We start from the raw sequence: 72,089 nt of genomic DNA, 5'->3' as shown, positions 1-72,089 counted from the left end.
ATTGGGACACTCAGAAAGAATAAACTAGAAATTCCCTTGGAATTCCTGCCTAAGAAAATCTGGGAGAAAGTCAAAGAATCCGGAGGTCAAGGTTGGAGTTTCGTCAAAAGAAGATACAGTTTGGACTGGTTCCTGGACAAAAAGTAGGAACGACAAGCAGCCTCTTGGCCAACCTGGTGGATTTGAAAATGCTGCTGGAGCTGCTTCTCCTATGTTTCCCAGTCTTCAGCATCGTCGTTGAAAGTGGGAAACAGCGGGGACGGTGGAACCGTGCGGTTGTGCAAGAGTTCCATAAATAAACCTTCCTGCGTATCCTGTGATTTCCTGCAAAACTGTTGAAAACATTGTAGTAAGTTATGCACACTTTGAACCAGCTGCTTAAGTACAAGTTCCACCATGAGGAAGACATGTGCAGACCCCTGCCCATTACACTCGGTCACTACATTCATAGTGCCCCTGCCCATTAGACTCAGGCACTACAAATGTAGAGTGTGGACATTAAGTTGGGAATTTGGGTCTTACTGGGGGTATGCAAGGGATAAATCTCTGCAGTCACAGTATCCTCTGTGCCCTCGGGGACTCAGATGGATACAGGGTCTGCCATGTAAGCAGGAGATCCCGGGTTCGAGTCCTGGTCAGGACATACATTTTCAACTGTCCTCGTTGATGTATATCAACGCCTGTCAGCAGCTTAAGGTCTTGATTTAATTATCTTTCATTCTAGAGAGCTGCATGCTCCCTGATGGTATCTGTTCTTTTGGACATGTCTGTAAAAACAGATACCATCTTCATATAAATACCTACCATGTCACAAATGTTGCCCATATTGAACCTGTGTTAGATAGGTAAAAAACTTCAATATATTTTTATAAAAGATTCTAAAATGTCATCAGGGGGCCTGAGAATATATATATATATATATATATATATATATATATATATATATATATATATATATATATATATATTATTATTCACGTTTGGGCCCTACTGGACCACGCGAAGTACAATCACGGGGCATTCAGTTATTTTCTTTTAGACTTTCTCTCTGCTCAAATTGTTTTCATTCTCTCGGAATGAGCTCTTTTCCTTTCATCAGACCATGTGGTTCCAGTTTTCTTTGGTTTTTCAGCTTGACCAACTACCCAGTCATGAATTTTTTGCCTAAATAATTTTCTGTCTTGAATTTCATCTTGTTTTATATCTGCCTCTTTCATGTCCTCTTTTATAGCAGCAATCCATTTTATTGTCTCAAATTTAGCTTTACTTCGATTTTCGTAGAATTCCACTACTTGTTTAGTTAGTCTGGTAGCATCCATTCTTTTAATATGCCCATAAAATTTTAATCTGCGTTTTTTCATATCCGAACATATGCTGGTGTATTGTTGAATTTCACTATTTGCTCTTAGCCTGTATGTTCCTTCTTCAGTATATTTTGGACCTAGAATTTTTCTGATTACTTTTCTTTCTCTTTTTTGGATTTCTTGAATGTCCTTTTTTCTGTTTAAAATTAGCGTTTCAGCCCCATAAAGGCACTCTGGTTTTATGACCGTGTTGTAATGTCTCAATTTAGAGTACCTCGAGAGACATTTTTTGTTGTAGATGTCTTTTGTAAGTCTAAAAGCTGTCTCCATCTTTTGACAACGAATTTCATTTCCAATTTTTTCTAGACCAGTCTCTGAGATTGTTTCACCTAAATATTTGAATTGCGAAACTCTTTTGATTTTTCCATACTTAGTTTCCAAAAGTTTGGGTGCCAGTTTGTTGCTAGTCATATACTGTGTTTATTCAAATGAGATTTGGAGACCTACTCTTTCTGCTGTTTCTTTAAGAATTTCTATTTGTTTCTGAGCAATTTGGATGTCCTGCGTTAGAATAACCAAGTCGTCTGCAAAGGCCAAACAGTCTATTCGAATATTTGTTCGTCCTAATTTCACTGGTTGGTCAATTTTGAACTCCAATTTTCGTTCGCGCCACTCTTGTATTACTTTTTCTAGAACGCAGTTAAATAGCAACGGAGAGAGTCCATCACCTTGCCTCACGCCTGTTTTTATTTCAAAGGATTCTGAAATTTCTCCTCTGAACTTTACTTTTGATTTTGTACCAGTTAGCGTGTCTCTGATAATTGCCGTGGTTTTAGGATCCAGGCCTTGTTCTTTCACAATTTGGAAAAGAGATTCACGATCCACTGAGTCATAAGCCTTTCTAAAATCTACAAAGGTACAAACTAGTTTTTTATTGTAAATTTTCTGATGTCTGAGAATTAGTTTGAGGACTAAAATCTGTTCTGGGCAAGATCTATTTGGCCTGAAACCTGCTTGATATTCGCCAATTTTCCATTCAAGTTGTTGTTGTGCTCGGTTCAGAAGACATTGAGAGAGGATTTTGTATGTGACTGGAAGAAGAGAAATTCCTCTGTAATTATTAACATCAGTTTTGTTTCCCTTCTTATGAAGTGGGTGAATCAAGGCCGTTTTCCATTCATCAGGAATTTTTTCAGTTTGCCAAATGTTTTGCATGATTGAAGTAATTTCTTTAACGGTTTTTGGACCAGCTGCCTTTAAAAGTTCTGCAACAATTCCATCTTCACCAGATGCTTTGTTGTTTTTCAACCTATGAATTTCTTTAATGATTTCCTCTTCATTTGGTGCAAGTGAAACTGGATTGCATTGTTGGGGAATTTTTGGTGGAAATCTTTCTGTGGGCTCGGGGCAATTTAGAAGATTCTTAAAATATTTAGAAAGTTCTTTGCAATTTTCTTGGTTGTTAAGAGCCAACTGTCCATTTTCCTTCTTGAAGCAAAGATTCTGGGGTTGGTACCCCTTTATTTTGGTTTTAAAAGTTTTATAAAAATTTCTGGTATTGTATTTCTGAAAATCTTCTTCAATTTCTAAGAGTTGACTATTCTCATATTGTCTTTTTGTTTGTCTAATTAGTTTTGAAGTGTCTTTTCTAGTTGTCAGGAATGTATCATATGTGTCTTCTGTCTTGTTGCTATTCCATGCTTTAAATGTCTCTTGTCTGGCTTTGATTGCATGATCACAGTTTTCATTCCACCAAGCATGTTTCTTGTGTTTTCGTAAAGGAATTTGATCTTGAGCTGTTTTGATAATCTTGTGTTTGAGTTGTTCCCAATTTTGTGCACTTGTTTTGTCAAATTCGTCTGCTAATAATGATGGTTGGATTTTACTGGTGTCAAATTTGGGGATTAATGGTGTCCTTTTGTTGAAATTTTGGGGTTTTAGCTTTAGTTTCACACGGGTTAAGTAATGGTCTGAGTCAATATTGGCGCCTTTACGAACTTGAACATTTAAAATTTCTTTGTGACATGGATACGAGATTGCAATATGGTCAATTTGGAATTCACCTACGTCCTTGTTAGGTGATCGCCATGTCTTTTGTTTTGAAGGTCTTTTCTTAAAATGACTTGACATAATTTTGAGATTGAAATTTCTGCAAAATTCTACCAGCCTCTTTCCATTTTGATTGGTCCATTTATGTGCAGGGAATTCACCGACCGTTTTTCTAAATTTTCTCTCTTTCCCTAACTGTGCATTAAAATCACCCATTAAAATCTTTACATAATTTTGAGGAATTTTCGAGACTGTATTCTCTAACACTTCCCATGACTTATTTACTTTTTCTGGATTTGTTTTATTCTCCTGGTTGATAGGCATGTGTGCGTTAATTAAACAGTACATTTTATTTGCACATTTCATGGAAATTGTCATTAGTCTGTTGTTTACTGGATTTACTTCGATTATGGAGCCAAGAATGTCTTGCGAAATTGCGAATGCAACACCCAGATGCGGAGTGTTTTTAAGAATTCTTTTGTCTGTTTTACTTTTAAACAATCGGTAGTTTCCAAAATCCATGGTATTCTCATCAGGCAACCTTGTTTCTTGCAGGGCTAAAATTTTGATATTTTGTTCTTTTAGTGTGTCTCCTAATTTATAGAGTTTTCCTGGTGTCAAGAGAGAGTTAATATTGATAGTTCCAAAAAATGTTTCGACCTTGGGCATGAGTCGGTCAAAAGACTTCGATTTCCTCTGGTTTGGGATATAGCGTTTCAGCCTAGTCTCCCCAGAATCCGATAGACTAGTTGCGCCACTGATGGCGGAGGATTTGTTACCACCTGGGGTAATTTTGTAATTACTAAAACGCTCCATAATAGTACTTAGAATCAAAGGGTTGAGCTCAGAAAAGCTCAGTGGTTAAGACTGGAGTGGTTAGTTCCAGAATTTGTGTTACGGCCGCACCTCTGGTGAACAGACGCCGACCACAGTGCTGCTTGTTATATATATATAATAGAAGGAATCATTCCACATGGGAAAAATTATATATAAAAACAAAGATGAGGTGACTTACTGAACGAAAGTGCTGGCAGGTCGATAGACACTCAAACATACACACAAAATTCAAGCTTTCGCAACAAACTGTTGCCTCATCAGGAAAGAGAGAAGGAGAGGGAAAGACGAAAGGATGTGGGTTTTAAGGGAGAGGGTAAGGAGTCATTCCAATCACGGGAGTGGTAAGACTTACCTTAGGGGGAAAAAACGACGGGTATACACTCGCACACACACACACACACACATATCCATCCACACATATACAGACACAAGCAGACATTTTTAAAGACCTTACCCTCTCCCTTAAAACCCACATCCTTTCGTCTTTCCCTCTCCTTCTCTCTTTCCTGATGAGGCAACAGTTTGTTGCGAAAGCTTGAATTTTGTGTGTATGTTTGTGTTGGTTTGTGTGTCTATCGACCTGCCAGCGCTTTCGTTCGGTAAGTCACCTCATCTTTGTTTTATATATATATATATATATATATATATATATATATATATATATATATATATATATATATATATATATATATATAAAACAAACACAAACATACACACAAAATTCAAGCTTTCGCAACTAACTGTTGCCTCATCAGGAAAGAGGGAAGGAGAGGGAAAGACGAAAGGATGTGGGTTTTAAGGGAGAGGGTAAGGAGTCATTCCAATCCCGGGAGTGGAAAGACTTACCTTAGGGGGGAAAAAAGGACAGGTATACATTCGCACACACACTCATATCCATCCGCACATACACAGACACAAGCAGACATTTGTAAAGGCAAAGAGTTTGTCCTTTTTTCCCCTTAAGGTAAGTCTTTCCGCTCCCGGGATTGGAATGACTCCTTACCCTCTCCCTTAAAATCCACATCCTTTCGTCTTTCCCTCTCCTTCCCTCTTTCCTGATGAGGCAACAGTTTGTTGCGAAAGCTTGAATTTTGTGTGTATGTTTGTGTTTGTTTGTGTGTCTATCGAGGTGCCAGCGCTTTCGTTTGGTAAGTCACATCATCTTTGTTTGTAGGTGTATATGTATATTTAAAAACAAAGATGATGTGACTTACCATACGAAAGCGCTGGCAGGTCGAAACAGACACATACATACACACAAAATTCAAGCTTTCGCAACAAACTGTTGCCTCATCAGGATAGAGGGAAGGAGAGGGAAAGACAAAAGGAAGTCGGTTTTAAGAGAGAGGGTAAGGAGTCATTCCAATCCCGGGAGCGGAAAGACTTACCTTAGGGGGAAAAAAGGACGGGTATACACTCGCACACACACACATATCCATCCACACATATACAGACACAAGCAGACATATTTAAAGACAAAGAGTTTGGGCAGAGATGTCAGTCGAGGCGGAAGTGCAGAGGCAAAGATGATATTGAATGACAGGTGAGGTATGAGTGGCGGCAACTTGAAATTAGCGGAGATTGAGGCCTGGTGGGTAACGGGAAGAGAGGATATATTGAAGAGCAAGTTCCCATCTCCGGAGTTCGGATAGGTTGGTGTTAGTGGGAAGTATCCAGATAACCCAGACGGTGTAACACTGTGCCAGGATGTGCTGGCTGTGCACCAAGGCATGTTTAGCCACAGGGTGGTCCTCATTACCAACAAACACTGTCTGCCTGTGTCCATTCACGCGAATGGACAGTTTGTTGCTGGTCATTCCCACATAGAATGCATCACAGTGTAGGCAGGTCAGTTGGTAAATCACGTGGGTGCTTTCACATGTGGCTCTGCCTTTGATCGTGTACACCTTCCGGGTTACAGGACTGGAGTAGGTGGTGGTGGGAGGATGCATGGGACAGGTTTTACACAGGGAGCGGTTACAAGGATAGGAGCCAGAGGGTAGGGAAGGTGGTTTGGGGATTTCATAGGGATGAACTAACAGGTTACGAAGGTTAGGTGGATGGCGGAAAGACACTCTTGGTGGAGTGGGGAGAATTTCATGAAGGATGGATCTCATTTCACCGCAGGATTTGAGGAAGTCGTATCCCTGCTGGAGAGCTACATTCAGAGTCTGGTCCAGTCCCGTAAAGTATCCTGTCACAAGTGGGGCACTTTTGTGGTTCTTCTGTGGGGGATTCTGGGTTTGAGGGGATGAGGAAGTGGCTCTGGTTATTTGCTTCTGTACCAGGTCGGCAGGGTAGTTGCGGGATGCGAAAGCTGTTGTCAGGTTGTTGGTGTAATGATTCTGGGATTCCGGACTGCAGCAGATGCGTTTTCCACGAAGACCTAGGCTGTAGGGAAGGGACCGTTTGATGTGGAATGGGTGGCAGCTGTCATAATGGAGGTACTGTTGCTTGTTGGTGGGTTTGATGTGAACGGACGTGTGAAGCTAGCCATTGGACAGGTGGAAGTCAACGTCAAGGAAAGTGGCGTGGGATTTGGAGTAGGACCAGGTGAATCTAATGGAACCAAAGGAGTTGAGGTTGGAGAGGAAATTCTGGAGTTCTTCTTCACTGTGAGCCAGATCATGAAGATGTCATCAATAAATCTGTACCAAACTTTGGGTTGGCAGGCCTGGGTAACCAAGAAGGCTTCCTCTAAGTGACCCATGAATAGGTTGGCGTATGAGGGGGCCATACTGGTACCCATGGCTGTTCCCTTTAATTGTTGGTATGTCTTGCCTTCAAAAGTGAAGACGTTGTGGGTCAGGATGAAGCTGGCTAAGGTGATGAGGAAAGAGGTTTTAGGTAGGGTGGCAGGTGATCGGCGTGAAAGGAAATGCTCCATCGCTGCGAGGCCCTGGATGTGCGGAATATTTGTGTATAAGGAAGTGGCATCAATGGTTACAAGGATGGTTTCCGGGGGTAACACATTGGGTAAGGATTCCAGGCGTTCGAGAAAGTGGTTGGTGTCTTTGATGAAGGATGGGAGACTGCATGTAATGGGTTGAAGGTGTTGATCTACGTAGGGAGAGATACGTTCTGTGGGGGCTTGGTAACCAGCTACAATGGGGCGGCTGGGATGATTGGGTTTGTGGATTTTAGGAAGAAGGTAGAAGGTAGGGGTGCGGGGTGTCGGTGGGGTCTGGAGGTTGATGGAGTCAGGTGAAAGGTTTTGCAGGGGGCCTAAGGTTCTGAGGATTCCTTGAAGCTCCGCCTGGACATCGGGAATGGGGTTACCTTGGCAAACTTTGTATGTGGTGTTGTCTGAAAGCTGACGCAGTCCCTCAGCTACATACTCCCAATGATCAAGTACGACGGTCGTGGAACCCTTGTCCGCCAGAAGAATGACAATGGATCGGTCAGCCTTCAGATCACGGATAGCCTGGGCTTCAGCAGTGGTGATGTTGGGAGTAGGATTAAGGTTTTTTAAGGAGGATTGAGATGCAAGGCTGGAAGTCAGAAATTCCTGGAAGGTTTGGAGAGGGTGATTTTGAGGAAGAGGAGGTGGGTCCCGCTGCAATGGAGGACGGAACTGTTCCAGGCAGGGTTCAATTTGGATGGTGTCTTGGGGAGTTGGATCATTAGGAGTAGGATTAGGATCATTTTTCTTCGTGGCAAAGTGATATTTCCAGCAGAGAGTACGAGTGTAGAACAGTAAATCTTTGACGAGGGCTGTTTGGTTGAATCTGGGAGTGGGGCTGAAGGTGAGGCCTTTGGATAGGACAGAGGTTTCAGATTGGGAGAGAGGTTTGGAGGAAAGGTTAATTACTGAATTAGGGTGTTGTGGTTCCAGATTGTGTTTATTGGAATTTTGAGGTTTTGGAGGGAGTGGAGCTGGAAGTGGGAGATTGAGTAGATGGGAGAGACTGGGTTTGTGTGCAATGAGAGGAGGTTGAGGTTTGCTGGAAAGGTTGTGAAGGGTGAGTGAGTTGCCTTTCCGGAGGTGGGAAACCAGGAATTTCTTCCAGGAATTTCTGACTTCCAGCCTTGCCTCTCAATCCTTCTTAAAAAACCTTAATCCTACTCCCAACATCACCACTGCTGAAGCCCAAGCTATCCGTGATCTGATGGCTGACCAATCCATCGTCATTCTTCCGGCGGACAAGGGTTCCACAAACGTGGTACTTCATCGTCAGAAGTATGTGGCTGAGGGACTGTGTCAGCTTTCAGACAACACCACATACAAAGTTTGCCAAGGTAATCCCATTCCTGATGTCCAGGCGGAGCTTCAAGGAATCCTCAGAACCTTAGGCCCCCTACAAAACCTTACACCTGACTCCATCAACCTCCAGACCCCACTGACACCCCACACCCCTACCTTCTACCTTCTTCCTAAAATTCACAAACCCAATCATCCTGGCCGCCCCATTGTAGATGGTTACCAAGCTCCCACAGAACGTATCTCTCCCTACGTAGATCAACACCTTCAACCCATTACATGCAGTCTACCATCCTTCATCAAAAACACCAACCACTTTCTCGAACGCCTGGAATCCTTACCCAATCTCTTACCCCTGGAAACCATCCTTGTAGCCATTGATGCCACTTCCTTATACACAAATATTCCGCACATCCAGGGCCTCGCTGCGATGGAGCACTTCCTTTCACGCCGATCACCTGCCACCCTACCTAAAACCTCTTTCCTCATTACCTTAGCCAGCTTCATCTTGACCCACAACTTCTTCACTTTTGAAGGCCAGACATACCAACAATTAAAGGGAACAGCCATGGGTACCAGGATGGCCCCCCTCGTATGCCAACCTATTCATGGGTCACTTAGAGGAAGCCTTCTTGGTTACCCAGGCCTGCCAACCCAAAGTTTGGTACAGGTTTATGGATGACATCTTCATGATCTGGACTCACAATGAAGATGAACTCCAGAATTTCCTCTCCAACCTCAACTCCTTTGGTTCCACCAGATTCACCTGGTCCTACTCCAAATCCCACGCCACTTTCCTTGACGTTGACTTCCATCTGTCCAATGGCCAGCTTCACACGTCTGTCCACATCAAACCCACCAACAAGCAACAGTACCTCCATTATGACAGCTGCCACCCATTCCACATCAAACGGTCCCTTCCCTATAGCCTAGGTCTTCATGGCAAACAAATCTGCTCCAGTCCAGAATCCCAGAATCATTACACCAACAACCTGAAAACAGCATTCGCATCCCGCAACTACCCTCCCGACCTGGTACAGAAGCAAATAACCAGAGCCACTTCCTCATCCCTCAAACCCAGAATCTCCCACAGAAGAACCACAAAGGTGTCCCACTTGTGACAGGACACTTTCTGGGATGGGATCAGACTCTGAATGTGGCTCTCCGGCAGGGATACGACTTCCTCAAATCCTGCGGTGAAATGAGATCCATCCTTCACGAAATCCTCCCAACTCCACCAAGAGTGTCTTTCCACCATCCACCTAACCTTCGTAACCTGTTAGTTCATCCCTATGAAATCCCCAAACCACCCTCCCTACCCTCTGGCTCCTACCCTTGTAACTGCCCCCGGTGTAAAACCTGTCCCATGCACCCTCTCACCACCACCTACTCCAGTCCTGTAACCCGGAAGGTGTACACGATCAAAGACAGAGCCACATGTGATAGCACCCACATGATTTACCAACTGACCTGCCTACACTGTGAAGCTTTCTATGTGGGAATGACCAGCAACAAACTGTCCATTCGCATGAATGGACACAGGCAGACAGTGTATGTTGGTAATGAAGATCACCCTGTGGCTAAACATACCTTGGTGCACAGCCAGCACATCTTGGCACAGTGTTACACCGCCTGGGTTATGTGGATACTTCCCACTGACACATACCTGTCAGAACTCTGGAGATGGGAACTTGCCCTTCAGTATATCCTCTCTTCTCGTTATCCACCAGGCCTCAACCTCCGCTAATTTCCAGTTGCCACCACTCATACCTCACCTGTCTTTCAACAACATCTTTGCCTCTTTACTTCCACCTCGACTGACGTCTCTGCCCAAACTCTTTGCCTTTACAAATGTCTGCTTGTGTCTGTGTATGTGCGGATGGATATGTGTGTGTGTGCGAGAGTATACCTGTGCTTTTTTCCCCCTAAGGTAAGTCTTTCCGCTCCCGGGATGGGAATGACTCCTTACCCTCTCCCTTAGAACCCACATCCTTTCGACTTTCCCTCTCCTTCCCTCTTTCCTGATGAAGCACCCGTGGGTTGTGAAAGCTTGAAATTTGTGTGTGTGTTTGTGTGTTTTTTGTCTCTATCAACATACCAATGCTTTCGTTTGGTAAGTTACAGCATCTTTGTTTATCGGTTGATTTTACTGAGACATTCATCAATGGAGTAGAAGGAGTTGGCCACCAATAAATCCTTTAGGCTTCTCTTAAAGTGAATTTCATTGGTTGTTAACCTTTTTATGGCTGCTGGCAAGTTATTGAAGATGTGTGTTTCTGAATAATGCACACCTTTTTGTACAAGAATAAGTGACTTCGAATCCTTGTGAAGATTATTCTTATTTCTAATATTGATTCCATGAATTGAGCTGTTGGTTGAAAAAGTGATATATTTTTAATGACAAATTTCATCAAGGAATAAATATATTGGGAAGCAGTAGTTAATATCCCTAGTTCCCTAAACAGGCTTCTGCAGGATGTTCCTGAGTTCACACCACATGTAACTCTTACTGCACATTTTTGTGCCTTTAAAACTTTAGCTTGGCTTGATGAATTACCCCAAAAAATAATCCCATATGACATTATGGAATGAAAGTAAGCATAGTATGCCAGCTGTTTCATTTTTATATCCCCTATGTCTGACAAAATTCACATTGCAAACAGAGATTTGTTAAGATAGTTCAGCAGTTCTGTGGTGTGCTCCTCCCAGTTGAATTTATTATTAAGCTGTAATCCCAAGAATTTAACACTGTCCACTTCTTCGATTTTCTTGTCATCGTATGTTAGACATATACTCGTGGGACACCCCTTACAAGTTCTGAACTGTATGTAGTGTGTTTTTTCAAAGTTTAGTGACAAAGAATTGGCTAGGAACCAGTGATTAATGTCCACAAATATTTTATTAGCTGATCTTTCTAAGACTACACCTGATTTGCTGTTTATTGCAATGTTTGTACCATCAGCAAACAAAACGAACTTGGCATCTGGTAATGTTACTGATGAAAGGTCATTGACATACACAAGAAAAAGTAAGGGCCCCAAAATGGAACCTTGTGGGACCCCACATGTAATTAGTTCCCAGTTGGATGATGCCTGATAGACTGATGCATGCCTCTTTCCTAATAACACCCTTTGTTTCCTGCCAGAGATATAAGATTTGAACCATTTTGCAGCATTCCCTGTTACACTATAATATTCTAATTTACTTAAAAGGATATTGTGATTTACACAGTCAAATGCCTTTGACAAATCACAAAATATACCAGTTGCCTGCAATTTTTTGTCCAATGAATTAAGTACATTTTCACTGTAAGTGTAGATAGCCTTCTCAATATCAGAACCTTTTAGAAATCCAAACTGTGACTTTGACAGTATGTTATTTGACATATGATGGTCATAAAGCCAACTGTATATTACTTTTTCTGAAATTTTTGAGAATGCTGGCAACAGTGAAATTGGATTGAAATTTGATGCTATTTATCTCCCTTCTTAAACAGTGGCTTAACTTCAGCATATTTCAACCATTCAGGAAATATTCCACTGATAAATGATTGGTTACACAGATAGCTTAATATGCTACTTAGCTCAGAATCACATTCTTTAATTAACTTTGTTGATATTTCATCATACCCACTAGATATTTTTGATTTTAAAGATTTTATGATTGACATTATTTCTGTTGGGGTAGTGAGGGTCAAATTCATATTATGGAAGTTACTTGAAATGTCTGGTCAGAGGTATTCCACAGCAGTATCTACCGAATCTGATAACCCCATCTTGTCAGTAACAGTTATAAAATGTTTGTTAAAAAGTTCTGCAACACTATACACATATGTCACTAATGTATCATTTACTCTTAATGCTATTTGTTCCTCTTCATGTCTGGTTCTACCGGTCTCCTTCACTATATCCCATATTGACTTTATTTTGTTATCTGATATGTCAATCTTTTCCTTGTAATATATATTTGCTTTGACATCCGTATTACAGTCTTTAGTGTTTTGCAGTATTTCTTGTAATGTGCTATAGCATCAACATCGGAGCTGTTTCGGATTGACAGATACAGTTTTCTTTTTGTTTTACAAGATACCCCTATTCCTTGAGTAATCCATGGCTTCTTTGTAGACTTTGTTCTAAACTTGGTAAGTTTTGGGGGAAAACAGTGTTTGAATAGTGTAAGCACTTTATTATCAAAAGTGTTACATTTTTCATTCATGCCATGAGCACTGTAAACATCAGTCCAGTGAATGAATCTGAGGAGTGTCCTAAAATAATCATTTTTTGGCTTATTGATTACCCTCTTGAGCTCAGATTTAACAGATTTGATATCCTGTTCAGTATTAACATTTAACAGAAGGAACTGCATGTCATGGTCTGAGATGTGATTGACTATTGGTTTTGTAATATAATTTTGTTCATTGGACTTTTCTGTAAAGATATTATCAATGGCTGTTTGTGAGCAATTGGCTACCCTAGTGGGGAATTTTACAGTGGGAATTAAGTTGAATGATAGTGTTACTAACTCAAATAAGTTCTTATTGGGAGAGTCTTTAAGGAAATCTACATTGAAATCACCAGCAACCACTATTTCTTTGTTTTTGGTTGTTAAATGGGCTAGTACAGCTTCAAGGTGTTTTACAAACAGATTAAAGTTACCTTCAGGTGCTCGATATACACTTTATATTATGATGGATATTTTGTGAAATTCTACTTCTGTTGCACATGCTTCCATATGCCGTTCTAGGAAAAATTTATGAATGTCTATGTTCTTAAGTTTATGACAGTTCCTGATGAATGTGGCAACTCCTCCTTTCTCCATTTCTGATCTACAAAAGTGAGATGCTAACCTAAACCCTGTAACACTTAAAAATTCTATATCAGTGGTCACATGATGTTCAGAGAGGCATATTATGTCAGCTGGATTTCAAGACTAATTCATCTATGCAGATAGTAAATTCATTAATTTTATTTCTCAGTCCTCAAATATTTATGCAGTCATCTATCCAATTAAGGCCTTCTTCCTGTACATAGTAGTTGCCCTTTGTAATAAAACTTAATTTTATAATATAATTTGTCATCTCTGTGGTTAACAAGGTAATTACTCAATAACAGAATGTCACCCAGGTACCTATTTTACTTCAGCCTGTCTCGTGGATTCACATTGAAGAACTTTTTTAAAAGATAATGTCAGCAAGCAGAGAGTCCCTAACTAATATTTATTATTTTTATTTCTTTATTTTATTTTTAAGATAATCTGCATAACAGGCATTGTAAGGTGGCATTATTTTACAACTTACAAACCATGTTTACATTCAATACGACATAAGTAAGCCCCTTCAATTATAGAAAAGACAGGTTTGTGCTTGTTCATTAAAGATATGTATGTGACTGACATCATCTAGTACACTTAATTTATTGTATAATGTCTGCATGTTGGGTGACTGGGGAACAAACAGAGCTGTGAAACTTGTGGAAGAATGGAAGGACACAGGAAGCTCACACATTCCTTTGGACAATAGGATAGCACAGCTGCTTCCGGCAGTAATCCTAGGGCCCATTCATGACCTGGACCTCCTGCAAAACAGGAACACGTGGCCGGCATGCACATGCGATAAAACGGCCTGGTCAGCCAAAAACACATAGCAGCAGGTATTTGCATACTTTCCTACAAACATAGAAAGAACTTCCAGAAACTTCAATCTGGATTTTAAACTGCAATTGGTCAGATTTCAGCAATGAGTGCCTCCCAGAAATATGGTTTTCTTCCCAAATTTATTGGTGAGAAAAGACTGAGTAGTGAAAAGAGGAGAGAAGTAAAACAGGGGAGTTGTTGCAGGGTTGTGCAGCAGGAGAGTCATCTTGGAGGTTCACAGCAATCGACGGACACCTTCGGCTGTAATTTTGGTGAAATACAATTTTGCTATTATCTCGCTGAGATGAGAAGTTCTGTGGTTACAGCTTCTGATCATTACGGTGATCTTGCTTGTGCTCCGGCATGTAGGAAAGTGAATTTACATTGGTGAACCACGTGTTCCACTCCATTCTGCACTAAGGTTTCACACTGCTCATTGAGATAGTAGTTGCTTCTTGCTATTTAGTACAATGGGGGATGTCAGTTACTCTGTGCCTAATCACAGATCGCGAGACTGATTTTGTCTGATCGCACACAGAAGGTGCAGCCGCAATGGATGAGAAACATAGCAAGAACTTGTAAAATATACGAAGAGTTCCACACAGCATTTCTCAATAAGTACTGGTCTAGAGAAACACAAGACCAAATTAAGCAAGAGATGATGATGAGCAGGAATTTCGCAAATTCAGGCTTCAGCAGTCCGGTGAAGTTTTTTGATAACATGACCAAAAAGAACCAATACTTAGATGAACCATGCAGTTTGGCAGAAATTATTCGGTTATGTTACTTGAAGTTACCAATAACATATCAGTAAATGCTATCCAGTAGGTGCGATGGCGAGATCTAGCTTTTCGCAGATAGAACTCAATCCTGCGTGCCGCAAATATGCTGCATTTATTGCATTTGGACAGTGCTTCCAATTCTGAAGGTTGCCATTTGGATTGAATATTTCATCTGCAGCATTCATCAGAGGTTTTAGTAGTGTACTAAGTTCTAACCTGAAAGAAAGAATCATGTGTTATGTCAGCAATGTACTAATAGCTGAGAGCATGTGGGAAAGACATAATGCACTACTGGGAGAAATTCTGGGCAGAGTAAAACAGTATGGTGTGACTGCAAATATTAGCAAATTATGTTTTGGGAGCAGTCTGGTGCACTTTCTTGTTCACGTCATAACTAGTGAAAGGATCTCTCACAATCAAGAAAGCATGACAGCTATTGTAGAATTTGCAACTAGAAAACAACTAAGGGGATTCTTAGGGGTACCCAATTTTTACAAAAAAATCATTTATGTCACTTCTTTGGCTACACCCCACCTCTGTCATTTGACAAGCAAAAAGATGCCCAGGGTATAGGATGAGTTCACAGACCATGTGTTTCATGTTCCCAGGTCAGCACTTGTTGCTGCTCCTATATTGTCGCATCCGGATTTGTCTCAGGACTTTGCATGGCAACGGATGGTGCAAAGGCAGGATTAGGAGTGATGATTTTCCAGCAATATGAGAAGGATGGAAAGAGAGAACATAAAACTGTCATGTTCGGGAGCAGAGTCCTGATAAAGAGCAAAAGAAATTATTCTGCAACAGAACTCGAGGCATTAGCCATAGTTTGGGGCTTTCAAAAATTTAGGTATTTCCTTTTTGGTAGGAAAACGAAAGTTTATACCAATCATAAAGTGCTTGAATTCCTGCTGACCGCCAAACTCACTTATGGAAGACTGTCACACTGGATTACTGCACTACAAGAGTATGAATTCGCAACCATGCATGTGCCAGGATCCACTAACATCATTGGCAATGCACTGTCACATTCACCCATAGGCATAAGAGAGTAGGAAACAGAAGAACTAGAACACAAACATTTTTTGTAGTTCTACCTCTGAAAGATGGTGTTTGAAAACTTCATCATTGCCACAATGCAAAATATAAGGACAGAGCAGGACAAAGATCCCAAGTTACTAGAGATAAAGAGAAAATGGAGGGATTGTGCCCAGGCAAATATACGTCAACATTACCTCCTTAGAAAGGGAATTCTCTTTTACAGAACAAACATGGACAAGTTATCGTGGGTGGTGTGTGTGCTAGAAGAAGTTATTAATAAACTCATTTGGTACATACACTTAATCTGTGCACACTTTGGTGCTCGTAAATGTCTTTTGAAGCTGTGGTGGATATGTTATTTCAAAAACATGGAAAGGAGGATAAGAAAAGTATTGCCCATCTGCAAAAGGTGCCAAAAGGGAAAGACGACAACTGTAGCATTGCAAGCCCCATTGTCTCATATAGTAACAAGAAATTGCATCATATCGTGGCCACAGATTTAATGGGTCCTTTGCCGACAATGCCAATGGGATATAAGTACATTCTAGAGGTGTTAGCACTCACATCTAAGTTTGTGACACTGACATTACTTCAGAGGGCCATGGGACTCACTGTAAGCAAAGCATTCTGCAAAGACTTTCTAACTCAGGTCAGACTGGTCAGTGTGGTTCTCTCAGATAATGGACCCCAATATAAATCAGAGAACATTAAGGAGACATAAGATCAAACCTGTCTTCATCTCTAGATTTAGGCGAGTACGATGAAGGACCTAGGGAACCTTTGCCAACTGTGCTGTGGCAAAATGCATGTGACATGGGATGTCTTCCTGAAAGAGTTTGAGGATGTCATCAATAAACTCCCTCATAGCACCTCTTTGATAGTGCCAATCTCCGTACTGAAGAATACACCGGCTCCAGATAGAATAAGGGAACTAGTCAATTTCCCACCAAGGAAATGACAATAGCATAGAGCCCTTGTAGCATAGGCACCACATAACATTCGTGTGGCAGGAGAAAAGTCCAAGACGCATGCAGATACCATAGCAAATGAGGAAGAAATTGTTATTGGCCAATGAGTGTTGGTAAAAACCCACCAGTTGTCCAATAAACAAAAGAGGCTTTGCTACAAATTCTTTGCTGCCTATGACAGACCTGTACAGATTAGGCAGTTAGCACATGTGAGTGCAGTGGAACTGGAGTCCTTTAAAACAGGGAAGTCACTTGGCTTACATCATGTAAGCCATATCGAAAACTTCTTGGAGTAAAAACAAGGGACAGTAAACCAGTAAATGGAGAATGGGATGTCCATTGTATAAATTATTTATAAGTTTAGAGGTTAAGTAGATGTAGTAGTCTGGTATAAAATTATCAGAATTAAGTTGCGGTATAAAGAACAGTAGTTAAATTGATAACCAGCAAGTACAAAACCATTTAGTGATTCCATATTATCTGTGCCTGGAAAAGACAGAACAATCCCATTGAGTTTATTTAAGAAAAGCTCTCTCTCTCTTTAAATGTGTTCATAGTGATATGGGTGCATGATAAAAGGATTACCTGTACAAATTGGATGACAGTTTTTGGAATGACAAACTGTAAAGAAATATTTAATTTGTGTGAATACAGGAAGTCAGCAGTGAGTGATTTGATAGGCATTATTTACAGAGACAAATGTGTATGTCTCCTGTGTTATTTAGAAGTGTTGATGTCAATATAATTTGGTAGCCTGCTCGGTGTAAAGTACATAAGAGCACACCATGAAAATATAGAGTGAAACTCTTAATTGTGTTTATTGAGACGGGAGATTAATAATGGTGGCCTGATCTGTGCAATGGAATATGAACGCACTAAAATCTGGAAAGTTTGTGGGAACATGATGACAGAATGTTAAGTATAGTTACTTGATCATGTCAGATCAAATACAGATAGTTAACACAACAACTATAGGCACAAGAAGTTCAGAAAATTGTTGCTTAAGAGAATGTACTAGAAATAAGATCTCATTGTGGCAGCCATGATAGTGAGCAGTGATTGCAATATAATGCAAAAGATTCATCTGTCTGCAGGTACCAAACAAAGACACAGTTAAGGGCAATCGCAACAAGAAAGAGCTGGATCATCAACTGGAAAAATATGACTAATCGTGATCTATGCACTGTGGCACATTCTGTTCTTATGTTCACAGGGAAACCCACACATCTTTCACAACTAGAGAACCATGGCATGGAAGAATGCTTCTGAGATCATAGAAACAAAAAAGGGGTTTATGTAGAATAAGAGTAGAGTACACACGCTGGCCAGCGCATTTTGTTTTCTTTGTTTTTGTTGTTTGTTTAATTTCAACAAGTAGCATAGACAGGTTTTTACCATATTTCATGGGCCTTGGTATTGGAGTACACTCTATGTCCTAATGAAAATATTCCTCCCACATAACACAAGTCCAGAGGAAAGGAGAGCTACATAAAGTACATGTACTTATAAAATTAAAACTAAAGCTATAATGTAAATAAGAACATCTGCCTTAAAAGTCACTGTCATACATCCTCAATAGACAATCAATGTAATGTACAATGTTTATGTTTATGTTAAAATCCATACACAGGTATCAATGATTTAGTCTGTGTAGATTAGTGGGTGCAGGTATTCAGAAGACCAGCACTAGTATGACGAGCTGTTCTAGGTAACACTGGACAAAAGGAGCCAGCTGCTGTGGTGACCAAACTGCTGGTGTGGACACAGATGATAAAATTGCTCCTGATGAGCACATCATGAACAAAAGGTGACGGGACAGCGGACACAAACTGTCGAATTCCCAGGTATCAATTGGGCCCACACAGCTTGCTAATGGTCTACAGAGTGGTGGCATGTTCAACAAGGCTTCGACAGATAACTTGGCAGATAAACTGATAGGATCACAGTCATCGCAGGCAGGCCTTACACAGATAAGGTTTGTGTACTGCAAAAGAAACCATTATGTAGCACCATCAAAACTTAGAGAGTGACTTTTACACCATGAACCCAATAGTTTTGTGCCTTCTGACACCATCCAACAGGAACTGAGGCAACTACAAAAGCTTGTGTTTCGAAGCAGAACCTAAACCAATCCTAAAAGTCAAATTAACTTACAATGACCTATATCCTTACCTAATTACAATAGTCTACAAGAGACAGAAGATCACGAAGCAAGAAGATTACGAACACTAAAATTAATGGCTGAAGCTGAAATACATGAAGAGTGAAATAGGGACAGCTACACATACTCTTAGTCAACGTAGAAGTATAGGTTTCCTAATATCCACTGCCTTCACCACATAAAACCTGTGTACCTTCCTATCAAACAATTATCTGTCTCGCCAAAGAACACAAAATGAGACTGCCCATCAATGCAACACTTTACCTTGCTGTGCACCTTGTGAACAAGCACGCCATACACCAACGTCACTGCACCTTGGCAATCAGTGTCAATCGACAAGAAAGCTGAGCACCCATGGATCTTATTGCAAATTCACTAGAGTTAATTCACACAAGAGACATGCATCAGTTGATATCATATACCACCACACGCAGATTACAGTGTCCTCTGTAAATACACTATCATCAACATTGTCAGTGAAGTGTCTGTTAGTGAATAGTGTTAGGATCATACAAACAGTGGTGCCACACCTGATAGACTGTTATAACACCCACAGACAAAATTCATCGATGCTTTTCTGAAACATTTTTTGTAAACAGTACCAATTTAAAATGTATCATACTATTCTAGTTTCTATATGTTTCTTGTAAGTGAACACACTGAATATTTGTACATTGCCCTTTGTTACGCTAACATTGAAAGGTCGATCCAAAAATGAACATTTATAATATTCTTTTAAATGCAGATCGTCAAAGTAAACAATATGATTACAACGATGCCTCTATTGAATTTACAGGAAGTACACTAAAAATAAGCACTGGACTTACACAGACCATTTATAAATTATGTGAAGGGAAAACACTTCCAGATACAATTACACCAGAAAATTGTTATACATAACGAATATTAATTTTTTGAAATGATAAACTGACAGAGTCCTATTTGTTGAAATGATAAAGACGAGACTGTTCTCTTCTAATACAAGAAATTTTAAGTTTGGATGACCACATGTATCAAATATGTTTTTTTAATATGTTGTTTTACTATAGATTCAGTTAAGGAAGGATGAGAGATGGCGTGAAAGGAGTTTAAATTAAATAGAGGGACCACCGTTCGTCATAATTAACTAGATAAATTATATTGTTTCTTTACATTTTTCTTTGGCTGACATGCATTATTTTGCACTTGAACATTGTAATAGTCATGCTAAAGACCAAAAATAATTCAGACTATAGGGCACCGATGAACAAAGAAGTAAATAATTACCATGTCAATAAAAATAAATTAAAATTTGTAACATCCCAAGAGTGAATGTCTGGTGAATAGATAAAGGCATATTGGTGTTTATCTGACCCTCTGCTCTTGATAGATTTGATAAATTGATAAGGGCATAATAATAAAAATAAAAAATAAATGTTACTGCATGAGACAACACTATAAGAATCATCTCATACTAGTAAAAAATTGCTGGGAATGGGAAGGTAATGTAAGGTGGCATTATTTTACAACTTACAAACCATGTTTACATACAATACGACATAAGTAAGACCATTCAGTGATAGAAAAGACAGGTTTGTTCTTGTTCATTAAAAACATGTATGCGACAGACATCGTCTAGTACACTTCATTTATTGTATAATGTCTGCATGTTGGGTGACTGGGGAACAGGCAGAGCTGTGAAACTCATGGTAGAATGGAAGGACACAGGAATCTCACACATTCCTTTGGACAATAGGACGGCACAGCCGCTTCCGGTGCTAATCCTGGGATGCATTTGTGAGCTGGACCACCTTCAAAATGGGAACACGTGGCTAGCATGCAGGCATGAGAAAATGGTCTGGTCAGCCAAAAACACATGGCAGCAGGTATTCATGTACTTTCACACGGACATAGAAATAACTTCCAGAAACTTCGATCTGGATTCTAAACTGTGATTGGTCAGCATTCAGAAATGAGCGCCTTCTGGAAAGATGATTTGCCAACCAAATTTAAGGGGGAGAAAAGACTTTGAGCAACAAAAAGAATAGAGAAGTACGAAAGGTGAGTTGTTATGGGCTTGTGGAGCAGGAGAGTTGTCTTAGAGGTCCACGGCAGTCAACTGACATCTTCTGCTGTAATTTTGGTGAAGTACAATTTTGCTATTATCTCGTTGAGGTGAGAAGCTCTGCAGTTATAGCTTCTGATCATTATGGTGATCTTGCTTATGCACCAGTGTGTAGGAAAGTGAATGGTGAAAAGAGGTAGAGGTGAAAGCAGTTAAAATTCTAGGAATTCATGTAGACACTAAGTTAACATGGGAAACACACATCAACCATACCTGCTCAAAATTGTCTCGAGTAATGTATTTAATATGGAAACTGAGAAGCCTGGTGACAAAAGAACATTTAAGAGTTATTTATTTTGGACTCTTTCAGTCACATATAGGGTACGGACTGCTGATATGGGGAAACTCTCTTCACATCACTGAAGTTCTAAAAATTCAGAGGAAAGTGATATGGACAATGAGCAATTCTGGTAGATCAGAGCACTGCCGGCCACTGTTCACTCAGCTGAAAATATTAACAGTTATTAATCTTTATATATACACCTCAGCATTGTATGCAAAAACAATATACCAGATTTTGAAATGAGGGAAAACATACACCACCATAATACCAGAGGCAAAACAAAATTAGACATACCTACGCACAGGCTGACAAGAACAGGGAATTCCCATCTAATCAATAGTCTAAAAATATTTAATAAACTTCCATTTTCTTCTCAGTTGGCTCACATAAGTAGCTTCTGGAGCCAGCTACTAAACTGGTTACTAATCAATCCTTTTTACAATATAACAGAATTTTTGAATATAAGATCAATTGACATTAATTTTTAAGGATTTCATTATGTGATGTCACTGAATGTATTTATCTTATGTTATGGAGTATGTTATCATCTATGGGCACTATTTGCAATGCTCATTTAGCTTTAAGGTACTATTCAAGGAAAATATTATATGATATCCATGTAAATTGCCTATTCCACCTCAGGCGGTCAGTGGTGAATAAAGAATCTGAATCTGAATCTGAACGCATTCCACTCTGTTCTGTACTGAGATTTCACACTGTTCATTGAGATAGTAGTTCCTTCTTGCTATTTAGTACAAGGAGTATGTCAGTTTCTCCATGTCTACTCACAGATCATGAGTACATTAGGGCAAAGCCAGACAGTTTAATGGCCAGTATTAATACAGGGAGAACCAGAGATTTGTAATCATAATTAAGTTTTTTTAAATTGTTTTTATGATGAATAAATGTGTTAAAATCATCACATTTATCCTTTAGTAGATAGTATTTTCCTGTACCAATTAATCTTGTCCCTTGTGTACATTTTATAACTTTTTTGTTAAAAGGGGCACTGGATTTTGTCAGCTTTTCCTGACATTCTATCATATCCACAGGATAAGATTAGGAAACGGATAGGTTATCACATGACAATTTACATAATTAATAAGAATAACGTACTCCTACTGGGGGATGTATAAGTGTCAGGACAACTTCAGTAGCATTAAAATATCCCTTGCGCAAATTATAAGTTGTATGTACTCATGGCAAGTCTCTGCCATCAATAGCCAGTAGAAGAAGTAGAGGCAAGTTAGAACTTTATTTGCAGAACAGTTTTGGAAAGTTTGCTTCTGTTCTCAATGCTATATGATTTGCTATATGATTTGCCAGTGAGAACCCACACAACACACAATAGAGCCACCACTAAAAGATCTCACAGCCTGCTTCATGTTGGAGTTAAAACTGCTTTGCAAATAAAATTTGGGAACAAAGTACCTGTTTGGTGTATTCTTTTCCTCTACAGGATGAATATCATCACTGCAGATCCAGACAAGGAACACAGACATAGAGTTACATCAACAGAAATATTATTTTATTGATTGAAAAGTAATTACACTGTAATGATAACGTCAGCAGTTTAATAAATTCGGTAATAAAATTCTGTGATATAGTGTTGCTTTATTAGAAGTAATAAACATATATTGTACCCTTATTTGTATGGTGTGCATCTTATTTTTTACTTTCATTTGTTTAAAAATTCGTTTTATGGGAACTGAGTTCCACCTGTTTATGCAAACCACAAAATCTTCTTATGTTTTTTGCCTAAACGTATTTTGACACATTAGCTGACTGTGTATCATACAGTAGTTAGACCTCTGGTGATGTATGGCTCAGAGACCTGGACTATGACACAAAATGATGACAAGTTGTTGCTGAGATGGGAAAGGAAGATACATAGGAAAGTCTATGGGCCAGTGAGTGATAGGTTTTTTATTTTTTGGAGAATTAGAAATAATAAGGAGACCAGTGAGGTGTACAACAAACCACGTATCGTGACAGAAATAAAGAGTATGTTGGTTGGGACATGTAGAAAGAATGGTGGAGAACAGTACAGTCATGAAAGTTTTCAAAGGAAAACCCGGTGGACATCGTATAAGGGGCAGACCAAGGACCAGGTGGCTAGACAACATGGAGGAGGACTTGAGAAGGATGGAAGTTAAAAAAAAGGAGAGCCAAGGCAGCCTGCAGAGAAGAGTGGGTGGAGATCGTCTGGGATGCCAAGGCCCTACTAGACTTGTAGCGCCAAGGAGTAAGTAAGTAAGTACCATCATCAGTGGGGACATATTTTACTGAAATTTGAAAATACAACATCAAACAAAGGAAACTCCAGGTAGGATATTGACAATGTAGGAAAAACAGATTGCTACTTACTGTAAGGTAGACACGTCAAGTTGCAGACAGACCTAATCAAAAGACACTCACATATAGCTTTTGGCCTTCATCAGTAAAAGACAACACACACACACACACACACACACACACACACACACACACACACACACACACACACACACAATTCAAAGATGCACGCAAGCAAGCACACCTCATGCATGCAGGACTGCCAACTCTAGTATGCATTCTTGCCTGAAATGCTGGAGTTGGCAGTTGTGTGTGCATCAGGATTACTTGCCTCTGTGTGTGTGTGTTTTTGTGTGTTTGTGTGTTTTCTACTGATGAAACTAAGATCAAAAGTGAAAAAGTAACATGTGAGTGTCTCTTAATTGTGCCTGTCTACAACTTGATGTGTCTCCTTTATGGTAAGTAACAATCAAGCCTAATCTATACCTTAATTTCTACTTGATCCAACTTCATAGGCCCTTCTTAAATGGTCGCATACACTGTCACTGCAACCTCTTGTCAACGAGATAGTTGTGAGTTAACTGAAATCACTTACCCTCTTCACTGTAATTTGTTGGACACAAATGTTTTATGATAGTATTTTGTGAGTATTTGCTATTTCTATGGTTATCCTCATACACAAGTGCCTCTATGCAGATGGAGGCACAAAAATGCTAAACATATTTTTTCAGTAACAGCACTCACAAGTTTGACCACTTAATTCAGAAAGCAAATGTTTATACTTGTACTGCGTGTATGGCCAGTCAATGCTCTACTTCTGCTTCCCTGCTTGGTCTGCTGTGTCGTTTAAATTTCTTCAGTATGTGTTATCTCCAGGGCACTCTCACTTCCTCTCTCTCTTTATAAAGATGATGTGACTTACCAAATGAAAGTGCTGGCAGGTCGACAGACACACAAACAAACACAAACATACACACAAAATTCAAGCTTTCGCAACAAACTGTTGTCTCATCAGGAAAGAGGGAAGGAGAGGGAAAGACGAAAGGATGTGGGTTTTAAGGGAGAGGGTAAGGAGTCATTCCAATCCCGGGAGCGGAAAGACTTACCTTAGTGGGAAAAAAAGGCGGGTATACACTTGCACACACACACATATCCATCCACACATATCCATCCACATATATATGTGTGGATGGATATGTGTGTGTGTGCGAGTGTATACCCGTCCTTTTTTCCCCCTAAGGTAAGTCTTTCCGCTCCCGGGATTGGAATGACTCCTTACCCTCTCCCTTAAAACCCACATCCTTTCGTCTTTACCTCTCCTTCCCTCTTTCCTGATGAGGCAACAGTTTGTTGCGAAAGCTTGAATTTTGTGTGTATGTTTGTGTTTGTTTGTGTGTCTGTCGACCTGCCAGCACTTTCATTTGGTAAGTCACATCATCTTTGTTTTTAGATATATATTTCCTACGTGGAATGTTTCCCTCTATTATAACTATATGATGTGACTTACCAAACGAAAGCGCTGTCATGTCGATAGACACACAAACAAACACAAACATACACACAAAATTCAAGCTTTCGCAACAAACTGCTGCCTCATCAGGAAAGAGGGAAGGAGAGGGAAAGACGAAAGGATGTGGGTTTTAAGGGAGAGGGTAAGGAGTCATTCCAATCCCGGGAGTGGAAAGACTTACCTTAGGGGGAAAAAAGGACAGGTATACACTCGCACACACACTCATATCCATCCGCACATACACAGACACAAGCAGACATTTGTAAAGGCAAAGAGTTTGTCCTTTTTGCCCCCTAGGGTAAGTCTTTCCGCTCCCGGGATTGGAATGACTCCTTACCCTCTCCCTTAAAACCCACATCCTTTCGTCTTTCCCTCTCCTTCCCTCTTTCCTGATGAGACAACAGTTTGTTGCGAAAGCTTGAATTTTGTGTGTATATTTGTGTTTGTTTGTGTGTCTATCGACCTGCCAGCGCTTTCATTTGGTAAGTCACATCATCTTTGTTTTTAGATATATTTTTCGCACGTGGAGTGTTTCCCTCTATATATATATATATATATATATATATATATATACTACTGGTTATTAAAATTGATACACCATGAAGATGATGTGCTACAGACGCGAAACTTAACTGACAGAAGAAGATGCTGTGATATGCAAATGATCAGCTTTTCAGAGCATTCACACAAGGTTGGCGCCGGCTACAATGTGCTGACATGAGGAAAGTTTCCAACCGATTTCTCATACACAAACAGCAGTTGACCGGTGTTTTCTGGTGAAACATTGTTGTGATGCCTTGTGTAATGAGGAGAAATGCGTACCATCACATTTCTGACTTTGATAAAGGTCGGATTGTACCCTATCACAACTGCGGTTCATCGTATCACGACATTGCTGCTCACGTTGGTCAAGATCCAATGACTGTTAGCAGAATATGGAATCAGTGGCATCAAGAGGGTAATACGGAATGCCGTGCTGGATCCCAATGGCCTCATATCACTAGTAGTTGATATGACAGGCATCTTATGCGCATGGCTGTAATGGATCGTGCAGCCATGTCTCGATCCCTGAGTCAACAGATGGAGACGTTTGCAAGACAACAACCATCTGCATAAACAGTTCGACGACGTTTGCGGTAGCATAGACTATCAGCTTGGAGACCATGGCTGCAGTTACCCTTGAGGCTGCATCACAGACAGGAGCACCTGCGATGGTGTACTCAACGACGAACGTGGATGCACGAATGGTAAAACGTCATTTTTTCAGATGAAATCAGGTTCTGTTTACAGCATCATGATGGTCGTATCTGTATTTGGCGACATCGCGGTGAACGCACATTGGAAGCGTGTATTTATCATCACCATACTGGTGTATCACCAGGCGTGATGGTATGGGGTGCCATTGGTTTCATGTCTCGGTCACCTCTTGTTCACGTTAACTGCACTTTGAACAGTGGACGCTACATTTCAGATATGTTATGAGCCATGGCTCTACCCTTCATTCGATCTCTGCAAAACCCTACATTTCAGCAGGATAATGCACGACCCTTTATGGGCCTTTCTGGATACAGAAAATGTTCAACTGCTGCCCTGGCCAGCACATTCTCCAGATTTCTCACCAATTGAAAATGTCTGGTCAATGGTGGCCAAGCAACTGGCTCGTCTCAATATGCCAGTCACTACTCTTGAAGAACTGTGGTATCGTGTTGAAGCTGCATGGGCAGCTGTACCTGTACATGCCATCCAAGCTCCGTTTGACTCAATTCCCATGCATGGCAAGGCCATTATTATGGCCAGAGGTGGTTGTTCTGGGTACTGATTTCTCAGGATCTATGCACGCAAATTGCATGAAAATGTAATCACATGTCAGTTCTAGTATAATATATTTGTCCAATGAATACCTACTTATCATCTTCATTTCTTCTTGGTGTAGCAATTTTAATGGCCAGTAGTGTGTATATACACTCCAGGAAATTGAAATAAGAACACCGTGAATTCATTGTCCCAGGAAGGGGAAACTTTATTGACACATTCCTGGGGTCAGATACATCACATGATCACATTGACAGAACCACAGGCACATAGACACAGGCAACAGAGCATGCACAATGTCGGTACTAGTACAGTGTATATCCACCTTTCGCACCAATGCAGGCTGCTATTCTCCCATGGAGACGATCGTAGAGATGCTGGATGTAGTCCTGTGGAACGGCTTGCCATGCCATTTCCACCTGGCGCCTCAGTTGGACCAGCGTTCGTGCTGGACGTGCAGACCGCGTGAGACGACGCTTCATCCAGTCCCAAACATGCTCAATGGGGGACAGATCCGGAGATCTTGCTGGCCAGGGTAGTTGACTTACACCTTCTAGAGCACGTTGGGTGGCACGGGATACATGCAGACGTGCATTGTCCTGTTGGAACAGCAAGTTCCCTTGCCGGTCTAGGAATGGTAGAACGATGGGTTCGATGACGGTTTGGATGTACCGTGCACTATTCAGTGTCCCCTCGACGATCACCAGTGGTGTACGGCCAGTGTAGGAGATCGCTCCCCACATCATGATGCCAAGTGTTGGCCCTGTGTGCCTCGGTCGTATGCAGTCCTGATTGTGGTGCTCACCTGCATGGCGCCAAACACGCATACGACCCTCATTGGCACCAAGGCAGAAGCGACTCTCATCGCTGAAGACGACACGTCTCCATTCCTTCCTCCATTCACGCCTGTCGCGACACCACTGGAGGCAGGCTGCACGATGTTGGGGCGTGAGCTGAAGACGGCCTAACGGTGTGCGGGACCGTAGCCCAGCTTCATGGAGACGGTTGCGAATGGTCCTCGCCGATACCCCAGGAGCAACAGTGTCCCTAATTTGCTGGGAAGTGGCGGTGCGGTCCCCTACGGCACTGCGTAGGATCCTACGGTCTTGGCGTGCATCCGTGCGTCGCTGCGGTCCGGTCCCAGGTCGACGGGCACGTGCACCTTCCGCCGACCACTGGCGACAACATCGATGTACTGTGGAGACCTCACGCCCCACGTGTTGAGCAATTTGGCGGTACGTCCACCCGGCCTCCCGCATGCCCACTATACGCCCTCGCTCAAAGTCCGTCAACTGCACATATGGTTCACGGCCACGCTGTCACGGCATGCTACCAGTGTTAAAGACTGCGATGGAGCTCCGTATGCCACGGCAAACTGGCTGACACTGACGGCGGCGGTGCACAAATGCTGCGCAGCTAGCGCCATTCGACGGCCAACACCGCGGTTCCTGGTGTGTCCGCTGTGCCGTGCGTGTGATCATTGCTTGTACAGCCCTCTCGCAGTGTCCGGAGCAAGTATGGTGGGTCTGACACACCGGTGTCAATGTGTTCTTTTTTCCATTTCCAGGAGTGTATATATAGTTATTATCTGCTTGTGTCTGTATATGTGTGGATGGATATGTGTGTGTGTGCGAGTATATCTTTTTATCCCCTAAGGTAAGTCTTTCAGCTCCCGGGATTGGAGTGACTCCTTACCCTCTCCCTTAAAACCCACATCCTTTCGTCTTTCCCTCTCCTTCCCTCTTTCCTGATGAGGCAACAGTTTGTTGCGAAAGCTTGAATTTCGTGTGTATGTTTGTGTTTGTTTGTGTGTCTATCGACCTGCCACCGCTTTCGTTCGGTAAGTCACCTCATCTTTGTATATATATATATATATATATATATATATATATATAGAGAGAGAGAGAGAGAGAGAGAGAGAGAGAGAGATAGACGGGAGGGGTGGGGGGGGGAGGGGGGGCAGATGAGAAGTCTACACTGTTGAGGGTACCAGGGACATGTCACATTGACTTATTCTCTGATGACTAGCTGGTGCTAAAGGGCTTCTTGGGACATCATGGCTTCATTGGTGGAGATGCCTTCAATCTCAGTGGCTTGCATACACAAAGTATATTATGGGTTGTGACTTGGTTGATGAACACCTTGATTCTTTTATAGTTTTGTGTTCCCTCGGTGGCAGGTATTGGAAACTGGTATGGAGTTAGCTGACTTTTGCTTGAAATGAACAGTGACCCAGCTCTTTAAAAAATTGTAATTTGTAAATATTCAAAGTCACTGGTGTAACCGCTCACACAAAGTGTCAGGCCAATTTTATGATATTTCTCAGTTTAAGATGAGTGTGATGATGATGATGATGATGATGATAACAAACATTAAAAAAAGTAAAACAGTATCTAAGCACAATGCACACTCAAGCCTTCACCAGTTCTCATATTAACTCTAAACTTAAATTCCACTGTCCTCTGAGTCTGTGACAGCCTTATTAAAACTGCTCATATAATGGGACCCTGCAATGGAACAGTCTCAGAGTTCAACTGCATCTGCAATGTATAAAATTCACTGGTCACATTATACTTTTGGGATTCTCTCTATACTTTGTTTTGATGCATTAAAATAAATTCAGAAGCTTTTTAATTACCTGCATGTCTGTGAACAGGTGTGGGCTTAGACCAAGGTAGAGCACTGAATGATAGAATGGGACTCATGAAATTATAAAGTAATAAATTTACTGTGAAATGAAAACAAAACAATAAGGAGAATAAGGGCAGTCTTTTTCAGACTGCTTATTTTTGCTCATCAGTCAGATGAGAATGTGCTGTTGAGTAACATTCAGAGCTGTGTTATTTCATTCCATGTTTTGCAACATTTTTACATCCTTCCTGGTAAGTTATCCACAAGGTAGTCAACATGTTACTGCTGCAGTCTGTCCTATTCTTAAGTAGTAGCTGACCATCTGGTGGGTGAGGAAGGTTCCTGCAGTGGTGTAATGGACATTTCAACTTGTTCTAAGTGTGTTTAATTGGATTCTTGTGAACAGATATTGTAGGTCACTCCATTCAGGTGAGTCCTGGTGGGTGGAGGAAGGTGTTCATGAAGTGGACATCTTATACTTTTGAACTATATAGTAAATCATATTCTGAGTTACAAAATTTCTGTTCAGTAGAGTTGCTATTGTCTGCACACTATCAAACTTTTGTACACAGTGCTTATTGCTCTCTCTGCTGCCAGTCTTTTGCTCATTATCTATTATCTCACAAAGGAATGAAATACTGGAAATTGGGTATCGAATCTTGGCAGGAGCTATATATGTATATAAATATTGGTATGGAGCCTGCTATCTTCATTATTCAAATATTATGTTGACAATTATTGTATATAGTTAAACAAAACTGGTTACCAAATCATAGCAGGAGCTATACGTGTATGTAAATATTGGCATGGAGACTGCCATCTCGATTATTCAAATATTGTAAAACTCAGACCGCATATCCAGGAAGCAGGTTTTCATTGGATTACCCCACTTATGTTGATGTGGTAGTAGTGGCAAGTTGCTACAAGCTGGGAAGCTCACAAATGCCAGACAGATTGAACTTCAGAGAAGTGGATTATTAATCAGTGGGGCTACATGCAACATAACAGGGCCAACCTTCCATCTACCTTCCATGATTATGGGAATCACACAATGTTAACATCTCACAATCCCAGTTATACTGGGCAGATGTATATTTTGAATTATTGCCAGCACCGAATATAACATTTCTAAATCAAACTTTACAACCTGACCTAGTCCATTCCCTAGATCAATTCATTACTGCACAGGAAAGACACACTTCAGCTGAGCAGGTAATGAAGCATCTAGAGCAGTTCAGAGAAAGACAACAACACATGACAGTGATTTTGAGTGCCACAATAGCAAGTGCCTCTAACTCTGCTGTGCTTTTATTATTCTGTTGTAGAGACCCTACCATCAGCATAGACCACCAATATTCCATATGATTGAACCCCTAAAGCACAAGAGAGAGTGAGGATTTAATCTTGTAGTGTGATTGTGGAAAAACACATAAATTTAGGGTTGAGAGGAAAGGAAGCAATGGGACAATCCATGAAGGGTAAAATCGCCAGAATTGCAAAACAAGTGTGTTAAATAGACTCATAAGTAAGGTAGCAATACGCAGCATAGGAGTATTAAGATGGATATGGCATATGACCCATGTTGGCCAGCTACCAGTTGTCTTGGTTAAAATTTTTCTTTATGTTATATGATCATCAAGCATAATATGAAACTGGTTTTGAGGTCAATCTGAAGGATCCAGTCTTTTTCTTAGAGTAGGGTGATGTAGTGTACCAACCATACATCTGCATATTAATTTGAGCCTGAACACTGTATTGCATCAGGGTTGACAGCAGGTGAGCACAGGATTTTGACACTGTATAAATTAAAGAAGGGCCATGCAATATTACTAGGCAGGTTAACTTGCTGAAACAGTGAACTCACAAGAGGACAGTCTGACATGTAGATCACTGATTTTCATCAAGTTTTGTATGGACATTCTATACTGAAAATAAAGAGATGCATGTTTCAGCTTTTCGCTAGAAATTCCCTAGTTTTTGAAAAAATTGAGGTCAAAATCTGATGAAGGAAGGGAAATAGCACACATCATTGAGTAGAAACAAATGTTTTTCTAATAATATGATATGGGCTCCTGAGTTAATAATGTTTGAGTTATTAATGTTTTTTGTGTTTTTATGTTGTAGCTTGAGTATTCACCATTCAACATGTCTAGCAAAGCAATGTCGGCAGTTGAGTGCAGTCTGGGTTTAGAAATCAAGTAGTGCAGACACACACTAGTTTTTGCCTGTGATGTGTGTAGCCTGCCTTGTTTACTTTGGGGTCTTAGATTCTTCTTGACTGTGTGCAGGAACTTGGCCAATCACTTTAGAAAAGCAACACTTTCATAATGAATATGGAAGACCAAAAGTGCTGGAGAAAGAATTCTTCCTCCACAATGATGCAAAGATATCTTCATCAAAAATACTGGGAATAATCTTTCAAAACTTGTAGTGTCATATATGTCAAGATCGCTGACAATAGTGAAATAAGCCCAACATGGCCTCCAGTTTTGTCACACTGATGGCAACATCAGCACAGTCACAGTGGCACATGTGGGTTTGGGTTCTTGTACTATATCCATGTTTCAGCTGCCTTTTGAGCTAATGACAGATGATATCTAGTAGCCTTCTCTACCTACAGCATGGTTCATGGTCACACTGCACACTGGGCACAGTTCACTATGCAACCTGTTTTAAACAGAATGCATCAGTTCATAACTGATCTCTGTCATCACGTGCTGCCCTATTTAACCATCAGCAGATGTTTCTCTGTCGTAATATATGAAAGTCAACTCATGCCAGCCCTGTGTTTGGGAAGATAGGTCACCCCTATTCAGAGTGACTGCAACCACGAATCACTCAATGGTCAACTGTTGATGTGCTGAGAGAGACTCCACCAATGGTATTACCTGTGACCTATGATACGGCCCACATTTTGTCCTCCACTGGTCGATGACCAGTGGAGCCACAATCAAAACTCTATCTGTGGAGTCCAAAGAAACAAAGGTGCCTGCTTCCTGGTCAACTGTGCAAGCAGTGGTCATCCAAGAAGCACAAGCAGTGCTATATGACCTCCAGTCAGGATGCCTCACTTTCCATTGGTGATTCTGTGACTGATCACACTGGTAACTCCTCAGAAATTTCTCAATCTGAAGAGGATAACAATGTTAACAATGTTGCTTTGGCCAATGGTGCAGCACTGACATGTGCAAACCAACAACCTTGTAAAACTCCAGCCTCCCATAGCGGCTTGGCTGTTCTGCTAACACCATTGGTGATGTTTGCAGTGAATCATAAGAACACATCCTAGGTGCCAAAGATGTCAGCATGGAGTGACAATGTCAAGGGTTTGCCAGACCCCATGCAGGGGCTTGTGTTATCCACAACAGAGCAATAAATGTACAACAGCAGTGGTGAATACCAGTGGTACCAGTGCTTGGCACTGCCAGCTGCCACCATTCTAATGTCTGTCAGTGGAATGCCCCCCCCCCCCCCCCCCCACTCAGTGGGCCACAGCTTCAGACATACCACATGACTACAATTGTTGTCAACAACATATTAATAGCTGCATGAAACTTCAACCTCTGCAAGAAATAATTTGGGCTTCAGACTTGGATGTAACACTGCTTCACGAGGTGCAGTTGGCCATCCTGCTGGTTATGGTAGATTATACCTCTAATACCACTCCTGGTGACGGCCTTGGATTTGGAATAGCCATGTACTGTATCTTCATGTGGGCATATCAGTTGAGGAAGTCGTATACCAGCCTTCTACAAGTGGTATGGTGCTTACCATGGAGGCCCCCACATTGTAAATGTGTACACCCCATCTGGTTCTGGCTCTAGAAGGGACAGGGCTCAATTTTACACTGAGGAGATCACTCCCCTCTTTCTCGGTCACTGCGAATATTGCCTGCTTGGTGGTGACTCCAACTGCAGTTCAAATTGGTAGGGTCAACAACCACACTTGAACCCCTGCCAGGAACTGTGGTTCACCATCCACAGCTTTTCCCTCTATGACACTTGGAGGATTTGATAAGGTGATGCACAGAACTCTGCATATCAGATCACTGTCTGAGTCGCCTGGATAGGATTTATGTCTCCCAGGGGCTTGTCAGTGCCCTCCAAAATTGCAGAGCTCTGGCCCTTGGCATTCTCAGATCAATGTGTCTATGTCAGCACTTCCCTCCTCTCATGGCAGGTGGTGGCACAGTCACCATGGATATTAAACACCACATCTGCTGGTGGTGTGTGGAGGAGGTTTGGACAGTGTGTAAAAGCCAGCATCCACCATATCCGATAATGATGGCGTGTGGCTGGAGTGCACCAAGCCTGTGATATGGTGAGCCTTGATGCAGTTTGGCAGGGAGATGTCTGCCTGGAAATACCATACAGCAGATGAGTACTTCATTGTGCGCTATGACCTTGATATGCAGCTGGCTTTCCACCCTTCAGATGGCCTGAAACAGGATCAAGGCTCTCACAATGATGCTGCCCAGTCACAGATTGCTGGAAGTGGTTGTAAGGACCCACCACCAACATACAGTATGACAGGAGGAAGCCTCAATGCACATTGTGACTGACAGGAAGCATCAGCGGCAGCAACTGGTCTCGGAGTTTGTCACTCACTGAGGGCATCAGGCCACCTTTTAGGCAAATATCATAGCTGGATTTGTGGAACTATTTTGCCACATTTAACAGTACAAAGCAACATGAAGTCCATGATTTGGAACTGATTTTGTCCCACATAGTTCACACCATCTCAGGAAGTGAGGCAAAAACCCTGATGGAGAACATCACATGTGATGACGTCAAGGATGCAATCACAAAAGATGCTCCAAACAATCCTTGTGGAATTTCACTGTGTTTTCCAAGATTTAGTGGCACCAAGGCTGACTGCAATGTTCTGTTGACAATGGCTGCCACAGTCACACAGGCATTTGTCAAAGGCATTAACATCCCTTTACACAAGCTAATGCATGGGACTACAGTTGCCCATAACTGCACCCTAGCCTTACACACTGACTACAAGATATTTACACATATATTATTGACATGTTCCCAGTGAACTCTTCTGATTAAAATACACACCAAACAAACAATGTCGGGTGGACCCATCAGTGCCCAGATGGCCAATGGTGAATGTCAAGATGTGATCAATGTAGTGGCTATGTGCAATCCCTGTGCAGCACTGATGGCCTTTGATTTTGACACTGCTCTTCAATGTCACGGAGCAGATAGATTTTCTGGCCCTCTTCACTGGTACCCTATGCCGCCTCTAAGGCAGTTGTCGAGGTTAATAGACGAATCGCCAAACTGGTACCGGTCCACTGTTCCTAATGTCAGGGATGTCCCTTACTGATGCTCTTCTATACTTTCACCCTTAGAGCTGCTTAATGGGAGTCTCATGACACACTTGTCAGGATTCACCCTACACAATTTCTGCTCTTATGCCTAAACAGGTGACCTATTGTGATTGATACAGTCATGGGAAGAGACACACACATACTTGACCTGATCTCCACTTTTGTGGAGATGGTGGGCTGTGCTTTGAGAGTGGCCAAATGTACACTGATGCCAATTGGCTATGGACTCTCAAAATAAGAATTGGTGCCTCTATTCTCCATTGTCTTTATGCACTGTAACATGTGGAATATTAAACATTCATGTAGTTTCCAAGATGGTGCTTTGCCCAGGTCATTTTGATATCACTGGCATGGGCTGCAACCTACAGGCCTTTTTGGACTATTTTTTGATTGCTGGTAACATCATTAAGGTCAAATACGATACACTGACCTCCCATCAGAAGAACAGGAGACTTGGGCTTACCAAAGTCCAGTGTTGTGCAGCAGCCTCATATCTGAAAACCATGAATATAGAGTGGCCAGGAACGGGAACTCACCTATGTGACAACTCTTTGATATTTATATCCCATCCTCTATCTCCCCACCAGTGTCACTAGGACACATTATACTTCTATTTGCGCATCTGTCTGTCTTCTTCATGGCCCTTAGCTAAGTATGTACTGGCCCACTAACGCACCCTGCACCCCCCCCCCCCCCCCCTCCCCCTCTGCTTGAAAGATTTGTACATTCAATTACTGCAGGGCCTATCTTTTAAGAATGTTGACATCATGTATCTGTTAATGAGGTGGAGTGCACTAAGGTGCAGGCTTCATCAGCTGTACCTACTGACAGCAGTTCAAATCACATGGTATCACATTGCCTGCAGAAAATTCACTACTATCCAGTTTTTACATTTGATTGATTTGACAATTACTCCTTTATGCTCCACCTGTCACTCACTGGATGATGAAACCCACTGCCCGATCTGTGCCAGTGTTCATGTAGTCTGGACACTGTGGCAGCAAATGGTTGCCTGTTTTCTCTGTGCTACTCTATCCATGATTGATCTATATGCTTCCATTTGTCTGGTGGTCATGCCTTTCCCTCCAGTCAAGTCTCATGCAATAGTCTGGGTCAGAGGGTGGATGGTCACCTACCTTTATGGAAACTGTCAAATTATGATCTGATCTTTGGATCCTCCTACAGCATGTATATGTGGTGCTTGAATGATGCCCACACTACCACATTTATTTCACTAATGTTTTTTTGGGGTCTTGTGTGATCTCCCACTCATCTGGACCATGCCTGGCATGATGGCCTGACTGCTGTCAAGGGGCACTTCTAAAACCCCTTCCTGTTACTTTAAGCACTGGCAGGTGCAGCACCTGCTACCACATTGTCTTTGTTTCCAATTCCCTCTCCCCTACCTACCACTGCTATGACACACAATGCTATTTCATGATTACAACTGAGTATCTTGTTCCTTGATGGTTCCTTCTTGTCAACATTTGGTGGGTTGGTGGTATTTGGGACACTGTGGCAAGGCCTTGTGTGGTCAACCCTGGCCTACTCTGCGCCCTGCCCTCTCATCAAGCCAGAGGGACCCCAAACATGCTCATCTTCCATTGTCCTTTCCTACTGTCTGCTTACAAGGAACAGTCAGTTTTAACCATTTGCATTTTATGACATTGTCTGCTGATTTACTATAATTTTTGGAAATAAAACTGTCATGTTCCCTTAAAAAATGCCTTATACATATTTCATTTTGTTTTCAAATATTGATATTAAATATACTTCTGGCTGCAGACAAGATTCAGCAATTGTATAGACTGAGACACAGTGTGCCATCAAGAATGTGCAGAGACTGTTTTTGATATTATTTAGAGTTGGTGTATTTCCAAAACATTATTGTTTTAAGCAGATTCATCATATAAAGTGATAATATTACAACATATGCAAGTTTGGTTTGAGGGTGTAATCTTACCCTCCCGCATTTCATTTAGTGACTGCCACTCTTCAAAATGAAATCTTTTCACAAGCTTTGAGAGTAAGATTTACAAATAACTTTTTTACTTTTTTTTCGTAATTTGCTCCAGTTTGTCATGTGTAGGGGTTGATATTTTTGGTATCTTCTTCTGTTGAAGGAGGTGATGTTAGAGGAGGGTGCCCCTTTACAATATCCCCCTAACGAAATTTGGAAACAATGTGTTTACAATATTTTGTGACAGACTATAAGGTTTGCCAATCACTGTACAATATGATACCAAAAGATAGAATACAAATGTACGGAAGTTTCTGATTCATAACATATTACAGAAAACATGAGAAACTTTTCTACTATAAAGTCATAAGCTATCCATATATCAGGACATGGCATTCAGATCTGTGGAACATTCTGTCACAAGACAGTTGTCACAAAGTCAGAACTACAACATTGCAACACTAAGCTATGGAAATAAATACGGAGGCAAGATAAATACTAGGTTTACAAATAGTAAGTTTACATCCATAAAATCACACCTTCAGAATCTTAAAAAGAGAAGAGAGAAAAAATTCAGAGCCTAAGTGCACAACGAGTGAGCCAGCCTAACTGTACAACAAGTGAGCCAACTTGAAAAACTCACAATGACAGGTACAGACCAGAAGGATATACGCAACCATGAGTACGAATATAGCACAAAATCAATCAGCTACATAAATCGGAGTATTTAAGGATATGTTCACTCATGAAAGGTCAAAATAAGGAAAAAATATTAGAGCTAAGTTTACGATGTGGGGACCGACCTATGTATCTAAACCACACCGAGTACAAACCAACAAAAAATGTTTCAACACATAAAGTGAATAAAGCTCATAATCATATCAATAAGTTCAATCATATGCAAAGAGTAATTTTAAGAATCATCTAGCCTCAATCAATTGTTGTACGCTCTCCAAAAGTACACACACACACACACACACACACACACACACACACACACACACACACACACACACAGTCCAATGACCAGGTGTACCCGAAACAAAGTTAAGCATGAGTCTGCCCACAACTCAAGTTCCACGCAGATACAATATTGCAATACTCAGGATAAATACAGGTAAACAGAGTCATAATTAGCTTTGAATTATGGCACAATCCAGTAACTTGAGAACCAAAATCAGTTTATGAAAGCAGAGATGTATACATCTTGTTACGCCAGCCGCGGTGGCCGTGCGGTTCTAGGCGCTTTAGTCTGGAACCGCGGGACTGCTACAGTCGCAGGTTCGAATCCTGCCTCGGGCATGGATGTATGTGATGTCCTTAGGTTAGTTAGGTTTAAGTAGTTCTAAGTTCTAGGGGACTTATGACCTAAGATGTTGAGTCCCATAGCGCTCAGAGCCATTTGAACCAGCCATCTTGTTACATTGTCTATACTAATTAATGCCTTCCACACCATTTGCTAATTGTCCATACAAACTAACCTACATACATAAAGACCTAGAAGATTCATTTGAAATTGATAAAAAAATACATACTGAGTTCAAGTTACATAATGTATTGGGAAGTTAATCCCCCTACTTGAAAAAACATACATTTGTGTGAAGTAACACTGTCTTTGGCAGTCTTCACTAACAATTTGAAAATCTCAGTCACAACACTAATGTAGTTGAAAGATGCTTTAGTACATCACCCAGCACCTATGATCTCTTGTAAGTTGACTGGTCCAGCAGGGTGCAACCATTCACCAGGGTGCAACCATACACTTCTTCCACGCCAAATTTACACTTACCTATTTTCACAGTCATACCTAATGATTCTGATTTTGAAAACATATCTCTTAACAGATCCAAATGTTGTTCCCAAGTCTTTTCAGTGACCAGAATGTCACCAACATACACAATCAATTTGGAACTCACTTCACTTCCCAAGACAGAATCCAGAGCTCTTATGAATTCAGCTACAGATACATTTACCCAAATGGTACCACACTTTATTGAAAACACTTACCTCCATAAAAAATGGTCTAGAATTAATTTCAAGTGGGATCTGGGGAAATCCAGAGGTCAAGTCCAAGCTACTCACATATTTTACATAATCAAACCTGTGTAAAAGCTTCTCCATGATCTCAGGATGGTTATTCTCTCTGATTAAGATGTCTAGCATCCAAAACTTACATTACTAAGGATCACTAAGCATACATGTTCAAAGGTTTTGTCTTCTATAATAAACGTTAAAAGTACCTGAGATTTTACCAGTTTTCTTTGCTTACCTGTAGCTCCTTTTACATTTACACCTACAATCAGCATTTCCACAAAATTATTGCTATACTGGATCTTGTCTCCTAAGTTGTTTAGATATACCACAAATCAGGCTACCAATATCAGTTAAAAAGTTCCCTTCCCACTGATCTGTCTTAATCTTAATGTAAATATACCCAAAATCTGAATCATCTTCTCTGTTATTAGACACTTCAAGTAAAAGATCACTTTCAATTTCATCAAATGCTACATCCACAGTGGCTTTACAGGATTTTATCATCTTTACTGGTATCACAGCATTACTTTGGTTACTCATATTGTCAGGTAAAGATTGAAGACAATGAATGAATTCCATAGTACAACTAACATTACTTACTACAGAAGGAACACAAAATATATTACTGTCAAAATTACACTTCCTACTTAGATCTTCTTTCACTTCATTCCACCAGTTTGGATACAAGTTTTGACTAACCACAGCTAACTTATTCCAGAACATACATTTATCTATGTTATCATCAGTCTGGTCCCAAATAAACTTCAAAATGTTTCCATCTTTATTCTCTAGGCTTACAGATAACTCACCTTTACTGTTTGGATCACTGCTCTGCATGACACTAATGAAAAACTGCTTTGACTGGACTGGTATTCCATGACTCTCACTTACATCAACACATACATCACTTACATTACCTGTGCTGTCAACATCATAAACAACTATGAAACTTCATTATTCTTAAACGCCACAAATATCTGATACTCATCATCATCACCATATTCTTCTAAAATTACTTCAATAACAACATCATTAACAACACAAGTCTCATCTCCATCAAATTTCCTTACCGCACCTACATTCATTTGCAATAGCTACCATCTCAGACTTACCAACCTCAGTTATTTCACAGCTCTCTTCCACACCTACATCAAATAACCCACATGGTTCAGATCCAATACAGTCATCACCTGATTTACATACATCAATAGAACTGTTTCCTGGCCAAGAGAAGAAATCATCAGTACATACTACATCAAATCACCGTCCCTTCTTCTTGTGCAACAGACAAATCTTCACTATCAGTCAGTTGATCCAGAATAGCACCACCAATTGTAATTTTACCCTCTGTCATTACATTTGTTGATTGTCACTCTTCAAAATGAATATTTTAATGAGCTTTGAGAGGAGTAAGATTTACAAATAACTTTTTCATTTATCTTCCTTTTTGTAGTTGGCTGCAGTTTATCACATCTTGGGGATGATTCTTGAGGCTGAAATTTTTGACTTTATAGATTTTCATGGTTACAAATGACATGATATTACTGAAGAACTGCCTGTTTATATCTTGATTTTTATTTCTTCACATTTTTCTGTACCACATCATCTTTACAATCTCCACCCTCAAATTGAAAATTACATTGTTATTGCCAAAATTAAAAACACATCTGATCACATCAAAGACGTACCCACAACTAACTCATTCTGCAGTACCAGCAATATTCCAAAAAGTTTTTCTTGACAAATGAATATCCACCAAGTTACATTATTACTTTGTAAATGAGTCCAGAAATAAATTAGATAATTAGTGTCAGACTGCAATTAACAAAAGGAATTTTAAATGTGCTGAATATTTCATAATTTCAAATGTTTCTAGCAGAAGAGTAATTTTAACTGTACATACAGAGTCAGTACACATTTATTGTAACAAAGAAAATAAGTTAATTTCTTTTTATATATTTTAGCCTGAAATAAAATACATCATGTATAAAATTATATGTAAATCCTTTAGGAAAACAGCTGAGATAATATTAACATATACAGGATTTGAAAATATTTTTGTTATTGATAACTTCTGTTGAAGAAGGTAATGTTAGACTAGGGTGCCCCTTTACAAGTTGGAGCTGATTATTTTGTAGTATGTTACATACATCAAAACAGAGATAATGCTATTTATTACCATGTTTCAGTTCAGGGTGAAAAAAGACATTTCAGTATTTGTATCCTAGTAGCTATCTGGGATTATATGTATTCTGATATTGTATCAGTAATATACATAAGGTAGAGAAAATTATGGAAACAAAAACGAAACACATCACCGCACCCAGTACGGTGAAGGAAAACAGCTGGCATTCAAAACAGCTTCCAGTCATCTTGGAATGGATAAATATAGGCCCTGTATGATTTTCAAGTGAATCTTATGATATTCTTTCTGTGGAATAGTGACAAGTTCAGGTAATGAGGATGGACATGGATTGCAATCACATGCCTTTCTCTCCAAAGCAAACAACAAAGGGTTAATAACATTAAGATCTGGTGAACTGTGGTGGCCATGGTAGGTATGGGAATTCATCCTCTTGCTCACAAAACTAGCCCTGGATTATGAAAGATATGTGAATGAGATGATTGTGGTGGCCAGGGGAGGTATGAGGATTCATCCTCTTGCTCACAAAATGAGCCCTGGATTACGAAAGATGTGTGAACAAGGGCCCTGTCTTCTTGGAACACAGCATCACCATTGGCAAACAAACAGTGTACCATGGAATGGACCTCATCAGTCAAAAGATCACACAATCCTTGGCAGTAATGTGATCTCACAGAGAACCCATGGGATCCATACCATGACGTAGCTGCCCAAACCATCACTAAACCCGCATAATGTTTCACTCTGCAAGAAGCTGACAACAGTATGCAACAAGACTCATCCTAGCAATCAATTTCCTTCCATTGTCCCACTGTCTAGGTTTTATGGCTTCAGTATCAAATTTTCCATTTACAGGAAACGGCATCACTAACATGTGGTCTTGGAATTACAGCCTGCTCTGCAACTCCCTGCTTATGGAGCTACCTTTGTTGTTATTTCGCAGCTGGCAGGATTTGTAACTGCAACATTCAGTTCTGCAGCTCTGACTTTTGCAGCTGTCATCCTCTTCAGTGATTTTCTGGAATGAGCACTCAACACACATTGTGACTTTGAATGAGATTTTTCTGCTTCCTCGGTATGTGTTGCAAATGCTGGATTTGGTGCCTCTTGAAGCACCAACCACTTTGATTTCCTCTGTTATGACATGAACAATTTGCCCATATTTGGAATCACTCAGGTATGATATAATACTCTCATAGCTATCCAGAACAGCGTTCTGCCCATGACTGAAGGTTGCAGCATATTGGGTACATTGCACAGGACATTGCATCCATATTTTTGCACCCTATAAGTTGACATATTCACAGGTAAGAACATTTAACATTTGTGAAATTATCAAGTGGTGTCCAATTATTGTCTTTGAGCAGGGAGACAGGGCTGTCAGCAGGAAGTGCAGACATGCCTTGCCTGTGAGGCATTGTGGAAGCCTGACTCATCCCATGAGTCGGCCACCAATAATCCCCACTCACACAACGAGGCTGAGCCGGTCCTGATGGTTCACTACCACCATACCCTGTGAATATTGCATAGCCCACAGGTGGGTGTTGTGCAGGTTCATGATACTGTCCCCTCACAGAGGTAGCCTCATATGTGAATAGAATCTATGACAGAAATCTTGGCACTGTGGTGACCTGTGCAATGAACCAGTTATAAAATGTCTCTGCAGAGGCAAGTCTGTAGGTAATAAAACCTGCACACATGGAATGCAATACAGACAGTGGCAGCTGACATGGATAATGTTCTGCTTGGTCGCCTAGGTTACCCTATGCTTGCAGGCCAGCTGCCTGGTGCTGATACTCAGCTCACTGTCAAAGACTTTCAAGTGGGCATACTTCCCTTGGAACATATTTGCAACTATACATCCATATGAACTTTCTTGCTCCTTACCTATTCAGGGATCATTACCTGCTGTTTTTCCCCATTCAGTAAAATCACCCTGTACATACATAGTGACACAAAAAAATGTTTACAAACTGACATGGCACATCTGGCATACAACAAAAATCAGTAATCACATAGGAATCAGGGGTCACAATTACCATCTGGAGCTACTAAATGACACTGCAGTTATTTAGTCACATGCTACAAATGGATGCCCACTACAGGAGATGCTTAAAGTTTTGTCCAGACACTGCACTCAACAGCTCATGATCTCAAAGGTACTTGGTGTATCCCAAAGATATCCTGCTGGTGCAACAATCCTGTTGACTAAATCCTCCAGCAATGGAACAAGTGTTTCATACACACTGCCCTTCAGGTACCCCCACAGGAAAAAATTGATTAGGGTGAATCGGGTGATCATAGTGGCCATGTGACTGGCCCACCTCAATCAATCCATCAACTGAGAAATGTTGCCTATAGGTGTGCCCTCACTTGTCTGCTGAAATTCACAGGGGCTTCGTCATGCTGAAATTGAATGCACTGAATCTTCCTATTTTTTTTTTTTTTTTTTTTTTTTTTTGCCATCGGTTTAGTCAAAAGTTAAGTTCAAATAATCTTTTAATAGGAATGACACAAATGATCTTTGAGAACCACCTGAAGCTTAAACAGGATCTTTCTGGTTCATACCGACAATATATGGTGAATATGTGCAAGGAAAAATGCTTGGCAGCATTCACTAAGTAGCTGCTGCTCTCCAAGCTCGAAGGAAAGATGGTTTTTCCAAATATAGGACCCAATTTCTGGTTCATGTTGACAATATACACCATATACATACAAGGAACAGTGTGACATGTTCACTCTATGACACTCACAAAGTACTTAGCACTGCCATTGAAGAAGAAGTAAGGTGTCTCTACACTTACCTTCTTGTGGTTCAGGGAGTGTGGATCTGCTGTTGTCTATTGCATTTTAAAGTGTATGCAATGACTGGTAGTCATCAGCAAATGGTTAGGGACTCTTTTTTTCCCTTATACCGGCTGCACACTGTGTAGTGGCAGCAGAGGGTCTCTGCGGGTACCGGCCAGAAATTTGCTGGCATTTTCAGCATTTGCATCTGGCCACATGCATCAAGGTCATGACATAATTCCCAGAATTATGACATAAACACATTTGACCACATGGATCAAGGCCACCAGCCAAACCCCAGATCCCCTAGTGATCCCAGGCACCTGCATCCCTGCAGACATACTTGTCAATGTGATAATGCTGTCTGCCAATTGCATGCAAGTTCAGGTGAGCAATTTTAACTTGATTCTAAGAGTATTGTGATTTTCTGTGTGTACTTCAAGGAAATAAAGGAAAGGTTCAAAAGTTGAATTAAAATTGAAGGTGAAATGATATCAATGATAAGATTCACTGATGACATTGCTATTCTTCATGAGCAGCCTAATGAGTACAGAATATGGAAGGAGAGTAAATCAAAGAAATACAAAATTAGTAAGAAGTAGAAGAAATGAGAACTGTGAGAAACTTATCATCAGGATTGAGGGCTATGAAGTAGATGAAGTTGAGAAATTTTGCTATCTAGACAGCAAATTAACCTATGACAGAGGGAGCAGGGAGGGTATTAAAAGCAGACTAGCACTGGCAAAAAGAGCATTCCCGGTCAAGAAACATCTACTAGTATCTAATAATTTGAGTAGAAATTTCTAAGAATGAATGTTTGGAATAGTGAGACATCGAATGTAGGTAAACTGGAACAGAAGAGAATAAAAGCATTTGAGATGTGGTGCTACAGACAAATGTTGAAAATTAAGTGAACTGAGAAGGTAAGGAATGAGGAGGTTCTGTGCAGAATTGGAAAGGCAAGGAATGTATGGGAAACACTGACAAGAAGAAGGGGCAGGATGACAGTACATCTGTTCAGACAGCAGGGAATAATTTCTATGATAACTGAAGGAGCCGTACAGTATAAAAACTGTAGAGGAAGACAGAGATTGGGGCACATCCAGCAAATAATTGAGGATTTAAATTGACAGGTTGGCACAGATGAGGAATTCATGATAGGTTGCATCAAACCAGTCAGAATGGTGATGATTCAATGCCTGGCTATTTGTTATAACAATGTTTCTTTTTTTCCCCCAAAAGTATCCAAATGATCTGATGACATCACACGTGTTACACACATGTGCCACATATGCATATCTAAGCTACGAATTTCAGTTTTGTTTCTGCATATTACCTGCACTATGTTGAAACTAATAAGTGATTAAAAGAAATTGCTTAGAATGAGACTCTTATCACCTACAATCTTTAAGTATATTATCACATTTTGGAAAGTGTTTACGTATATTTCACCCATGTGAAACTTCAATAACCGTATGATTTTAGACTGAATTCCTGCTCATTATTTAATCTGTTTTGAAACACAATACTGGGAAGTTTCAGCAGCAGCATATCAACCGAAAAACTTGACTACTTTGATTTACAAAAGTGTCATGGCATTATATTATGGCATAAAATGTCTTGGAAGGTTTTCATTAAGTACACGCTTTGACTTGAAGTTAAGATAAAATTGCTGATATACCTCTGATTATGAAGCGCAACTACTATGTACATGATGCAAATGCAAATTTATGTTGCCAGCCCTAGCTAATAATTGAGCAGTGCAGAGAAACAATATTATGGTTCGAACTTTAGCCCCATGTGGAAATGAATATCTGAGAAAATTACTGTGACATCTTTTCATTAATGTTCGTATATACAAGATGGGCCTACAGATATAACTCATTCACCATAAGGTTAACGTATGTCAGGAGCATACAGATATGCCACAATCTAAAAGTCAGTGATGGTGTGCTTTAGGCCTTTATGGTTCTTAGCATATGATTTTGTGCGATGACTAAGACTATTGTAGCAGTTTACCTGTCCACCATAACTAAGTTGTTGTGGTCATTGTTAAATATTAATTAATAGTCAATTAACTTGATAGCAGCTTACGCATAATAGTTTTATGACTACGAAGTTCATGGGGGCCCTTGCATCATAGAATCCAGAGTGTCAGGGATTAATACAAATGTTTTACTTCAGGCACAAGGGAGGTTTCCATGTAGCAGGTTGAAAGTGGGCAGTGTTAATGAATAACGGAGTGAAATAATTTTCTGTAGCATAAAAACTAAAAAAAACTGAGAAGGCCTATATTGGATAATAGTCTCTCTCTCTCTCTCTCTCTCTCTCTCTCTCTCTCTCTCTCTCTCTCTCTCTCTCTCTCTCTGTGAGTGGGTGGGTGGGCAGGTTGGGGGGGAGGGGGGGGGGGGAGAGATCTCTGTGTGTGTGAGGGGTCAGAGTGGGACGGGGGAAGAAGGAGAGGCAGAGAAAGATTTCGACAAATTTGAAGCAAATGACATTTTGAAATATGTTGCAAATACAGGATATTTATTTTTGGAGGCATAAGTACTAATGTAAGACTAAAGGCACCCAAAGAACTAAAATTTTCTTAATATGTGAGGATTCCATGACCTGTTGCATTAGTAACAATCAGGTAGACAGTCCTTCTGCCTTGGTAGTTAATCACCAGTGTCCAGAAAAATCTGTATGAACTGCAATTATCAAATACGTATTTTTTTATGAGATCACAGAGGGCATTAGAGTTTGATAGTGGAGCAAACCCTGCTCTCAATCTTGATATCTAGGATTTGGTGAAAATGATCTGTAATGTATCCCAAGGGCTAAGTCTGGTTGGAAGGTGGCAGTTTGGTTGTAAGTGCAAGGGGCTCCATTACACAGCTTTTAACCATAAAGATGTATGGTTAAAATTAAAAACTGAAATGCCTGCAGCACCTGGCAGTGAAATGTAGACTTCTGAATGATAAAATTGACAATTACAGGGTACAGTTAAGGATGAAAACCCTTGTCATGATACATTTACATTGTGGGATTTTGGTTGGGTTGAAGACCAAGGAAATATACTCATTTCTGTAATACTCGGTACATTTCATACAGACGTCCACATTACAACAAATCATACAGCAAACTCCCACAAGCAAGATGGCTTGGGCCATTAGGTTACAGAGTCAAGGAACTTATGATGGCAGAGATATGTTGCACAGTGGAAGGGGGGCGTGTCTGACAATGAGGGAGGTGGCAGCACTGTGATGGGGATGTCAATCTCTGGAGATTGTTGCAGCAGGAACCTCGCTGCGAGGACAACGTGGAACTCCTGTAGATGGTGAGGGTGGATGAGGCATCAGCCCGCACATGAGATGGACCAGTGTGTCGAGGGACAGTGTTCCCTGCATGACAAGCTGACAGCATTCAAACCATAACCCTTCCTAGGAGAGTTACCGTCAACCCCGTGTGCGAGCGGGCGGGAGCTGATTGACTGATGAACCAGGTACCCAGTCAGGTAGGGCAAGCTGTCTTGCAGCAGGGTGTAGAAGTGGTTGTCATTTATGAGGATGGTGACATACTCCACATGTTTTGGGCGTGATGTCAGTTTGCAGAACTACTAGAGGAGGTAGGGGGGGAGGAGGTTGAGAGAGAGGGCGAGAACCCGAGGAACAGTGTTGATGGTGATGCAGACATATGTTTGGGTGAGGGCTGTGGCATTTAACAGACCTCTTCCTAAAATTTCCACAGTCTAGAAGTTGTCCTACTCCTTTGTCCACATGGTGACTTCAGGAACTACAGGAGATTCAAATTTATAGTCCGAGGTCATTAACAAGTACGAACAGTCTGGTACTTAACTCATATCGATGGCTGCGTTGTTGTCTTCGTGAAGTCTAGAGGTGATTCCACTGCAAAGTTCCTGCGGTTTTCTTTGTGTTTGGATGAGACTAACTGGTTTGTAGGGTGACGTGGTATTTTCATTTTTAGAGAGCAAGTGTTACATTAATTTTGCACTTCACTATTTAATTCATTTATTCACATTTAACACTTCTACACTAATATGAAATAAGACATTGTTTTCCACCACATCTGTATCACCACCTCCTCCAACCCATGCTCCAGATCCAAAGACCGCCAACCACCTCTTCCAAAGATCCACCTCCTTCCCGCATGACCCAAGATAACAGTCTCTTAGTTGTTAAACTCGCAGTCAAAGGCTATATTTACATAAAACATTACATGTAAAGAAATTACTGACATACACGATTTTACGTTCTGTTATAATAACCCCCCCCCCCCCCCCCCCCCCCCACACACACACACACACACACAAGTCCATGCATGGGATTGTGTGTCACTATGGAATAAAATATATCTAATACACATATCATAATAAAATTTCCAGTTCCGAAAGTTAGTAATAAAATTGATTTCCCAAGTGATCTTAGTTATATATATACTTTCGATGACATACAATTTGAAGGTTACATTGGCTGTATTGAGTAATAAGTGTAATGAACTTATAGCTAACAACAAATATGGCACCTTATATTTAATTGATCATGGTAGCTGCAGAGCCATGTTAAGATTGGTACATAATTATACAGTATATGTATAAACTCAAGTTTACTTCAATACTGACTTAATGTATCTTAGTTAAACTCACTCTTCTGATACCAGGAAACATTGTCACCAGTTTCTTTAGAATATATTAAGTGAACTGTGGAATGAAGGCATCTCTCACAATCTTTTAGTATAAGTGTTTCAATAAAATACCTTATGGCATGGCTTGTGCCCAAAACAACCATTAAATCTAAAGAAATCATTATTCTAAAATAAACAGGTTCTTTTAACCACATACATGAAATAGACATAGTTCAGAATGATGCAATACTTATACAAAATGTTAAATGGTTGTGTCTTAGGGAAAATTCATGTATACGTGATGAATGTAATCACTTGGTGAATCCAGTGCAAATTCAATTATACTTGATCAACACTGCATTTTCAGAATCAGATTGGTTTACATATTTATGATTTAGTGTTTCCTTTATAATAAGGTAGCTGAGACATTCCTTATATGATCGTGTTTCTATCATTGCTGTATCCTCACATTGTGCATCTATGTCAGCTTTATGGGTCAAATTATGACAAACTCTACACTTATATTGTGTAAGATTGTTAGTATTTATACCTTAACTTTACATTATTATTAAACAGTGTTTCATTTTGATTTACTCTCCTGTGCTCAAATAGCATACTGCCATGAATAGAAATTATTTCAAATTGTGTAACAGAGCATGGGATAAATTCCTAACAGCTCTTCATTCACTTTAACATTAAGTTATCTAAACTATAACAAAATATTCTCCCACAATATAAACCTTAAAATTAATATCACATAACCTTCAATCCATCACAAGTGTTTCAAACACAATACATCAACAAATGTCTCCATAGTTCTCTAAACCTCAATACATTCTTAATTCGCATAATTAAATTTAATGACTACCCGCTATATTTTTAACACACTACAACATACCTGGTCTTTCAAAGCACACTCTCATAATCTGACAAGTACCTCCAGTTTGCTTTATCCATTAAATAACGTCCCATCTGAAATAGGTTACAAATGTCAAGGTTTTGTCTTCTTACGCACAATCATTGTTCATATCTTATTATTTTAAAATTGTGCACATCATTAACTTTGGTTTCTGTTAAGAGACATTACTATGAAACTGTAGAATGGTTCATAGTCCGACACACTGATCTCATACCAAATTTAATTAATGAATGGGTATATTAGAGAACAAAGAGAAATTATTACAAACATAATTCACATTAACACAAAATCTACTTCATACTTTTAGCTGACATAGTACCACACTTTGACAGGAAGTTTTCCTTGAATGACAAAACTACAAAGTGATATAGTTGGGACAGTCAACTAGTTCTTTACGAGCAGCATTTTACTTATTAATGACTATTTTATGGGTCATGTTTGTAGAGTTTTAGCTCTGTAACATTGTGCAGTCCAAATAACTTCTTGGATTTTTGGTAGATTAGCCTATAGGCATTAGGGTGCAGGTTTTCCTTGATTTCAAAGGGGCCTATATAGATGTCAAAAAATTTCTTTATTTCTGAATGCATCAATTTAGATTTTTCCTGTGTTTTTACCAAAACCAGATCTCCTGTCCTGAACTGTACTCCTTTTCTTCTTGCATCATGTCTCCATTTTCTTACCTCTCCTTGTCTTTTCATAGTGTTCCTAACAGCTGTTCCCTTTCCTGGGGTGTCATAGTTTGACAAGATGGGAAATCAACATTCTCAGAAATCAGATTTGCAGGTCGTCTATTAAACATTACTTCATAAGATGAAAAACCAGTGGATGAATGCTGTAGGCTGTTCATTATATCCTCGAAGTCAGTAACATTTTCAATCCAATTAACATGATTTTACTACAATATGTTCTGCAAAGCCTTCCAATTTCTCTCATGTACCTTCTGCTGGGTTACTTGATGGGTGACAAACCGAAATCAAAATATGTTTTATTCCTGTATCTTCAATAAAAATTTTCCATAATTTAGATGTAAACTGTGACCCATTATCAGGCATGATGGCCTGGGGTATACCAACATTTGTGAAATAATAATTCATCAGCTTAATGATAATTTGTTTACTGGTTGCTCTCTTTAATGGATACACTTTTATAAATTTAGAGAAAACATCAACTATAACGAAGATGTAACTGTACCCTCCTCTTGATTTTGGTAGTGATCCATATAAAGCGATAGCTGTCGATTCAAGGTTTTTATTTGGCAAAATGTTTTGCATCAATCCTTTAGATGTTTTGTTACTCACTTTTACTCTCTGACAACGATCACAGGTTTCAAGTTTTTTCTTCACTCTCCTACTGATATTATAGAAGTATACATTTTCCTGTATCTTCTGTATACATTTTGTTGCTCTGCAGTGTCTGAAGCTTTCATGTATGTAACTGATTAAGGTGTCAATACATTGCCCAGGCCAGCATAGTTTCCAATTATCTAAGTCAGATATAGGTCTCCTAAACAAAATCCCTTTTTGTACTTTATAATACTGATCTACCTTTTCTCCTCCCTTTTTCCCTATATAACTTTTAACCAACTTCCAATTTTCATCATGACTTTGGTTTCTACAAATATCATAACAGATTTTTAGTATTTCAGCTTCATCTTTTACACATTTTAAGTACATAAGTTTGAACTCTTTCTCCTCTTTTCCATAAGTATTTTCAACATCTGCACCTACTGGTAGTCTGGAAAGGGCATCTGCAAGGACATTATGTTTACCCTGAATAAATTTGATCTCATAGTCAAACTGTTGAAGGAATAAAACCCACCTTGTTATATGGTCATGATAGATTCTGCACTCCTGAATGTAAGATAGAGCTTTATGGTGAGAGAAGACAATTACCTTGTGCCCTAACAGATAACTTTTAAACTTATTGAATGCCCAGTGGATGGCAAGTAGTTCCTTCTCTGAGACTGTATATGATTTTTCATACTTTTGTAAAACACAGCTAGCAAAAGCAATAGAATGGTGTTCTAATTTTCATTCTACTTGTATGTTTTGTAACAAGTGTGCCCATAACCTGTCTTACTACTATCTGACATTATACAGAATGGTAACGACATAAAAGGTCTATACAACATCTGACTTTAGGACAGTTGTTGCTTTATTTCCACAAATGCATCCTGACATTCTTGTGTCCAATCCCAAACAGTAGTCTTTTTTAGTAAGTTACATAAGCAGTTTGCATTTAAAGCTTGGGTACTAAGAAATTTTCTATAGAATCCAGTGAGACCAAAAAAAGACTTTAGTTGTTTTTTGTTCTTGAGAGTAGAGAAGTTTACAATGGCCTCAAGTTTATCCTTATCAGGTAATATTCCCTTTTCTGAAATATTATGCCCCAAAAATTGCAGTTCATTAACTCCAAAACAACATTTTTCCAATTTTACAGTCATTTCCCCTTCCCTCAATTTTGAACAGACTTGTCTCAGAAGGTTTAGATGATCTTCCCAGGTTTTTCCAGTTACAAGAATGTCATCTACTTATACTATTAATTTTGAAGACAATTCGTCACCTAATACAAAATCCAATGCTCTGATAAATTCAGCCACAGATACATTCAATCCAAAAGGGACAACACAATATTGGTAACTTTTGCCACCATACAAAAAGGCAGTATACTTCCTAGAATTAAGTTAAAATAGTATTTGGTGAAAACCAGATGTCAAGTCTAGGCTGCTCATAAATTTTAGAATATCAAATTTGTGCAGAAGTTCATCCATATTGTCAGGATGGTCATTTTCTCTAATCAAAAACTTATTAAGGTGCCTAGAATCAAGTACAAGTCTAGCCCCACCATTTCTCTTAGTCACAACTACTAATGGGTTGTTGTATACACTTCTACTTCTTTCTATAATCCCCCAAGTTTCCATTTTTTGGATTTCCCTTTCTGCATCTTTTTTCCTGGAGAATGGAGTGCCATATGGTTTTAGGAAGAAAGGATGATGATCTCTGAGTTGAAGTCTGCACTGATAGTCTTTTACCTTCCCTGGTCTCTCACTAAATGTATCCTGAAAGTCCCATAACACTTCTCTTAACTGATTTTTCTGACTTTCGCTTAGATTTACAGCTTCCTTCAATTTGACTTCAACTAATTCTTCGAAATTTTGTTCATTTATAAGATCAAAGGATGTGTTACCACTTACGGCTTGATTATCTACCTTGCTTACAACAGCTTTGATATGGTTACAAGAATTACTACAGCTAAGGATGAACATTTCTGTTTTCAGAATACTATTTTTCTCAGGTTCAGTAATTATAACACTCTTATCTTCCCAAGAGAAGTTTACATCCACTTTTAAGACCCAATCCATGCCAAAAATGATATTTTCTTCTAACCTTGGGACCACAAGGCAACCCTGCTCAAATTCCACATTTTCAATTTCAAATGTTAACAATACTTGACTCTTAACTACCTTACTTTGTTTACCAGTGGCACCTCTGATTTTTACCCCTACAACCGGCATTTCCCCAAAGTTCTTACCATCCCTAATTTTATCTCTAAATTTTTCTGATATTGCACATATGGGGCTTCCTGTATCAATAAGACAATTTCCTTCCTACTGATTTACTCTTATTTTAATGTATGGACAGCCTAATTCCTTTTCATCTGCCTTCCCCTCGGGAACTTCATATAATAAATCTTTTTCAATTTCATTATAATTTCCATCTACTTCCTCCCTTTCAGTCTTCATCAAGTTTACCTGAGTTTCAGATTTTAAGTTACTAGTATCAAGCTTACACTTTGGCTGCACACAAAATAACTCACTACTGTTTATGTACCTTTCACTCAGACTCTTTCTGTTACTCTCCCACCAGCTTGGACCTAAAATTCTACTAATTATACCTAGATGATACCAAAACACTTTGCTACTACAACTCTCATTATACTGGTTTCACAGAATTTCTAAAAATTGCCTTCCTTTACTTTCAATAATATCACGCAGATCTCATTCTTTCACAATATTTTCACTTTTGTTATCATCACTTTGATTAACCATGAACTGTTCAGGACAGACATGTAACAATTGATTTTCAGCTGTCACTTCACTATTCTTATCATATTCCTTTGCTTCATCACCACAACTATCATCGAGTTTCGGTACTTCATTATTTATTTCAATAAAAACATTGTACTCACCTTCTGGTTTGCTTACCATACTTTTCACGTCAATAATACTAACATCATCACTACTATGGTATACTTTACTACCAGTTTCATCTATTTCTCTCTGTTTCTCACTTTCTATAGTTGATTCTTTTTCCTGTTGCTTAGGTTTATCATCAGCTGACTCACTATTACCTTCTTGTGTGAACAACCCCCCCCCCCCCCCCCCCCCGCCCCTCCAATTCTGAACTAAAACATTTATTACTCTCTTCATTATTAGCTTTCTCTCCCCTTTTTGCCCAGCTGTAGAAATCACTTAACATCTCCTCATCCAGAATTGAATCAGAACTTTGATCTCTCCTATGTTTATTTTGTGGTGGTCTACTGTGCCACATAGCATCCCAAAATTTTTTATCAGAACATATAATTCAGTTGATATTCCTGGTTTTTGACCTGTTTGTTAATGGTACAGTTATTTACACTATCTGGTTTTGTGTGAAAGTTAGTGGTCCTGTTATGTTTAAATCTGTTCGCCCCAAAGCTGTGGACCCTCATTGAGGCGGTCCGAAGTTTTCCGGATGGCTATCTCTATTGTCACTCCTCCAATTTGTATTCATTCTGTTGTTACCTTCCCATCTGTTGTTCCTAGTTACATATTGTTTTCCCAGTTTCTCCCTCTCCCATTACCATTGTACTCTCTTGTTCTATCATATTGGTGTTCATTCCGAAAATCTCTATCGTCCCTTCTAGGGTTCTCCCCACAGTAATCAGAATTCCACCTCCCACTGTAATGGTTTCCATTACTAAACTGTTGCTCATTTCTCTCCATTGCCTGTCTAATTTGTCTATATATTTTAGAAACTGGTCTAAACAGTTCTCAGGTCCATGCACTAATTCCCACTGTATTCTTTTAGGTAACCTTCTTTTAAGGGCATCAATTTGCGTCATTTCTAGATGCACCAATTTCCTAAGTTGATCCCTGCAAAAGTCTTTCATTGAGTGGTTTCTGCCCCTGAAACTAGGCCCATTTAAAAATTCACTTTTTATCCTACCCTGTTCAGACTCAGACCAAATCTTATTTAAGAAACTCTTCTTAAAATCATCAAACGTTTTCCACTCATCAAAATGTTGGTTTGCCCAGGACAAAGCTTCTCCCTCAAAAAAATTTTTGACAAATTTAATCTTTAGATTATCAGACATACCAGGGACAAGATTGTCAGAGCAGTGTTGTAAAAAGTCTACAGGGTGTAAATTATAACAAGGAAAACTTTTTACATGTGAATTACTCCACACACTTCCACCATTCATACATAAATTTCTAGACACAAAATTATCTTGCATTCCAGTGAATCTCGTGTCTACTACAGTTAAATTACATGTTACAAACTCTTGTATCTTATTTAATTCAGCATCTAAGGAATTAACTTTTGATTCTGCATCTAGACTTAATTTGTCTACCCTCTCCTCCACAGTTCTTTGAGCTGAGGTTAACCTTTCAATCTCTTTCCCTTGACTTGAGCTAACTGTGGCCAATTTATTTTCTAAGATCACAAACTTATTTTCTATAGCCTCAATTTTGGAGTTCATGCCCTTCAAACTTTCTCCTAATTGAAGTTTTAAATTTGAGATCTCTTCTTTCAGTACATCACCGTTGCTTTTCATTTTTGCTTCCTGCCATTCACTTGTTAAGTTTAGTTTCACTTCTAGTGATTCACTGGATGCATTTATTTTCGATTCTAGGAATTCACTATTTGAATTCATTGCCATTGTTAATTCGGACTGCATTTGTCCCATTCTGGCAAAGAGTGACCTTACCCAGTCTTGTTGATCCGGTTTTTCTTTCGGTTTGTGAGTCATCTGGATCATCACTTACACCACACACGTTCGAGTCTAACATTTCTCCCACTTCCTTTTTAATTTCTTCTAATAGCGTCATTATGACACCACGTGTTTGGACACAGTCTTGACAAAAAGTCGATCACAGGTCCACCTCTCCGATAAGCCGAGAATTTTGTTGGTTCTCACAATACTTTTTCTGGTCCAGGAAACGTGTACAATGTTATTCATGTTTTACAAATTATAAAGTTTATACTGTCCTGCAAACAAAGCACAATTATTCTCATCACACTTAACTGTAATATCCTGGATGAGCCTCCAAGTTTAACAGACCTCTCCCTAAAATTTCCACAGTCTATAAGTTGTCCTACTCCTTTGTCCACATGGCGACTTCAGGAACTACAAGAGATTCAAATTTATAGTCTGAGGTTGTTAACAAGTCCAGACAGTCTGGTACTTAACTCATATCGATGGCTGCGTTGTTGTCTTCGTGAAGTCTAGAGGTGATTCCACTGTGAAGTTCCAGCAGTTTTCTTTGTGTTTGGATGAGACTAACTGGTTTGTAGGGTGATGTGTTATTTTGATTTTTAGAGAGCAAGTGTTACATTAGTTTTGCACATCACTATTTAATTCACTTATTCACATTTAACACTTCTACACTAATATGAAATAAGACATTGTTTTCTGCCACATCTGTATCACCACCTTCTCCAACCCACGCTCCAGATCCAAAGACCACCAACCACCTCTTCCAAAGATCCACCTCCTTCCTACATGACCAAAGATAACAGTCTCTTAGTTGTTAAACTTGCAGTCAAAGGCTATATTTCCATAAAACATTACATGTAAAGAAATTACTGACATACACAAATTTACGTTCTGTTATAAGCAGCAGCTCTGTGGGGTCACATCTTGAGCACGAGTCGTCAGTACTCTAAGGCTGCATAACATCATCAGGTGTGAAAGATGATGGGTCAAGGTATGCCAGTTTCACATGGTGGAGAGAAACAGAGAGTGGCGAACCTTTATCCCGGATGTCCATCATGTTAGCAGTGCGGTTTATGAACTCATATGGGCCTGAATATGGTGTGCAAGTGGGGCTCAGACAATGTCATCACAGAGAAAAACAAACTTGCATGAATGGAGATTGGAGGGCACATAGGAGTGGGAGGAGGGGGGCGGAGGGGGGAAGGGGAGTATGTTGTAAAAACTCCCCAGGGAGGGCAGGGTTTTCATCATAGACGAACTCACTCGTGATGCCCTCAATACCAGGTTTGTACAATTACCATAGGCCGAGGAGTACCCACAGGAGGGCCTCAGTCCAAAGACTGTTGTGACACCACATTGCTGTCTTGAAAGTGCAATGCCACCGTTCTACCAGTCTGTTTGTTTGCAGGTGGTAGGCAGTCATGGGACATTTTTTGATACTACACAGCTGGCAGTGCTACGCGAAGAGTGCTGATTCAAACTGCTGGCCCTGGTTGGTGGAGATGGTAGCAGGGCAGCTGAAGTGGGAAATCCAGGAAGAAACAAAAGCCTTAGCCATGGCTTCAGCGGTTATGTTGGTAAGAGGTACAGTCACTACCCACCGAGATAAACGATCGATGCAAGAAAGAACATAACGGAAGTCCTCTGAAAGGGGAAGGGGGCTGATGGGGTCCAGGTGTATATGGTGAAAGCGGCCAGATGGAATGTCAAATTTGCGGAGATGTGGAACAGTGTGCCTGCTGACTTTGTTGCGCCAGCAGGTGATGCAGTTCCGGGCCCAGTTCTGACAATCGCACTTCATATCTTGCCACACGAATTGCTCAGACACGAGGCATGTCGATGACTTAATTCTGGGGTGTGCTAGAGAATGTAGTGTGTCAGACACTGAACGGCAAAAGGGGTGGGGGACGAGGGGTCAGAGGGTGCCAGTGGAGGAGCCACACCAGACTTTGTCTCACATGCCTGTGAATTCTGATTTGGTGAAAGACAGAGAAGTGGAGGTGCTCCTGAGAAGTTGCTGTGTCTCTTCGTCCTGGTTCTGTAGGGATGCGAGGTTGGAAAGATCAACAACCGTGGAAAGGTAATCTGCAATGATGTTGTCAGTGCCTTTGATATGGTGGATGACAGTAGAGAACTGAGAGATGAAATCGAAATGCCGAAAATGACATGAGAGGGGGGGGGGGGGGGGGGCAGAGGGGGATTGTGTATGGCATCAGATATTGGTTTATGGTCGGTCAGGATGTGGAAAGGTTGGCCCTTGACGTCAGAGCAGAATTGTTTCACCACCTCATAAACTGCTAAAAGTTCACGGTCGAAGGCTGAGTACTTTTGCCAAGCGCATGAAAATTTCTTCAAAAAGAACTGAAGTGGTGTGACCACGTCATTGTGACATTGTTGTAGGATCACACCTACCACAGATTCACTGGCATCCATGGTGATAAAGAGTTCAGCATCCGACATAGGATGAGCAACGGTGACAGCTCATGTGAGAGAGTCTTTCAGGGCTGGGAAGGCTGCGCACATTGGCTCCATCCACAGAACGGGGTGCATCCCTGAAGTCTGTCTGCAGGTGAGGGCATTAGTGACGGTGCCTGGGTATCAGCTGGTGCAGGTGAATTATGACGATAGTAGTTTATTGCTCCCAGGAACCAATGGAGCTCTTTGTATGTGGTAGGGAGTGGCACGGATAAGACTGAAGCACCTTCGATTCAGGGGGATGTATACCAGTAGCTGAGATTGTGTACCCAAAGAATTGGTGCAGTTGCAGTTTATCGATGTTGATCTCAACTCTGTTTGATGAGAGAGTGTCCTTTACTATGGTGATGTGATGTTCGTGATCTTGCGCAGATTTGCTGAAGATCAGGATATCGTCAAGATATATGAAAAGGAAGTCGAATGGAGCAAGAGGGTGTCAATAAAGTGTTCCCATGTCTGCACAGCATTTTTTAACCTGAATGGCATGAAATGGTACTCATACAACCAAACAGGGGTGATTTTGCAATGTCTTCGGGTGCGACTGGGGTCTGGTAATAAGCGCGTTTGCAATCCAGCATGCTGAAAATTGTGGCACCCGTGAGAAGGTGAGTGAAGTTGGAAATGTTTGGAATAGGGTAATTGTCCATCACAGTTCTAGCATTGAAGTGTCTGTAATCACCACCCATATGAAAGGACCAATCCTGTTTAGGAGTGAGGCATATGGGTGACAACCAGTCACTATTGGAGGGCTGTAAAATTGTTGCCTCAAGAAGTTCCTGTGTTTGCTGGCGAGCTAAGTGTAACTTGAGTGGATTAAGGTAGTGAGCCTTGTGGTGAGTAGGTGGGCCCTCGAATGCGATAATGCAATGAACAGTTCCTTTCGTGACAGTGGAAACCAAATGTTCGATGACTGTGCGTGGGTGGGGCATGGTGTCGGTTTATTTATTAGGGGTGCATGGCTTGCAAGCAGCATAGTTGTCTGCTCAAGAGGGAAATGGCAGCGAGAAAGTCACATTTTTGTTATGTTTACACTGGTACAGATGGCAGTTTGTGAGTGCCGAACGTGAGGTGGGCACAACCGGTGCGCGTAGAGGCTGTCTATTGTCGACAGTGCATGAGAGAGAGGTGCTCGGCAGTGGCAGCACTGCTGGTGTGCATGGAGCTACAGAGCAAGCCATGCGAGGACCCGCAAGAGGGAGGAAATATTTATCAACACACTGGACAGGCGCGCACGTGGTGGCAGGAGGCGTGGTCAGAGCCTGGACGGCTGGGATGTCATGAGGCGTGTGAGTGTCAGTTAGCGAAACAGGTGAGAGGGGCGTTGAGAGGAACACAATTGAAGAGGGTGGAGGAGGTGGGGGTAACACTGTGTGGTTGGGACTGGAGTCACATGAGATAGGTGTGGTGTTGCTGACCTGTGTGCTGTTGTCAGTGGAGCTTTCAGGTGTGGCGGATGAAGGTTTGGGTGTCGACACTGCCGAGCGGTGTGAATTGATGAGGAAGGTGATTGTGGCAAGCTTGTCTTTGGCATGTGCAATGTGATATTTCAAAATGGCGTTCTCACAGTGGAGGGCCCATGTCTTGGTAGTTTCCACCAGGATGCGACTCACAGTGGCACAAGTCCTGCTCACAAGAGCTGCACACTGATGCACTATACAGTTAATGGCGTTTACACTTGGAGCAGGTGGCAGAGCATGGTCACACAGGATGTGAGAGTTAGACGTGTGGTGAAACAGAGAACCTTGAATGATGTTTGGAGACAGCTGGTGGTGTGACAAGAAGTCAACTCTCAGGATCGGTTCTGCAATGTCCACCACATGGAAGATCCAGGGGAGGGTGACGCCATTAGAGAGGCAGAGTTGAAGCTCAATGGAGCCACAAGTCTGGAGTGTAGATGGGTTCACAGCTCGCAGGAGAGAGTGTGTGCATGTGAGGGGGTGTGTGATAATTGATTTAGGTGCAACTGAGATGTCAGAGCTGGTGTCCATGAGGAAGTTGCGACTTGAAGAGTAGTCTTCCATGTAAAGATGGCCGTTTGACGAGACGGAGGCATGGATGGAATGTTGGCGCTTATCAGATGATTGGCTTTTTGGATGTTTGCATGAGGGGTGGCACTTTTTTGTGTCATCGCTGAATATGGTGTGGTATCAACAGTGAGAGTATGTTGGGAGAGGAGGTGGCCAATTGTCCTCTATGTGTTCGGGTTCGTACACCCAGGTGATTGGCTTGGACTCTATATGCAGCTACTTGGTGGGCAGAGAGTGCACGTGCTGGATGTCACATGGCACAGCAGTTTGGGGGGCTTCTTCATTAACACTTGTGATTTGAGTAATATTGTTGCAAATGAGCAAACTAAATTATCAACAATATTATGAAAAATGAAATGATGACTTGTAAACAGGTATAACAAAAAGACTGTTACATGTAACAGCTCTGCTGCAATCATTGACCAGCTTTTTATATTGATATGACTAGTAACCAGCTGTTCACTAGGATGAATGGCCATTGCCATACTGTGGCCAAGAGCTAAGTGGACCACCTTGTGGCACAATATGCAGCTGAACATAACATGTTTGATTTCAATGACTGCTTCATAACCCAGATCATCTGGATCCTTCTCTCCACCACCAGTGTTTCTGAACTGTGCAGATGGGAATTATCCTTACAACACATTCTCTGCTCCCAGAATTATCCAGGCCTCAGCCTACAGTAACCTGTCACCACACCATACACCCAACAGTCTCTGTCTCCTCTGTTCTATTTAGGTCAAAAAGTTTCAAATTTATTGAAACTGTACTGTTTCCTTACCACAACCATTTGAAAATATGATGGTAATGTGGCCACTTTTACAAGTAACTGATTAGGCATGACCAAATATACGACTTGTTTTAAGATTCCACTCATTAATACACGGAAGTATCAAAAAGAGTGATCCAGGGTTCTGGACCTACCTGTCACCTAAATGAAATTATTCATGACCTAGTTGCTTCGTAATGAAATTGAAAGATATTCTGATTTTCAATCATATGATGAAAAAAGGTCACATACTATTAATAGTTCCCAAGGCCACTGCTACATCTAAACTATCTATACATCTATAGCACTGTTGGCTATTTCCCATCCCTGTTTTAGCCAATATCAGTTGTTGGTCTGGCTTGAACTCAGTTGATGTTTTTTTAATCATTTCAGTTCTTACTTGCAGTTGACTGAAATGTAAGTGCTACCATTTATTGTTTCTGTGCTGTGTGCTGTTGTGATAATTTCTAATTATGGATATGTCTGTAACAAGATGGCTGAGGAAAAGCAATTTTGATTTGTCTGCTACAGTTACGGTAAGTTAAAAATATGTGTACTGTACTATAATAGCCTAATTACCTATCTATGGCAGTTTAATATTTGCACTGGAGTCATTATTTAGAGGCTGGTACAACTTTGGGGTTGTAATATTTCAGTATTTCACAAGGCAGCGAAGTGGTTAACATCATAACAAATAACATTACATGAAAATCAGTGCATAAAAATACACTAGTATTTGGCTGTGTTGCCCAAAACCTGTCAACCAACAAAAATATCACCCAAATGGAAATGGCTGCATTTCTTCAAAAAACTTTCTGAATATTCTATTATTAGTACCTGAAATGGCAAAATATTTCCCAATCTAATGATCCAGTGGTACTCAGTTACAAAAACCAGTTCAGATACAGAACACTGGGAAGGGATTAGTGGTGAGCAGATGGGGTATGTGATGACAGCACATTCTTTAGTTCGTTTCCCTCTGAAAGCTTTTTTCAGTGGGCTGCTTGAATTTGTCCACACAGACAGTGCCCTTTATCCCTCCCTCCATCCCCTTTTGTCTAAAATCAATTTATGCTCTTGTAACACTCTAATAACTGAAGCCAGCAATTCCATTCACAATTTAATTTTGAACTATGCACTCATCCCTTTACTATCAAATGACTAAACATCCACAATTAAAAGAAAAACTTGCAATGTCAGAATTCACTCCTTTGTTGTGATGCAGTCTATTTCAAAATGATGTACAACAACCAATTTTTCCAAATTCCCTGTGGGCTTCAGATACCCCTGCATGTTGAGCTGCTGGGCTGGCAATCTGTGGCTTTGGGATGCAAGGTGTTTTGAGTTCATCTGCCAGCAACCTTGAAAGTGATTTTCAGTGGTTTCTCATTTTAAGTGTAGGCAAATGCTGAGGTTAGTCTCTTACTATAGGCCAAAGCCGATTCCTATAAAATACTTTTCTTTGTTGATAGATTTCAATTCCCTTAAAGATGCAGCCCCTCTGCTTAAATGAAAAAGAGCTGCATGGAAAGTGAGCTGAGCATCTCTTTAGAGTATTCCAGCACTGAAAGTCATATGATAAATAAATAATAATCCAAATCTTGTTATTTAGGCTCATGCATTTGTCTGCTGAGATATTCTGTAATGCAGAAAATGATCTTTCTTACAGTGCAAGAACTGGCAGATGCATACTTACATGAGGAAGTTTGGGAAAGTGTAGGGTTGAGTAATTCCAGGTCATTTGTACTTTTTCCACCAATTATTCTAGCTTCTGTATCAAACAGACATCTCTTTATTCCAAAAGCCCTGTCAGTAATAATCATGTTGTCCCAAAAATTAGCACACATGCATTTCTGACTGCTTCCACAGCTCAACTCCAGACTGAAAGAAGAAGAGTGTAAAATGACCTTGGATGGTGAAAGGAGACTGGAGCATGACTGCTTCTTAGTGATTTGTCAATATACAGCATACCTAAGTAACAAGATCATATCTCCACTCGATGAAAATTCCAAGATCAGTTTCGAATAAAATGGTTTATTGTCCTTTATGGAAATTTTCAGAATAAATGAAAAACATGGGTCTTTATAAGATTCTCTTTCATAAATCAGACCCTCCATCTGACAAAATCCTGGCTATCTACTTGCTTAATAATCAAAGATACTGCTCATGTAGTCATTGATGGGTTCTCTCCAAAGTGATCCAGTAAGATCGATTCCAGTAAGTGTGTGTGGTATCTCCTTGCAGCAGCAAGGTCATGCCTTCTGATGGTGAAATTACCCTTTCTTCAAGCCATTGGATAATTTTGGCAAAAATGTTACACAATAGAGTCAGGCATTGTGGAAAACAATAATAGTAAAGGCGATAGGCATCTCTTCCATTACTGTGAGCTTCGCCATTCAGAAAGATCACATCAGTGTATTCTGCAAATGTGTACTCAGCTATGTTGTTCTAACACTCACAGATATGTGAATGAGGCTCAAACCAGGTCAGAGAGACAGGACAGATGTCAACTGACATCAGCTGATCTGACATGACCAGCACCTACCATGACTACATGTTTTTAAATGGCTGTAGCACAGAAATGATATGCTTCTGGACATAGGTCCCTGTTCAAAATATTATGTACTTACTTCCCTCTACAAGTACTAGAAGTTTGTAACAGGAACTTCCGAACACCCTGCACATAAAAATTCAACGTTAAGACATGACACTATCCAGAAAATTGCTGCTGTGCTTAATGTTTAAAAAAAGAAGTCAGTATCTCTTCTAACCCACTACAGAAAAATTGTATCTGATTCTCTTCCAGGTAGGACTGAAGTGAAGAGTGTGTGGAAAGACAATAAGAGTCCCCAAATTTGAATTTTTTGAACCAAGTAAAGAAATACAATGGTAACACTGATCTATGCTAGTTGAGAGTTTATCTTCTTGATGACAGACAGCACCACAATGTTAATTTGTTCTGTGGGAATCTACAAGAGGAAGGTAACCCAAAAATCCAGAATGGAGGTAGAAGCAGTCTGCAGTAATGGAAGTCACGATACTTCACAATTTAAGTGAATTATGTGGTGATTCCAGTGATTCTGACTATTTTGATGATGACATTAATGATCGAGACTTCAGTTTAAACAAGAAAATGAAAGATTCTACTAATATTAATTCTAGTACAAGTGAACAATATTATGGAAAGGATAGTTGCTACTCACCATATAGTGGAGATGCTGATTTGCAGGTAGGTACAACAAAAAGACTGTCAAAAAATAAGCGATTGGTCAACATGGTCTTGTTGGCCCAAAGCTTATTTTGTATCAATCTTTTTGTTGTGCCTATTTACAACTCAGCAACTCCATTATATGGTGATTAGCAATTATCCTTTTCATAATATTATTGCATTCCATCCAGAATTTTCTCTCTAATACAAGTGAAGTAAGTTTTGTTTTCCACATGATGTCGTTATTTGCTAGTTACAATTATCTTTGTGTGGGCTAGTTAGGCTACATTTTTTGTTTCTATACTGAGCTGTTTCCTGAGGTATTGATATGAAGATACAGTCAGTATATTCTTTAACCTGACTACAACTTTACTGTGTAAATCATGTGATATTTTAAAAAAGTACATATTTGCAAGTTACCATGTCATGCATTGTTTCATTGTTGAGGTTATCATTTCATTCATTTGACAGAACTTTTTTAAAGTTACACTTACTATGCAATAATTTTTTATTTATTTTTTAACCAGAACAAAGAGGACACACTGGAACTGAGCACTGGAAAGATAGTATAATGAAAACATCAAGGGAATGGAAAAAAAGTAAAGTATTAATAATGGAAGAAATAATAGACTTGAATACACTAATATAAAATGGTACAGCGATGTAGGTGAGAAATTTAGTTGGTACTTGCTATAAACACCATAAAAAGTATTTTGATATGATTGATGAATATGTTATACAGAGCACTGGCAAATTATTCTGGAACTTGGAGACTTCCATAGGCAAAACACTTATTTGCTTGGTTCCATGCATCTGGAACCAATAAAAAGAAGCAGTACAGACAATGGAATTAGCAGGTGTAACAACACTGTGCAACATAGTGTTAAGTAAAAGATGCCTGTAGAAGTACATTTTTAATCATATATGGTTTGCAGCACAGCAGCAATAGTGCAGAAAACATACCATAAAAAATGCTAACAGGGGCTACTTCTCCACCAGAAATAGAAGAGGCAAATACAAAGAACAGTACAACCCCTATAATCCATCACCATTAGGACTGGGGTATGATCAGAATGCAGAAGAAGCCAAATTATCAGAAAGTACAAAAAATGCAGATTTACGTTTAAAATAAATAATCTCTGAAGTCTGTAATGGCTACTGTACATATGTATACTGTTCTCTACAGTAAAAACATTGCACTAAACTGCACAAAAGTTAATTATTATTGAATACTGAAAAAAGCAATGCTGTGTAATATGTATTTACTGTAATGTACTGTCGATCTAGTACATATGTACAGTAAAAATTGAAGGTAGTCTGTTCAATGGAAAAAAATTACTTAGGAAGAATGTCAGTTATACATTTTTGTGTAGCAGATGAAATTCTAGACCTAGCTGCCATGTTCCTCCATTTCTTGATTCACAAAATGTCCACAGGTGTTGTAGTTAAGTTCAGCTCAATGTACTGGAGGGTAGTATCAAACACGTTCTTGGCATCGATGTGTGAAATGTGGGTGGGGTGTTTGTCGTCATCATCATCAGAGTCCTCATTCACAGTTTCTTCTCCAATTTTTTCCAAAACAGTGGCAATCATCTGGTTATCATGGAACTCTTCACTGGTTTCACAGTCTTTGTCATAGTGGGCAAACTACTGCTCAAATTCAGTGGCAGGGACATCTGATTGTACAGTTTACAGATCTTTAATGACTTCCTGCATGTCATTGTTTTTCTCATCTTCAGTCTCATCACTTCTGGTCATAACTTCTGGCCAAAGCTTACACCAAAACTTTTGCAGCTTGTCAGGTTTTAGTTCCTCCCATGTCTCAGCAATCCAACAGATATTATGTTTGAAGTTGATGGATTTCATAGCTTCAAGTACATTACAACTTCCTTCTCTAAAATTGAGGTCACGTACTTATGAAATACCATCTCTTTAACCCCTCTCTCACTTCCTGATCCAATGGTTGGATAAATTATGTGACATTTATTGGAAGGAAGGTAGTTTTTATGTCCCCTTTCACTAAATCCTCCTCAAATGGATGTGATGGTGCATCATCGAACAGCACTGGAGCATAAACTGAGAGCTTTTTTAGTTTCAAGCCTTTTTCAACAGATGGAGAAAACTCACTGAAAAATCAGATTTCAAAACAGTGCAATCCATCCAAGCAGATTTTTGATTGCACTAACAAACTGGCAAGGAAGATAAGTTTCTGAATGCCCTAGGCTTCTCACATTTGCCAATAACAAACAGCAGAAGTTGTGTGTATCATCAGCATTGCTGCAAGGAGCAATATTTTAAGTTTCATTCCTGCCACAGTTTCATTTGATGCAGTGCGCATTTTGTTTGGCAGTGTTTTACAGTTTAAACCCGTCTCATCTATGTTATAGACTTGACAAGGTAACAGTTCATTTTCTTTAACAGTTTCTTGAAGCTTCACAGAAGACTACATAGCTGCTTCAGCATCAGAAGATAGTTTTTCACCAGCAACTGACACAAATCAATGTTATAGACTTGACAAGGTAACAGTTCATTTTCTGTAACAGTTTCTTGAAGCTTCACAGAAGACTACATAGCTGCTTCAGCATCAGTAGATAGTTTTTCACCAGAAACTGACACAAATCAAATGCCATGATGGGTTTTCCAGCAATGAATCCAGCCTTCACTAGCTGTGAACTCACTTTTGGCTTCAAGTTTTCTTTTCAAAGTTATTGCCTTTTCTTTTATAATGAACCCAGATATCAGGGTTCCTTTCTTTCTTTATTAGTGGAACCACAACCACAATTAATTGTCAAGCAGCCCAACTTTAGGCTTTTTTAAAGTTTTGCAATTCTTATGAGTGTTTCCACCATCTATAGTCACTGTACATGATGAAATGTCTTTCTGATTTCTTCTCCACTCTTTTATTGTCATAAAACTTACATTGAGTTCCTTGGCAATTTTTTGTTGTGATTCCTCTTGGTCCAGTCTTCGTAACACTACTAATTTTTCATTCAACGAAAGAGTAATGTGTTTACATCTCACTCCTGACATTTAGAAAAAATGCACACAACTGTACAGTACACAATGTTAAACAAATGCATCCAGTACTGTAATGAACACAGAAGAACAATGTTATAAAACCACCATACAGTAAGCAGTAAAAGCTTCAGAGTACAGTACTGTACAAAAAACATGGACAATTACAGAAACAATACAAGAGATGTTGGAGCACTGAAACAAATAAGTGATAACAACACTTACCTGTGAAAAATAATTCACTAAACAACAATGGCCTGACAGATAGTGAGTCACTAACATGACATGGGGCAAGTTCGACTCTAGCATGGTTGGATAAACCAGAGCGGTAGACCAGCCAAGGGTGGGCGAGACTGGTTCTACTGTACAGACCACTTGCCTACTCAGAGGAAGATGTGCATTTAGTTAAGAAACATATGGAAAGTATTCCAAAATGCAAAGGTCATTAGAGCAGAACATACAATACTGATAAATACTATGATGAGTACTGTCATTACATCAAAGCAAAACCTATATTTTTTTGAAGAGTATCATCACATTTTTAGTAAAGATTTCAGTATTTCATTCAAAATGCCAAAATCAGATAGTTGCCCAATGTGTGATTCAAAGTAAATTGAACTGACAGTGGTGAAAAACAACCCAGAAATATTATGAGAAACAAATATATTGGTGGAGCTACAATTCAGAAATGCCCAGACATGGCAAGATAAAGTACTAATGGAGCAGGCAGTATAAAGATACCCCTATAGTTTTACATCTTAAACAGACATTGTCCATTTCTAAACTCTCTACAGGGCCAATGTTCTATAAGAGGAAGTTGTGGACATTAACTTCACATTCATCCTTGCAATTTGTCACCAGGCCATTTATTTGTTTGCTGAATGGTAGTGTCATGGGGTTCATAAGAAGTAGGCAGCTGCTTCATGAAGTAATTTGATCACAATGTATAAGGAAATAAGTTGACTGCAATTTTGGACAGTTGCTCCAGGCAAAACAAAAACTGGAACTTTGCATATGTTTGCATGCTGCTTATACAAAACAGAAGATTTTTCACTGTTGAGCACCACTGCCCACTTTCTGGACATTCTATTTTGCCAAGTGATAGAGACTTTGGTGTTCATCAAAATGTGCAGCCTGTGCAAGCCCTTAAAGACTGGGTGCACATCTTGTAGAAGTGTACCCAAACGAGACCATTTCATGTCCATGTTGTGTCATCAGAAGATATTTTGAGCTCCAGTGACATGATATCTGTGTTTAGTCAGAAGAATATCTCAAAGTACAGGCACAAGCCATTACTGTAAAATGCTGTATGACTCATCCTCCCTGCAGACTGGTCAGGGATCTTGTTCATATCAAATACATTTCGTGCAGAAGACTGGCACAAAGTCAACTTAAACAAATGAGGTTGCCCTCCAATCTTATGAGATACCGGTCTCTGAAAGAAGTATTCCACATCACATACAACTGACCAAAAGAAGAAACAAGACCTCAGTTCTGATCTGAAGTGGATATCTTCTATTTATCACAACTTCTAATAAAACTAGGAAGACATCTGCAACTGCAGATGAGTATGCAGATGGGATGTGAGAACATTTGGCAGTGTTTTGTTAGGTTTTGGAAAACAGTGGTATGCCACAAAATATGTCCACCACTGCTTGGAAAATATGTTCATTAGTACATTATTAATTCAATGTTCATTTTTTCCCCTATTGATTTGTTTGCTTCAGTCTCAGAACAGTCAGTACTAGTTGACTTAATAATAATAATTCTATTCTATTCTGTTCTAAAATGTGAATATCTTTTGTATGAAATAACTTTTAAAACTTACCCAGCTGAATATCTCCATTCATAGCTACAGTGGGTTACCACTGTATTTCCCCATACCCTTCAATTTGTACAAGAGAACAGAGGAATTGTGAGTGTAGATGTGGTAGGGGGAGTAGCAACTGCAGATACCTATACCACCTCAGAATTCTCTTTACTGTCTCATGATACACAAGTTAAATTATTGATTTCATGTACAGATTTGTCAGCTTATAATGATAAAAAAGTTAGGCTATATGTGGAATATGACATTTATTATCAAGTAACTACAAAATCTGAATTTCACTTTTTATTCTGCTCAAATGGTCAAATTATGATCAAAAAAATTCCTCAACCAAGTAATGGATTTTATAAACCAGAATGCTAAGTAATTCTTTTTATTGACTCTGTTTCAACCTTTCAAAAATGTGAGTCTAGTTTGTTTCCTATTTTTGTTTGTATGGATTACACAGTCTGCACAATATAAGGGAATGAAAATATGCAACAAACTAAAAGACACACATTTTTGTAAGGTTGAAATGGAGTTTACAAAATGAAAATTATATAGCACTGTGCTACAAAAATGATATTACTCTTTTGACAATTTTTTTAATCATCTGACCATTTGAGCAGGATAAATATTTGATTAAAATTTTGTAGTTATATGACAATAAACTTTATATTCTACACTTAATTTGAATGTGACCCTACTGTAGACAAGGTAGTGGGTGTTGATAACGAAGATGATTTGAGTTCATATTCCAATGTATTACATGTATTTCAATATAAAATCTTCTTTATGGTAAGCAGCAATCTGTTTTTTCCTACATTGTTGATATTCCAACCTGCAGTTTCCATTGCTCAATGTAAAACAAACCACAGACATCAGTTTTATTTATTAACTGAATTGCCTTTGTGTAATCCTTGAACCAATGCTTCACAAACTGCAGAGCTATTTGAGATGTAGCTGGCTTTGAAATGTGCAAGGATTTGAAATATGAAATAAACGAGCAATGTTTTGAATGGAAGCTCCAACTGCCAAACATCAAGGCAAACAGCAATCCTTTGCTTCACATGAATGGTTTTTCTCAAATTTTTGTCAATCATAATCATTAGAATTTCAAAATTGGAGTCACATACTAGTGAAGCTGAAAAAGGCAGAGCCATCTACCAAATTTAGCTTCGGCAGTGTATCATGCCCTCCACATCAGCTACAGTATTTTTTCCATCCAGTATGATGACAACACCTCCATCTTTGTCTGATTATATTATTGACTATTATTAATGCAGCAGCATGTCTTGCTAATTCATATTCTTTGCTGGAATGTGAATACACAATGTAAAAAGTCTGTCAAGAGCTTCAGCACAGCAGATGATGTGAACACATATACAGAAGTGTTTGTGACTTGCATGAATGGGGGTACAAAAAATGGACATATAGAAGTTGCGAACATGTCTCAGACTTCATTGGAAACAATGTTGCAAAGGGAAATATGCTTTTAAACTCAGAGTAAATCCAACTTTACTCACAAAATCAAATCATCATACTCACAAGCCATGGAACAAGTAAAAAAGTAATTTCCAGTATTATTTAACCACACAAAGCCTACAGATATGTTTTTACCCACAGAGTCACATTGACCGTCTGCTTTTGAGTCTATTAACTTGCTGACGAATGTTGCTGAAAGAAAAAAAATTGCTGAACAGTGGACTTTCTTTGTGACTACAAATTGTGAGAAATTATACACATTAGTAAAGAAATAAATTTCTCAGACTGCCTACATCTAAAGAATTATTCAGCAAAAATAGTTTGCAGGTATAATGAAGAATCATCTTTAAACTTTTTGAAAGTGTGCATTGTATCGTGGTTGCCAAAAGCCTGATAGAGAATCCTACTAAAAGGTGTACAAAAAAAGTCATTTCTCATTAGTTAGTTTGTTCCAGGTTCCATGTATCATAATGTAGCAGTGATGAGAGTATGCTGAAGTTTAAGAGATTAGTGAGGAAGAATCAATATGCAAAGAAGTGGGATGGGAACTAAGGAATGATGAGATATGTTTGATGTTCTCTAAGGCTATAGGTACAGCAATAAAGAATAACTCACTATATAGTACAGTTGAAGAGGAATGGACATCTCAAAAAAGAGCAATCACAGATGTTGGAAAGAAAAACATAAGTACAAAAAAGGTAACTGCAAAGGAACCATGGGTAACAGAGGAAATACGTCACGTGATTAATGAAAGAGGGCAGCACAAAAATGTTCAGGATAATTCAGGAATACAAAATGGCTGCATGAAAAATGTGAAGAAATCAAAAAAGAAATGTTTATCAGAAGTACGGATTCAGCATGTAGGGACATCAAAATAACATTCAGTGAAATTAAAAACAAGGGTGGTAACATTAAGAGTGCAAAGGCAATTCCACTGTTAAATGCAGAGGAGAGAGCAGATATTCTACATAGAAAGAGTACATTGAAGATCTTTATGAGGATTTGATAGAAGGAGAAACAGGAGTCCATTTAGAAGAGATAGGGGATCCAGTATTAGAATCAGAATTTAAGAGAACTTTGCAGGCCTTGAGATCAAATAAGGCAGAAGGGATAGATATCATTGGGTGAGGTGGCAACAAAATGACTATTCACACTGGTGTGCAGAATGTATGAGTCTGGTGATGTACCATCTGACTTCTGGAAAGATATCATCCACACAATTCTGAAAACTGCAAGAGCTGAAAAGTACAAGAATTACTGCACAAGCAGCTTAACATCTCATGCATCCAAGTTGCTAATACAAATAAAACACAGAAGAACAGAAAAGAACATTGAGGGTATGATAGATGACGATCAGTTTCGCTTTAGGAAAGGTAATGGCACCAGAGCAGCAATACTCACATTGCAGCTGATAATGGAAGTAAGACCAAAGAAAATTCAAGGCACGTTCAAAGGATATGTCAACCTTGAAAAAGCGTTTGACAATGTAAAACGGTGCAAGCTATTTGAAATTCTGAGAAAAATAGGGGTAAGCTGTAGGGAGAGACAGGTAATATACAACATGTACAAGAGCCAAGAGGGAATAATTAGAGTAGACAACCAAGAATGGAGTGCTTGGATTAAAAAGGGTGTAAAACAGGGATGTAGTCTTTCACCCCTACTGTTCAATCTGTACACCAAAGAAGCAATGATGGAAATAAGAGAAAGGTTCAGGAGTGAAATTAAAACTCAATGTGAAAGGATATCAATGACATGATTTGCTGATGACACTGATAAGTTGAGTGAAAGAGGAGAAGAATTACATGATCTGATGAATGGAATGACCAGTCTAATGAGTGCAGAATATGGATTGAGAGCAAATAAAAAAACGACAAAAGTAATGAGAAGCTGTTTTCACACCTCTTA

Source organism: Schistocerca americana, chromosome 4 (genome assembly GCF_021461395.2).
Source record: "Schistocerca americana isolate TAMUIC-IGC-003095 chromosome 4, iqSchAmer2.1, whole genome shotgun sequence".
NCBI lineage: Eukaryota > Metazoa > Arthropoda > Insecta > Orthoptera > Acrididae > Schistocerca > Schistocerca americana.
This window is presented reverse-complemented; position numbering follows the sequence as displayed.